General features: G+C 34.3%; 3 protein-coding genes across 3 annotated transcripts; 2 read left to right on the top strand and 1 right to left on the bottom strand.

The window, feature by feature from the left end:
- The first annotated feature begins 16,477 nt into the window (after positions 1 to 16,477).
- LOC108460279 (serine/threonine-protein kinase SRK2I-like) lies at positions 16,478 to 19,970 on the top strand. The gene is made up of 9 exons (XM_017759717.2): positions 16,478 to 16,957; positions 17,289 to 17,363; positions 17,449 to 17,550; positions 17,645 to 17,698; positions 17,783 to 17,875; positions 18,143 to 18,241; positions 18,817 to 18,921; positions 19,009 to 19,107; positions 19,305 to 19,970. The coding sequence occupies exons 1-9, from the start codon at positions 16,787 to 16,789 to the stop codon at positions 19,590 to 19,592; spliced, it is 1,086 nt and encodes a 361-aa protein (XP_017615206.1). The 5' UTR covers positions 16,478 to 16,786; the 3' UTR covers positions 19,593 to 19,970.
- A 111-nt stretch (positions 19,971 to 20,081) lies between these two features.
- LOC108460278 (probable disease resistance protein At5g66900) lies at positions 20,082 to 23,814 on the bottom strand. The gene is made up of 5 exons (XM_017759716.2): positions 22,872 to 23,814; positions 22,066 to 22,469; positions 21,557 to 21,915; positions 21,243 to 21,457; positions 20,082 to 21,149 (listed from the first exon to the last, which is right to left on the bottom strand). Exons 1-5 carry the CDS (start codon positions 23,524 to 23,526, stop codon positions 20,314 to 20,316), a joined length of 2,469 nt encoding a protein of 822 aa, XP_017615205.1. The 5' UTR covers positions 23,527 to 23,814; the 3' UTR covers positions 20,082 to 20,313.
- Positions 23,815 to 51,905: 28,091 nt separating this feature from the next.
- LOC108457745 (L-ascorbate oxidase homolog) lies at positions 51,906 to 55,217 on the top strand. The gene is made up of 9 exons (XM_017756869.2): positions 51,906 to 52,034; positions 52,139 to 52,278; positions 52,390 to 52,499; positions 52,870 to 53,140; positions 53,245 to 53,341; positions 53,503 to 53,848; positions 53,962 to 54,327; positions 54,414 to 54,492; positions 54,773 to 55,217. Exons 2-9 carry the CDS (start codon positions 52,141 to 52,143, stop codon positions 54,974 to 54,976), a joined length of 1,611 nt encoding a protein of 536 aa, XP_017612358.1. The 5' UTR covers positions 51,906 to 52,034; positions 52,139 to 52,140; the 3' UTR covers positions 54,977 to 55,217.
- The last annotated feature ends 16,872 nt before the right edge of the window (positions 55,218 to 72,089 follow it).

Below are 72,089 nucleotides of genomic sequence, written 5' to 3'. Positions count from 1 at the left end.
CTCCTTACGCTTCAAATCTGCATATGACTTTTGCCTATCAGATGCTTCTTTTAACCGGTCCCTAATTATTCTGACCTTATCCTCAGTATCAGCTACCAACTCTGGTTCAAGAATTTGTCGCTCTCCTAGTCCAGTCCAACAACTAGGTGTACGACACCTTCGTCCATACAGTGCTTCATACGGTGCCATTCGAATACTCGCCTGGTAACTGTTATTGTACGCAAATTCTGCCAATGGCAAGTAATCCTCCCAACTACCTCGAAAGTCAATCACACATCCCCTCAACATGTCCTCCAGAATCTGAATAACCCTCTCTGACTGACCATCAGTTTGGGGATGGAAAGCCGTACTAAAGTTCAATCGCGTCCCCAACGCCTCATGCAACTTTTGCCAAAACCGAGATGTGAATCTGGGATCCCGGTCAGAGACAATCAAAACTGGGACCCCATGAAGTCGCACAATCTCCGCCACATACAGCTTGGCTAACTTTTGAAGCGAAAAGTCAAGACGTCAGTATGAAATGGGCTGATTTGGTCAACCTATCCACAATCACCCACACCGAGTCTTTCTTTGATGGTGTCAAAGGCAACCCACTCACAAAGTCCATGGTTACCCTCTCCCACTTCCAAAGTGGTATCTTCACCAGCTGTAATAGTCCAGAAGGTAATTGATGCTCAGCTTTCACTTGTTGGCATGTCAGACATTTTCCTACAAACTCCGTTACTTCTCGCTAAGTCCGTGCCACCAAGACAATTCTCGCAAGTCGTGATACAACTTATTCCCTCCAGGATGCATGGCACATAGTCCCCCATGAGCTTCCTTCAATATTGTCTGTCTTAAATCAGAGTCCCTCGGAACACAAATTCTTCCTCGGAAACACAGAACTCCATCACCATTTAAACTGAACTCAGAAGTTTCCCCTTCCTTAACTTGTTGAAAACGAGCAACCAAAGACTCATCTTCCAACTACTTTTCCTTAATCTGGTCCACCCAGGTTGGCCTTACTTGCAATTCAGCCAACAAACTACCATCATCATACAGACTCAAACGAGCAAACATTGCTCTCAGATCAGATACGGTTCTACGACTTAAAGCATCGGCTGGCACATTAGCCTTGCCGAGTGATACTCGGTCAAACAGTCATAATCCTTAAGCAACTCAATCCATCTCCTTTGCCTAAGGTTTAGCTCCTTCTGAGTCAACAAATACTTAAGACTCTTATGGTCTGTGTATATAATACACCTCTCCCCGTACAAGTAATGTCTCCAAATCTTAAGTGCAAATATCACTGCCGCCAACTCCAAATCATGAGTAGGATAGTTCCTTCGTGAGGTTTAAGTCATCGTGATGCATATGCAACCACCTTACCCTCTCCTGCATTAACAAAGCAATTTCAAACCCACGTGTGATGCGTCCATCGTACACAAGAAAATCCTTCCCAGACTCTACTGAATCAACACAGTACTTCATCAGAACTTTCTTGAACTTCTCAAAAGCTTCCTGCTTCTTCTCATCCATACAAACAAGACTCTTTCCTTATGAGTTTTGTCGAGGTGCTTCCATCACGTAAAAACCTTCCACAAACCTTCTGTAGTATTCTGCCAGTCCTAGGAAACTCCGTATTTTCGACACTGACCTAGGCGGCTTCCACTCCAAAATCGCTTCAATTTTTCAAGGGTCCACCTTAATCCCCTCAGCAGAGACCGCATGTCCTAAGAAGGTTACCTCCCTCAACCAAAGTTCAGACTTGCTGAACTTCACAAAGAGTTCCTTCTCCCTTAACACTTGCAGCACTATACGGAGATGCTCATCATGTTTTACTTCAGTTTTAGAATATACCAGGATATCATTAATAAAGACGACTACGAACTGATCAAAAAATGGTTGGAACACACGATTCATCAGATCCATAAATGCTGCAGGAGCGTTCGTTAATCCAAATGGCATAACCAGAAACTCGTAATAACCATACCGAGTCCTGAAGCCGTCTTATGGATATCTACCTCCTTGACTCTTAACTGATGATATCCAGATTGAAGGTCGATCTTGGAAAATACAAAAACTCCTCTAAGCTGGTCGAACAGATCGTTAATCCTTGGCAGTGGATACTTATTCTTAATCGTCAGTTTGTTCAACTGGAGATAATCAATGTACATTCGCATCGTAGCATCCTTCTTTTTCACGAATAGCACCGGTGCTCCCCATGGAGACACGTTTGGCCTAATGAAGCCCCTATCCAACAACTCTTGAATTTGAGCCTTTAACTCCACTAACTCCTTCGGTACCATCCTATACGGTGCGATGGACACAGGCGCCGTTCCAGGCAATAAATCTATTCCAAACTCAACTTCTCGGTTCGGAGGCAATCTTGGAAGCTCCTCTAGAAAAACATCTTGGAACTCCTTTACAGTCCTAACCTTATCCGCTGTCAGTCCCTCCTCTTCCGACTGACTTACAAATGCCAAATAGGCCTCACAACATTTTCGAATCCACTTCTCGGCTCTTAATGCCGACACCACATTGGACAAATAATCCCTTCGCTCACCTATCACCATCACCTCTTCATCCTTTGTGGTCCTTAACACCATTCATTTAGCAGCACAATCCAGAGTCGCTTTATGCTTAACAAGCCAGTCCATTCCCAAAATAAGATCAAACTCTCCGAACGGTAACTCCATCAGATCTCCAGGGAAAATCTTACATTGACTTTCTAATGGTACATCCCTATACAGTTTGTCTACCCTAACCGAGTGACCCAAAGGACTTAATACAGATACCCCACTCATAATCTCCTCAGAGTGCACACCCAACGACCCAGATATGGCACATGCAACATAGGAATGAGTAGATCCAACATCCACCACGGCAGTATACGGCATGCTAGAAACCAAAAACGTACTAGTTATGACGTCAGGTGCGTTACCCTCCTCGCGACGACGAGCAGCATTTACCAAAGCAGGCTGACGAGCCTCAATGTTAACAGTACCCTTGCCAGGTGCCCCACATCCATGGCCATTGCCACCGCGACCTCGGTCATGACCTCTCGACAGCGACGGTCCACCTCTCGCTGTTTGCACGGGTTGCACAGCCCTTTGTTCAACCACTTGAGCCTGAGCTGGCCTTTTAGGACAATCCCTGATCTTATGTTCCTTTGATCCACAATGAAGACAATCCCTGATCTTATCCTGTTTTTGGCCCATTAAGCCCAAAAATATCGAAATGCACAGAATCGCGCACTCTGCAGTCTTATCACTTTAATTTACCATATACATCAAACTATTAATCTCATGAGCATTCACACACTCACAAGATCTCAAAATACCGGCTTTTCGGCATTTCAGCTTTTCAGCTTGTGCTGATCTAGTCTATAAGAGGGTGTTAGTTACACACTTGTTTGCGACGATATGATTCATACACGAACTGCCTACAATTGGATTACTAACAGGTTAATCTAACTATTCAAACACGAACTACATATTAACCCCATACCATATTCGGCCAACCACACCTACAGATCATAGTAAGCTTATAAGAAATCAATAAGCAACTCATTAACAAATTTTTGTCAATGTTTACCACATAATCAAAATTTCACTGCAAGCTGTCTTCCTGAGCAACAGTCACTAAATCATTTATAACTAGAGTACGAAACTCCAAATCAAGTTTCGTTAATTTTTCCTGAAAATAGACTCATATATCTTCTATCCATAAAATTTTCAGAATTTTTGGTTTAGCCAATCAATACCAGATTTTTCTCAAAGTTTCCCATATTTCACTGTTTGACTAATCTGACCACTATCCTTTACAAATCAAATTTATCATTGTACAGAATTCAAAATATGTTCTTGTTTATTTCATTTGAAACTAGACTCAATAAGCTTTAATTACATAATTTATTCAGCTTCTAATTCATCTCCCATAATTTATGGTGATTTTCCAAAGTCACGTTCTCGTCATTGTCCCAAGCGATTTATTACCAAATCACTCTTTCACACATACCTTGCATGCATGTTATTTAAACATGTATATCACCAATCAGTCATCACATATCTATGATTTTATTTAAGTATAATCTCCATTTCATCATTTTAAAGCACAACAAGTTAGCCGATTTTTCCCTTTAACATCTAAGGCAAATGCATGCTCATTTGTTTGGCTCAACTTCACCTATCTTTCATTTTTCATCAAAAGAACATGAAACAACAACCATTTCCTTCATTTTAATTCATGACTAAATGCTCACAACACAACTAAAAACCAAAATATGCTTCAAGAGTTAAGGTAGAATCAAGAAGAACTCATGAACCTCAAAATAGAAGCAAGGTACCAAGAACTTACCTTCAATTTTCTTATCCAAGTGACCGAACATTCAAGAGCTTTCTCCTCTCCTTTCTCTTCTCTAACTTTAGGCTATGATGAACAAAGATGGACAAAACTTTGTTCTTTTCACCCCTTTTTTTAATAAAATTTCATATTTCATCCATTTAATTCTTTAATACAAAAGATATGAAATTCCCATCATGGAACATTTACCTAACCCATTATCATGGAACATTTACCTAACCTATTATCATGAAACATTTACCTAACCCATTATCATGAAACATTTACCTAACCCATTATCATGGAACATTTACCTAACCTATTATCAATTTGTATAAATTTGTACCATAAATTATGGATATCAAGTGCACATTTTGTCTACAACAACATGATGGCTGGCCACTTCATGTAAAATGGGAGGTTTGTCATGCAAATCCTCCTATTTTGCACTCCTATTTATTTGGCCACTTCAATTTAGCCTATAGCATTTTCAAACATTTTCACATAGGTCCTATTTCATAATTTCACCCCCTTTTTTTTATGGAACAAAATTAACTAAAATTGTCGGGCTCAATCTTAAGCTTGGGCCTTCTAGAGGCCCACTAACATAATTAAACCTATGCCAACATTCACAGAATTCCCCAAAATTGGGTCGTTACACCTTTTCAGAATACGATAAACTGGGCCTTAGCCCCTTTTCAGATAACAGTATGGCCCGTAGGCCCATTCTAGAACAGAACAGACATATTCGTGTATGCTAGCCCAACCCATCCTATAACCAACCGCTACACTCCACCCGTACCAGCCCTCCACTCCATGTGGGGAATAGCTCAACCCACCCAAATTTCTACACTCCACACAGTAAAAGATAGTCGCCAGATATTTGTAAGTTGAGGCAAAGCCTCCAGTACGTGGTCAAGCTACTTTCGGTACTTCCTCCATCAATAACCCAGTCCCATGCATCAGATAATAATAACATCGCCTGCAGTAAATAGTAACAGTCAAACATGCATTCAGGGCAACCTTAACCCTAGGGGTATATCAGTAATTTTGCTCCTTGGAGTAAAACTGTAAACTTTCCACCTATAAAGGTATTTCAGTAATTTTATCAGTTTTAAGGGTTCTCATGAATGTTACCGTCCTTACTAGCCCATTTTTCATCGCAGTAATTTATTTATCTCAATTTCACAATTTTAGCCATTGGGCGCTAAAACCCCTAATGGGCCCTACAGTGTCCATTAGCAATTTAAGCCCATTTAATTCAAGTTTTATGACCAGTTTACCAGTTTAAACAGTTTCGATTCTACATTCTAACAGAACATACTTATTGCCTTTTTTTATATTATAAATATTTTTATTATTATTTACCCGTATGGGTCCGTAAGCCCATTGGGCCCAGTTTTAGCCTATCGAGGCCCAATTACCAAAGTGCACGAAACTTCACACATGACTAACTTACCACTTGCGATTTCAGATCTAATGATTTCTAAACGTCTGTGAGCACTCGCACACTCATAAGCCCACGAAATGCCGGGATTTCGGTATTTCGACTTTTGCCGAATTGAACTATGAGAGGGTGTTCGATACACACCTGTTTTGCGATGACTGCTATTGAGATCCCTTACGATGTCCTACAATTGATTACCACAATTCTTAGATTTCAACCCACAACAACCAATCCCAATATTCAGCAACCCATATTCGAACCATGCCCCTAAAGCCTTTAGAATCTTACCTTTTTGCCAAAAACCGATGACTAGATCTAAGTCTAATTGTTCCAAAGATCCAAGCCTTTGATCAAACCTCTAGAAGACACTAATCACCAAAAGAAATCGTCGGTTAAATACCCTTAAAGCCCTATGCCCAAATCGACAGCCTCCCTAGATTTTAGGGACTTCGGCTTTTCTAAATTGTAAAATAAGACTAGATCTGAGGTGATGAGCACTTAATACTTATTCCTCTTTGACTTCTACGTAGATCTGATGCAGATCTATCCTCTAAATGATAGTAGAACTCGAATCCAGGAGATCTGAAGTTTCGGCTATAAGTCCCTAAATCTATGGTATTTCGGCTTTTTAAGTGATGAAGAAGATGACGATTTGAGGCTATAACTTTGAAGTAATGTTGCCGACAGATACTAAGGGTTTAGAGAAGATGAAAGTTTATCAAAAAGAACAAAAATAACTGAAGGATTTTGGCTTGGAGAAATCGGCACAAGAAGTGAGTTTTCAAAATTTCGACTTTTATGGCAATCGGCTATGGAGGTTTTGTGGAGGATGGGATTGACAGAGGAGGTGAGTAAGGTGTTCAGGAGGTTTCGGCTAGAAGAAAAAGTAAAAAGGAAGAAATAAAATGAAGGAAAAAGAGAGGAAGAAGAAATCAGACCAAGGAGAAGGAATTTGCATTTTCGGCTTTTGTGAGAACTTAGAGAGGATGAATGACAGTGAAAGCTTTCAGGTGGCAAACCCTAATTCTCCAAGACAGAAAAAGAAAAGAACCTAACCCTAATATCAACTAAAACAATTGGCCCAACCTCCCTAAGGCCCTTGCCGAAATTCACTTAAGTGATCACATGCCCGGCACATGCCTAAAATTAAAAAGTAACAATATGCCTATCTTGCAACTTGAACCCTGGACCTTTAATTCCTTCCCAGATGCTATTTTTTTAGGAACTTAGTGGCGCCACCTTGCCACTTTACCAAGGCCTTATTTTTGTGTCATAATTTACGAAGTTCTTCTTAAAAGCCCACTTAACCAAGTCTCCTATTCACTTAAAATCCAACCTTGATATTTTACCGTGTTTAACTTAGGCTTGGGCCTTCTAAAGGCCCACTAACACATTTAAACACAATTCCAATATTCAGAACACCAAAATTTCAAAATTTACCAAAAATCACAGAAACCCAGAAAATCCCGAAAATCAGGGCGTTACAGAAAGACTAATATGTTGTCTATCAAGTCTGATTGGAGAGATGCCTTATCTTGGGCATCAGAGTGAACAACTCCTAGAAATAGAGATATAGATATGACTGAATGGACTAACAGTACATTAGACTGGACCCAAGCAGAATAGATCCTGAATTAGTTTACGGATTTATTTACTTGTGATGTTTATAGTGTGCCATACCTGAATCCTAAGTGGATGGCAGACTATGTATGTATGACTCGTACACTTTGATGTAAGAAAAAGCTTGATGATAAGCAATAAAAGTAACATATTTTAATCTCATTCTTAATGCATTTTTGGATGATTAATTATGCAAATTAGTGAATTTGATGCTCTTTATCCTTTGAATTCATGTTTTTATACTTAGGAAAGCATTTGGGAGCGAAAGGAGCAAAAAATTAGCCAAAATCAGACAAAAAGAGTTATTTTCAGGATCCACACTGCCTAGGCATTTCCACACAGGCTAAGCACACGCCCATGTGAGCCACACGGGCTGGACACAAGCCCATGTGTCAGCCCGTGTCGATTTCACAACCTACTTTCTAAATAAGTGGAAAAACCCAATTTTTAGAGTTTCTAAGTATTCTAAAGTCTATAAATGCCCATTAGAAGAAGACATAACGGGGCAACCAGAGAAGATCAAAGAAAACACTCGAAGAACACCATTGGAATCAACTCGGAAGCTGATCTCCATCAAGATTGAAGATCTCATTTTAATTCCTTTCGAAGTTTTATTGAGTTTCTTTATGTCTTGTGGCTTTTCTGACTTTGAGATATTTTCATTCAGGATTATGAACTAATCCCCTACATACCTAGCGGAGATGAAACCTATGATGAATCCTATTATTTAATTCTTGTTTTGCATGATAAATACTTGATTCTTGTTCTCAATTATGTATGCTTATTTCTTGTTTTAATATTTCTGGGATATTAATTCATTTTTAATGTGCTTATTTTAGTAGAGAAAAAGTTTCTATTTAAGAGTAGATCTAGCATAATTGACTGGAGTTGCATGCAATCCTAGAAATAGGACAACATAAATCTACCAGATTAGAGTCAAATCTAATAGGGGAATCCATAGAATGCAACAATAGGGGTTTTAATTAGAAAGAGATTTCAAATTAATCAACCTAGAGTTAGTTGTTCTTACTCTCGAAAGACATATTAACATAATTTAGGGATTTCTATGGATCAAGATACAAGTGAATAAATTTTTTAGTTCAGATTCATAATAATAGGTGAAGTCTAGGTGGATTCTTTCTTGGGTATTGCCTATCCCATTGGTTAATATTTGATTATTCCCTTGATTTATTATCTGTTGCGTTCGTAGTTAAATTAGTTTAGTAAATTTAGCTTAAAATACATCACTCCAAATAGTCGACTAAATAATAGAAAAATGGTAATTACTAATACTTTTAATCCTCGTAGATATGATAGTCTCTACTCACCATAGCTATACTATTGTTCGATAGATGCGCTTGCGTTTGTCATATTTATAGTTAGTTTAGTGACCATCACTTGAGTTCAAATAGATAAGGAACCAAAAGCTGGTATGTTAGGTATACGAATTTTGCAATACATAGTGTCATTCACAACAGTGGAATTCATAACCCGAGACATGGGTAAATGATATCCTCTCATTGGCAGTACATGGTTGATAAAAAGTAAACGTCATCGTGGATTGTTCTTCTTTGTGATGAATGACTTGATTACTATTCAATAGTAATTAACTTTTCATGAAGGAATATGTAATGGTTACCATGAGATAAAATAGGATCATATTGGGAGAGCAGATACGTAACAACTCGTTTTTAGTAAAATCAGAATAGTGATTTCGGAACCATAAATCCAACGTGAAAATATTTAATTTATTATTATTTTAAAGTCTACGGTGTGTTATTAGTGTAGTATAAAATTTTCATTAAGAAATTTTGATGTTTGCATGTTTAATTAAGTAAAAAGAACTAAATCGTAAAAGGTGCAAAAGTGGAGTTCGTGTAGCTAAAGGTACCTAATAGCTATGAAACTTTAAAATAAGAGGACTTAGATGGTAAATAGACCATTTATATAGTTAGTGGATATTCATGGGTTGGTTTTGTTGAAAATATGTATATTTTTAAAGGACAATATGGTAAATTAGTAATTAAAGGCTAAATTAATTAAAACAAATGAATCATCTTCTTCATTTCATCAAATCCAAACAAAAATCACCATTGGAGGAGGGTTTGATATTTGGCCAAGCTATCCTATTGCATGTAAGTTGTTTTTGTTCCGTTTTTAATGATTTTTATGTTTTCGTGATCGTTGTAGCTTAATCTAGCTAGCCTAGGGACTAATTTGCAAAACTGTTAAATGATTAGGGTTTTTCCATGAACATGTTTGCTTGATATTTGAATTTTAATGAAAGATTATGAGTCCTTGTTGTTAAATAAACAACTTTTGTAAAGTGATTTTTGATGAAATTATCATTTAGGGACTTATTTGTAAAAGTAGAAAAATATCATGGTAAAATTATGAATTGATGAGTTTGTGTGGGTTGATATAGTCCCTAGGTAAATCAGCTAGCATGGTATGTGGATGAAATTGCATAAATTTCAATTTATGAGTTTAATGGCTAAATTGTAAAAAGGTTAAAATGTTAAGGGCAATCTATAATTAGGCATAAATGTGAACTATAGATTGAATTGAATGTTGAGATTGATTGAAATATTTAATTGAATATAATTATTTATTTAGATCAAGATAAATCTCAACCGGAATTAAATCGAGGACAGGCGAAAATCACGGATTAGTTCGATCACATTTCAACCCGCTTGGTGTCAATGTAATTTCATAGTATTTCAATACGTAATTGAATTTCTATTTGTATATTTTACATTATAGTTAGAAATTTAAACATTTATGCTTAATTATACCCTGAATTGCACATACGTGCCCCTTTTTGTACTTCGGTACTCCTGACACTTATAATTAATTATACCCTGAATTGCATATACGTACCCTTGTTTGTACTTCGATACTCCTGAATAGCACATACATGCCCCTGTTTACACTCTGGTAACTTTAAATCGAGTAAAATATGAGTTCTGTTAAATTGTTGTTAAGTTAAAAGATATGTTATGTTCTTACTAAGCTCTATAAACTTATATGTTTTTGTGTATTATTTTGTAGATCGTTATTGTTGACTTTTGGACGGATCAAATCTTCGACTCACACTATCCATCGATGTTGGTAGTTCTTGTTCTCCTTAAGGTTGTGGCATGTATATGTAGCTATATAGGTTGTTATGGTACATTAGGACAAAAAATACTAAACTAAGATGTTAGGTACTTCATTAAGATTGTAAATAGGTATCTTCTTAGTGCAATTAGAATGGTATGGAATTGTTCACTTGTGATTTGTTTTGGCTTGTGAATGAATGAAGTGCTATGCTAGAAATGGATGAAAGTTTACATGTTTTAGTTGTTTATATTGGATATAACTGTGGTGTCTATGAATAGCACATTGGTTGGTTGTTTTTAGGACATTAGTATGGTATGTCATGTTGCGTTGCTTGTGGTCTGAATTGTGATATGCTTTAAGATGATATTGAATTAGTTGTGTATGTTTAAAGTATGGTAATGCATACGTTTAGGTAAGGTAGTTTTATTGTGATTAAGGTGTCTATATGGCATATTGGTTGAATAGATGTTGGTCTTTTGAATTGTTATTTTAATGCATGTTTTGGTATGTATCGATTGCCTTGGTTAAGGTTGCAAATGGCTTGTAGGTACATGCTTGAAATGGGTAAAAGAAATGGCTTGATTTTGGCCAATTTCTTGTCTACACGGCCTAAGACACAAGCATGTGTCTCAACCGTGTGTGACACATGGCCATGCGATGCGATCGTATGTCCCCTGTAAGATTTAAAGGCATTCAAGTTAGGCAGTTACACGACCTGGCACACGAGCTATGAGGCCATTTCGAGTGTTACATGGCCTGACGCATGGGTGTGTGGCTTGGCCATGTAACCCAACTCAGAGAGTTACACGGGCTGGGACACGGCCGTTTGTCCCTATTTCGATTGTTACATGGCCTAAAACACGGGCATGTGTCTCGGCCGTGTGACCCCAGCAGTTTAAAATTTCTAACTTTTTCTTCAATGTTCCAATTGTTTCTAATTTAGTCCCAAATCATTACTAAGGTGTTTTTAAGGCCTCAAGAGTTCAATTAAGGTACAAATTGCATGTATATGAATGGATTATGCTATGTTTATTTCAAGGTTTGGAAATGTACGTTTTATGTTACGCTTTTATGGTAATGCTCCGTAATCCTATTCCGACAACGGGTATGAGTTAGAGGTGTTACAAGATTTTATCCCAAAAAGATTAAGGATACCCTATGAGGGTAACACACTTATGATAAGGTCATTGGATGAGCATTGAATAGTTGCTTTCGTAATGGCATGTCGTTAGGGAGAGCTCAGCCATGATACTATAGTGGAATGGCTTCATGACTAAATAAGTTTATAATTAATAGGCGAAAAGTCGGAACCTAATTATAAATTACTTTAGCCTTAATTACATATTTCCAATTGGTCCCTCCTCTAGCTCGACGAAACAAAAAATGAATTGCATATTTGAATCAAAATGAACAGAATGAATAGAAATAGAGAAATGGAAAATATTCAAAAATGATTATGGTTTTCTCTGAAATTGGAAAATGGAATCATTTGGAAATGAATATGGTTTTCTCAAAATGGAAATGGAAATGAAAATGAGAAATGAGAAATGATTCATTTGGAAATGTACATGGATTACTAAGAAATGATTAAAAGAATGAGTTTATATTTTTTGAATTGTTTTAAAGCTCGAAAATAAAAATAAACCATTCGGTCATAATGAAGATGTTGAGTGGTGAAATGTTAAACATATTTTCTCAAAATTTTACCAAGGGTAAAATCGTCGTAATTTTACTTGGGGTAAAATTAGGATAAGAAAATTATTTAATATAAAAATATTGAATTTTTTTTGGGAAATTGAAAAACAGCCTCAAGTTAGATTAAATTACAAAGTATTGGGTCGAAAACTCTGGGAAGTACTCATAATTGGACTCGATATAATAGAGGCCCAAAATCCCCTCATGTAACATGAAAAGGGCGGCACCCTAGTAGGAATACTAGGGTGTGTCGTCCACCATACTTCCACTCTAAGTAGAAAGTTGTTTTTCTATTTGAAATAAACTACTACAACTCAGCAAGGGTTCTACTTTCTCTTCCGATAAATATATGACACTAGTAGAGCTATTAACACAACTTTGAGAGATTGTTACTTCGTTGAAAAATGAGAGAATTTATTCTCAACTATTAAACATATTTTTCTAGAATAACAATTCTACCAATTTCTATTAAAAAAGAGAGAATTTTCATTTTCACCCCTAAAAAGAAAAGAAAACTTTTTCTAGTTTTATGTTTTGATTCAATTGGTTCGAGCCCACACTAGAACCAGTTAGTGGTATGAGAATAATGGAGAAGCTCAGTTGGTTGAAAGCCAAAAAAATAAAGGATCCGCTTATCTGAAAATACAAGAATGATTTCGGTCTAAGATTTATTGCTATAAATATCACAAACCGAGTCAATTTTTAAAATTTTAATTTTTCCACTATGCAAGAAAACCGTTTTCAAACCGGATTTTTTCCAATAGATATGTACCTAGATGTAACAATATGTGTCAAAGAATAGCCAATTTTGAATACCAAAATGTTTGATATGTTTTTATGCTTTAATGGATCAATGTAAGTTTAGATATTCTATTTTAACTTACTAATGCTTACTTTGGTTGTTTTTCATTCCCTGTAGATTGTCACTTTGTGAAACTTGCTAAGCTAGATTAGCGAAGGAGCATGCGCTATCTAGATATGATAGTTTTATGTTCAATTTGAGTCTAGACTATGTGGAATGTACATAAGGGCTCATAATGTGCAAATGGTCATTTTTGGAGTTGATAGTATTTGTAAGTTGTGGTGATGTTTGATTATGAATATACCAAAATCTTTGACCTTTTTAATCCTCTTACTTCTTTTTAATTCTTGACAAGATTCATCATTATTATCAATTATTTCAAACAAAATCTCATTCTTATTTGAAGAATGAATCAGTTGTTGTGGCTTTAATTGTCTTGAAATAGAATTAAATCTATTTTCATCAAAAATAGCATATCTTGATTCAATAACAGTACTAATTGAAATTGAATCATTTGATTCAATTACCATGAACCAATATGCCTTGCTATTATGTGCATATCCTATAAATATGCATTCAATTCCTCTTTCACCTAACTTTTTACGTTTAGGTATTGGAACTTTGACAATAGCTCTATAACCCCAAACCTTCAAATAATTAAGTTTTGGTTTCCTTTTCTTCCATTATTCATAGCGGGTTATTTTAGTTTGTTTATTAGGAACTCTATTCAATGTATGGCAAGATGTTAGAACAACTTCTCCCTAAAACCTTGTCCAAGACTTGAATATGATAACATTGAATTTACTATTTTAATCAAGACTCATTTTTCCTTTCAACTATACCATTTTGTTGTGGTGTGTAAGGGGCTGAAACTTGATGGACAATTCCAGTGGATTCAAAATAACTTGGATTATAGTATTCTCCACTTCTATCTGATCCTAAGCACTTGATAAATGATTCACACTGAAGTTCAACTTCAGATTTATAAACTTTAAATTTATCAAGCGCTTCATCTTTTGAATACAATAAATATACATAACATTATCTAGAACAATCATCAATAAAAATAACAAAATATTTCTTTCCACCTAATGTAAGAGTATTTTACATGTCACATAAATCACTATGTATCAAATCAAGCAATTTTGTTTTCCTTTTAACCTTAGGGAAAAGGTTTCTTATAATTTTAGTCAACATACATGTATTGTATTTTTTAATATTATTATTAAAAGCAGAATTAAATCTAACTTATACATGTCATTCAATTTTTATGATTCAAATGACCTAATCTATAATGCCATAAATAAAAGATTCAACCATATAAGCGAAATAGCATTTTTATTCTTATTAATAATATTGAGTTTGAACATACTCTCATACATATACCATTTCCCTACAAAAATTCCTTTCTTAGACAAAATAAACTTATCTTTCTCAAAAACAAGTTTGAAACCAAATTTATTCAATAGACTTCTAGACACATAAATTCTTCTTAACTTCTGGTACATAATATACATCATTTAAGGTTAAAACCTTTCCAGAAGTGAATTGTAGTTCAAGAGACCCATTGCCTTTGATTGCTGCGGTGGTGGAAGAATTTCTCATGTACAAGATATTGTCATTTTCACATTGTGTGAACGTTGTGAACATGTTTTTATCTTTGCACACATGTTTGGTTGCTCCGGTATCAATCCACCATGTATTATCATCTTGTGCCATATTAATATCAGATATCATTACAACGAACTTTTCATTATCATCAGCCTTAGAAGATGATTTCTTCTTTAAAAATCGACATTCATCCTTGAAATGTCCCGGCTACCACAATGATAGCATGAGCCCTTTTGTTTCTTTTTGAACTTAGGTGCTCTATTGGTCTGTTTGAATTTTCTCTTAAATGGTTTAGTAGTCTATACTTCCTCCGTAACAGGCACTTTGGCATTTTCAGAATTTAGATTTTGATCTTGCTTTCGGTATTCTTCTTCTATACGAAGATGATTTGCCAAAGCCTCAAGAGATATTCCCTCTCTTATGTTTTAGACTTCTTTTAAAGTCTTTCCAAGATGGAAGAAGTTTGTCTATTATAGAGGATACAACAATCATTTCATCCATTTTCATATCATATTGCTTAAATTAATTCAACATCTTTTCAATATCACAGAATTGTTCCATAACAGAACGACCATCGACCATTTGATAATTATTGAAACGACTGACAATAAATTTATTACTTGTAACATCTTTGGCCATGCATCTTGTCTCCAATTTTCCCATAATTCTTTAGCGGTGACCTCGTTTTGGTATGTGTCGAACAAACCATCAGATAAACCATTTAATATGTGCCCCATGGACATGTAATTAGCATTGTCCCATTTTTTCCTTTCTCAGGTTGTAGCAACAAATCCGTTTTCATTCTCTTCGAGTCTTAGAGTATCCAAAACATAAGCAATCTCAAAGTTGATAATAAGAAGTGCATCTTTTTCTACCATTGTCGGAAATTGCCACCATCAAACCGATCAAGTTTGACAAAGTTGGAAGTCAACTCCCTTAGTGCTCCACTTTCATGTGTTGTGGTAGTCATCATGAAATATAACCTTAAAATTGTTAGTCTCTAGAGAGGAAAATCTCGAACACATGAACAAAATTCGAACAAAAAAAAGGAAATAGGACAAGGCTCCAAGGCGTGTATCAAGCCACTATTTTTAATGTTATATTTGCCCCCACCTATCTTTAGTGTGCAAATGAGTTCCAAGCAAATTAACCTCGAGGATACAATGAAGCTAATGACTATTTGCATTTTGCACTGACAAGAATAGACCACTAAGCACTAAGCAATGTATAGCAAGAAACTCAATTTCTATAAAGAATTTCTGCAATAACTCTTTATAGAACAATCTAATAATATTAGAAAATGAGAAGGATAGAAAGAACTTTTAGAACTTGTTGGTGTGATTTCCAAATGAAATCTCATTCCTATTTATAGGAATTTTCATGTCTCTTCATAAAGATATCTCTCAATAGGTTCCTTTATTAATAAATAAATAATAATAATTATTCATTTAATTTTATAACTATTCAAATAATATTATTTGAATAGTTATGATTCTTTAAAAAATCAAATGATTTAACTTTTGACCAATGACCAAAAGATTTATCTTTTGATTAATTATACCCATTCATTTATAGTTATAGTTATTGAAATACTATAAATATTTGAAAATATTCCAACATTTTTAACATACCCCATGTCAAATCTAAACTAATATTTAACGATGAATTAACGACTAAGCTGATAGGACCTAATTGATACAATACTTTAATACTTTGAGAACTCAATTACAATAATTTGAAGTTCAAGGACCAATGACATAGTTAGGGGATTTTTTATGAAATTAGCCGTCAAAGATATGAGCATTAGGGATATTTAAGTCATTAAGGCTTCATCCAAGTTGCGATTAAAAAGATAAATTAATAAATTAATAAAAGGAAAAAGGTCAAACTTTAATCCACAAATAATAAGGCAAAAGCAGCCATCAATCCAACTGGTTACCCCCACTAAGCAACCACCTCCAAACCATGCCACATTTCTCTTCTCCATCTTTCTTGGCGTTATCGCTTTCCTTCACAGAAAAGTCGTCCCCTCCTTCCTTCACTGTTGCAGAACCACTCTATTAATCCCCGATCAACTTAAAACGCTTTGTTTCTGTTCTCCAACTCCTTCAACTCAGTGACTCACCTATATAATAATAACTGCGTCCCTTCTTGAGGCTCTGTTCGTTGATGTTGTAGCGAGAAAAATGGATCGGGCAACAGTCGGACCGGCTATGGATATGCCGATCATGCACGACAGTGACCGTTACGATTTCGTTAGAGATATTGGGTCGGGTAATTTTGGAGTAGCCCGGCTTATGAGAGATAAGGTTACCAAGGAGCTTGTTGCTGTCAAGTATATCGAGAGGGGGGATAAGGTTAGTTTGTGTAAATTCATACACACAACCATGGCCCCTTTTTTTAGTTGTACTTGTTTTCGTCTATTTATAGAAATAAATTTGTACTTATTGAAGATAAACTGGTAAAAGTCTTCTGTTTATGTATTTTCAATTTTTTTTCTGATATTAAATTTGTTATTTTTGGAAATGTCCTATGTGATATTTTTTTGTTAATATATTATTCTTCCAAAAAGAAACCCCACCGGTTTTCTGCTCTCTCAAATCTCAACTTATTAAATTCCCTTCCCATATTCGGATTAATAATTTCTAAGGTTCTGATTAAAATTTGTGCTTCCTCGCCTTTGTACAGATAGATGAACATGTTCGAAGAGAGATTATTAATCATAGGTCATTGAGGCATCCCAATATTGTTAGATTTAAAGAGGTAAGGTTAATGGTTAAATACTTGCATTTTTTACAATTTCTCATTTTTTTGTAAAAATTAAGGTAATGTATATTTGTTACCTCAGGTTATCTTAACACCCACTCATCTTGCCATTGTAATGGAATATGCATCCGGGGGAGAGCTTTTCGAGCGAATTTGTGCTGCTGGTCGATTCAACGAGGATGAGGTTCCTTTCTTTTTCAGTTACTCTAAGAACCCTTTTGTTTATTTGATGTTTTTGTTCTATTACTATATTTTTTTTTTTTTTTTTTTTGGTGCAGGCTCGTTTCTTCTTCCAACAACTTATATCTGGTGTTAGTTATTGCCATGCAATGGTTGTTATAATTTTCCCTTTTATTAATTTCTCAACTTGTATTTGTGAATTATTCTTGCTATATGATTTCTTTGTCTTGATGAAGCAAGTATGCCATCGTGATCTGAAGTTGGAAAACACTTTGTTGGATGGGAGTCCTGCTCCTCGACTTAAGATATGCGATTTTGGGTACTCTAAGGTATATAAATTGCTGGAACCCTTGTTGATATCTCCCATCATTCAAGGAGTTAATGGTATAGAAGTTATATTCTGTGGAATGGTTGTCCTTACTATAAATTGAATTATCATTACTTTTTGCTTAAGAAATCTTGTGCTCATTTGCTGGTCTTGGAATAGTTCTTGTTTGTTTTGGTATATTTGGGTGAAATAACTTACGGCTTTATGGTATCCAATAATCTGAATTGTATCCAAGTTCATTATAATGTTTATTGTTTGATTGTCTCAGTCTTCAGTTCTTCATTCGCAACCGAAATCTACTGTTGGAACTCCTGCATACATTGCTCCTGAGGTACTCCTAAAGCCAGAGTCCCAATACGATGGCAAGGTATATTTACAGGAGAGTTCAAATTTTGTTTAAAATGTCAGTTTCCTGTTCACATGATGCAATTCCTGGTTTAAGACTTATGAGGTCAATATTTGTGTGTTTCGGTCAAGTGACATCAAATTGATGGTTTCCATCTCTTTGTTGATTTATAACTTCAGTTTAACTTTCCATAGCTTTTGCGATAGCATTTGCAAAAGATGCCGGCTTTTAAATGATATGTTGGATGGATCTGGTTATCTTTTAATTATTTAATGTGAGGATTAGGTTTATATTACTTGTACCTTTTTGACTATTGGATATTGTTAGGGACAACATTAGTATTGGTGAACTTGGTTTCTTGTTTTTTTAATACGGTCAGCTGCAACTGGAGAGCGAAGCCTGTATAGTAGTTTATTCCTTGATGACTAGGAACAGGCCTTATAGTTGCAGCATATTTCTTGAACAATAGATAATTTATTGAGGCAAACAAAAGAATGTCAGAGAGAGCTTGTATCACCTGATACTCTCTTATGCATCTTTGTCCAAGTGAGTAGATTTTGTGAATATTGTTTTATGTTATTGTCTGGTGATATCAGACTGCTGATGTATGGTCATGCGGGGTTACGTTGTTCGTAATGCTGGTTGGGGCATATCCTTTTGAGGATCCTGACGAGCCGAAAGACATTCGGAGGACAATACAAGTATACCACTGTATCTTGTTATTGCATTAATCTCATTTTTACCCCAAATACATCAATCGGCTGATCTCTTTTATTGGGTCCATGCAGAGAATTATCAACGTACAGTATTCAATTCCTGATTTTGTCCAAATATCTCCCGAGTGTCGGCATCTGATTTCGAGGATTTTTGTTGCAGACCCTACAGCTGTGAGTAATTTCTACCTATATTCAGTTCCAAATTGTTCCTTGATTTTTCAAAGCTTAACTTTTTTATTTTGGGACATGAACACCCAAGAAAAGAAAGAGAGGGACTTATGATTAAAGAGGGAGGTGCCTTCCTTTGGCAACCACCATTACTCAAAATGCGATTAAGCCTTCTGATATTGGTTTATATTTTGTAACAGAGAATTACGATTCCAGAAATTAAAAATCATGCGTGGTTCTTGAGAAATCTCCCTGCTGACTTGATGGATGAGAACACAATGGGTAATCACTTTGAAGAGCCCGATCAACCTATGCAGAGTATTGATACGATCATGCAGATAATTGCTGAGGCCACTATTCCAGCTGCTGGAGCCCATGGCTTAAACCATTTAATGGTAGACAACCTTGATGATGAGGACATGGATGACTTTGATTCTGAATCTGAGCTTGATGTTTATAGCAGCGGTGAGATCATCTATGCAATGTAATATGAAGAAGAAAACTTCTCTCCAATGTTGCAGTTGATTCAGGCATGTCACAGCTGCAGAGGGTGGTAAGATGCTGGTAAAGTATCAGAGAGGAAGTGGTAGTGAAGTTGTACAATGGTGGTCCCATGGTCCATCGAGTCCATTCTGTTCATAGCATGAAGCCTTATACAAATCTATTAAAGAATTGGTATTAATACCACTCAAGGGAGGATCACCAGGAAAAATAGATTGTATATTGGATGATCATTACCCCAACTTCCACATCCCGTTTCCATTAAGCTGCTGTTGATTTGTTGTTTTTAGTTTTGGCATTAGTCGTGTACGATGTACTTGGTTCTGTTTCTTGTAGTGAATATATACATATGTTTACTTTGTGTATTGATTTGGCATGCTGCAGATCCATTCAGAGATCAAAACTTAATATTTATTGGTACTGTTATGTAACCATCACATCTTCAGAGTTTTATAAGAAACTACTAACTATGCCCATATTTAAATTCATTTAGAATGTTTTTTCAAATTCGATCATTGCTCACAAGTTAGAAGTTCTCTTGATTTGTACTAGGGGTATATGTTATAGCTTTACTTTGCTCAGTGATGAGATATTTGTGTTATATGACATGAAAGCGTGGATTCAATCCACATCTCTTTTCTCCCTAACTACAATTATTACAAAAAAAGAAAACCCCAAGGATACTGCGAGATACATGAAAAGAGGAGATTATACAAATATCTGAAGCCAATTTAAATTGATATCTTGTTCATGAACTGTTACCTTTAAATTAGTGAGATAAGATTTGAGGAACTCCCACTGGTAGGCAGTCTCCTCATCACATATAACGTCCTTCAAATGTTGAAGCTTCGTGATTGTTGAAGGTAAGTTACAACTAGAGCACCCTCTCATAGAGAGCTTCGTTAGATTGTGCAGTTCACCGATCCGGGTAGGCAAGTTTTTGATGCTTAGACAGTCAGAAATGTCAAGAATAGTGAGCTGGGATAAGCCCCCAATGGTCTCAGGCAACGCCATGAGGTCAGTACAGGATGTTAGTCTCAAAACTTCCAAGTTTACAAGCTTTCCAATGCCTTCAGGCAGTGCACGGAGCTTGTGGCAATTGGTGATACTAAGCTTCATCAGTTGAACAATATCACACAACCCTTCACCCAGTTCCATCAGATCATCACAATAGTCTATGTCGATTTCCAAAAGATTTGGAAAATTATCTGACATTTTGTTTGTGCCCTTTTCAAAAGCCTGACTGATATTACACATGACCAAGGATATTTTTCGCAGATTCTTTAGCTGAAACGAGCTCGTACTGAAGGATGGAACCGAAACCTTCTCTAATCTAATTCTCTTTAGATTGGATAAAGAATACACAAGCTGAAAGTTACTTACTTCTGCTGGGTAAATACTATTGTTCATGGCAATCAAAACCTTCAATTTATCCATTTTCTCCATGAAGACCGGTAAGACATAGTTCTTTGCCCGAAAATTGAGAACTAAAACCTCAACTTCTGGTGCTTGAATGTAACCCCAATTGTATGAGAATGTTTCATCTGTGAAAACCAATTGCATGAGAAGTTGGTGGAAGGACATAAATTTCTTGGTTGTGTATGTCTATGAAAGTTGGGGAGGTAGAGATAAACAACCTGTGGAGATAGAGAAGAGGTGAGCACCAAGTGGTTGCTGCTTCTCTTCCAACCACCAATTCGGGAAATTGTTTCTGCTTAATTCTACAATTATCCGTCTTCTTTGTTCTATGGGATTGAAGCTGCTCTGATAGATAGCGAGCTCTCTTAGAAGATCATGCTGCATGACAAAGTGATCGTTGTAGAAGCTATCAGCTTCACTTGCATCATCTTTCCTGTTGAATAAGCACCAATAGTTCAGTAGAGATTCAAACGCTGTAACATAAACAATGGTTTATGGCCTATCTGATAAAAGTAGGAACCAACTAGCATACCTCATGACTACAAGATTAACCAGATTTCTGATGGAGAGTTCATGGAGTTTGATAAAGGCATCACAATCTTCATCAAGTTGGTATTGCTCCACCCACATATCAATAAGCGCAGTGGCTGGAGTCTGGTGATCTTCAGGGAATGAACCCAAATCTAGGTAGCAGTCCTTTATTCCTGCCTCATCATCCAGGGTATCCAAAGTGCTTTGAAGATAAGCAAGCAGATCAGTATTAGAGTGCAAGATGGATAATCCTTTAGAATGTTGTTTTGCTTGTTTTAGCCACATTGCGACAGGCTGCCCACAAAGCGATCTACCAACCACTTCAAGGGCCAGGGGAAGGCCTTTACAGCTTTTCATTACCTAAAATTCATCACACAACATGTCAATTTTTAAGGTTCATAGAATTATCACCATTTGTATCACAATGGCAAAGAGCAAGAAAGTATTTAATGTTTCATAGTTCGTACAACATATGAAAGTAAAAATAAGTTTTCAGACATGAAAAAACACCTTTTTCACGATATCTTCAGGAATGCAAGGATTTCCATTTTGCAGGAATGCATTGTGACGGAAAAGTGTCATAGCATTATCATCATTTAATGGTTTCAAACAATACGTACAATCATTAAATCTTGGGAAGGCAAATCTTGATGTTACCAAGATTTTGTAATCTGGCAATTCAAACTTGAGCTTGTGAACAAGGAATTCATACCCAGGCCAAACATCATCAAGGATGAGTAAAATGGGAACGCTTGCCAGTTGCCTAAATTTTTGTTCCAAGTAGTTCAGACCATCCTCCTCATTTTGAAATTCGGGCACTGCATAATCCTTAGCCTGCAGTAGTTTCTGAAAAATGAGCTCCATGTTGGGTGTCTTTGAAACTGAGACATAGAAGATGTTGTCTTCATATTTTCCTGTTCAAAACACTGCATTACAAAATCTTCCAAATACTCTCGAAGATAATCTGTAGCATTATCATAAGAAATAAGCAAAAATCGAAAAAAAAAAATTTCTCATCATAATGACTTTGACAAATGCTCGAGCAGTAAACTACACGTCCTATTAAGTCTTACTTAGCAAGGTAATCAATTCAAACACACGTAGACAAAACAAGGTTGACTCGTTCCAAATGAATTTTCATCACAAATATCTTCTTCTACTTCCCATAGATCATCCAAATTAAGCAATTTCAGAATTAAAGACTTAGTTTAGTTGGTTCATGCCTTCACCTAAGAATTGGAATTCAACAATCAAACAAGTCAAGAAGCAGAAGCTAAAGTCAAGCGTAGAAATCTAAGCTCTGGAATGAAAGATACCTTTGACCTCTTCATCTTGACATAGCTGTTTAACCAATGTCGTCTTTCCCGATCCTCCAGGAGCAGACACAATAATGACTGAAACCCCATCTTTCAAAAGCTTCACCTTTAGCTCTTTCAAGGGCTCATCGAATCCAAGAACTCTCCCTCGAGGCTCAGGAACTCTGCATGGACCCATAACAGCTGCCTGATTACACATCCCATTCCCGTTGCTACTCCCCTCTTTCAAACTTAATTTTCTAATTCCCACACTAATCTCTTTAGTTTCAAACAGCACCTCTTTGATGTCCCTCGCTTGATGTGTTTGCATAACAATCTGACAGAATCTCTCAAGCGATTTCTTCAATCCAAGAAGTTTGTGCGAGTAATAAGGCTTTTTGATGATGTCCCACCTGCGAATTTTACAGCACTTCGTGACAAGTTTCTTCCCTCTCTTGACGATCTCGACGAGCTGCTCTGTTTCGTACTCTTTATCAAACGCTTTGTTGAATGATTGTATTTCTTTGATTACAGGTTCAATAGGTGATAGCATGGACGCCAGTTCCTCCAAGTTATCACGAAACATGGCAGCTGTTTTACTCGCTTCTACAATGACTCTAAGCAGCTCCCCGAAACCTGCCCCTAAAGCAGCCCCTCCGATTAAACCTGCAGCCATAGCAAACTTGATGGAAACCTAGGACCTAAAATTCAAGAAAATATAAATGTTTTAAACCTGAATACAACAATTAACCCAAATAAATAAATGCTACTTCCCTCTTGTGAGCAAGCTCCTCGAAGTTTCCTCCAGGTCTAGGAAGCCGAAGGCCGCGTAGGCTTGGGAAAGAAGCAGTGAATTGTACTTGTTGAGGTTTAATGAGGGACGGTAATTAAGATTTTCTCTTTTGTCAAAGGTTCATCAACAGTTTGACTTTTGTTGACTTTGATGCCCAACCTACCAACTACTTTAGTTTCTGAACATTTACCATTTGAATATTAGATTCAAGGATAAAAATTTCAAAAAAAAAAAAAAAGGGAAAGTGTAGATTAATTAGGTTATAAATATCGAATTTATACATCCATTTTGTTATAATATATAAATTTTGATTTAGTACAATGATGTAAATATTAAAATGGTGTTAATTCTCAATCAAGTTTAAAAAAAATTATACAATTTATCATTAAACTTTCATAAATTTTCATTTTGGGTAAAAAAATAATATGGGCACTACTATTACATATTTTTATTATTTTAGTTACTATGATTACATACTTTTTATCGTTTTAATCACCCACAATTAACTTGCCATTACATACCATTACATATATTTAATTTTAATTTTTTTAGTAAGAAGGAAAACTTAGTTTTACACAAAAATTACTTGAGATTTTATAAGAAAATTTTAAATTTTAAAAGAACAACATTTTATCTTTTAATTTTTTCCTTTTTTTAGAATTAATTTTAATTTTTTCAATAAATGAAAGACTAACAAGGTTTTAGATGGAATTACTTTAGTTTTTATAGAAAAGTTGAGTTTTTACATAGAATTGAATTACTAGCGAAAATTTTGAGTTTTTCTCAACAATGAAATAACTTAATTCTCTGTATTAATTCTCTGTAAAAACTTAAGTTGAGTAACTAAAATAAGTGTATGTAATGACAAATTAATGGCGGTGACTAAAATAATAAAAGTATGTAATGATAGTGTACAGATTGCAAATTTTTTATTTTCGATGTCCAAAATAAAAATTTATGAAATTTAGGTCATCAACATAAACCATAAAATGGATATGGAGAATAAAAAATAAAAATAGATAACTCTTTTTGCAAAAAAAAGTTATTTATTTGTTAAAGTACTTAGAATGTCCCTATATGTTAAGGACTAAATCAATTTAGTCCCTATACTATTAAAAAAGAATTAAACAAGTCCAAATTGTAACAAAGATAACATTTATTGTATAAAAAGTGTCTTGAATTTTTTTCCCATTGCAATTCAATTACAAACAAAATATTTCATTTACAAAGCCATAAAAACGTTAAAAATATTAATTACATTAAATAGCAAATGATACTTTTTAAACAATAAATGCTAAGTCTATTTCAATTTAGTATTGTTTGATTCTTTTAGTAATACATGGACTAAATTAACCCATTTAATAGTAAATGGATTAATTAGATCTCTATAATAGATGAAAATTTCAAATACATTTGAAGCACTTGCATAAAATCCATCTTAAACATTTAAAATTTTAAATGAAATAATAATGATGCTTTTTATTATCTATGGAGTACTTTTATTTATTTATTTCTGTTTTAATTATAAAATAATAAAAATTTAATTAATTTATGATATGTATAGAAATTTGGATTCAAAAAGATAAAATCTAAATTCAAGAAAGAAAAAAATAAAGTATCATATACTCCGCTAGTTATTTAAATCATGAGTAAAATCTTAAAATTACATTTCATTGAGCAATTAGGTGAGGTGATTGAATTGTCTTTTATCTTCGTATTAAATGGTCAAATGATATTTTAAGCAAATCACATATTCCGTTGTGTAATAATTATGAGCAAAGCTAGTAATCGTTTAAGGTTGTGATGTATTGATAGGGGATTGGTATAAAATTTATTTTATAGAGCTCAATTTTGTTTAAACAAAAAAAAAAATTGTGTGCTTAATCAGACCTGAGAATCGATGTGTTTGTTGTTAAGGAAAGAATTATGAAATTACTAATTTAATTACATCTTTTTACTTAATTTGATTGAAAATGGCGAAAGAGGATTGAAGTTACACAAAGGATGATGAATGTATGAAATACTTAAGTGCTCATATTCAACATGATTTTGATTATAAATTTTAATAACTTTTAGACATGATTTCTACTAATTTTAATAAATATTATCTTATCTTGTACAGGTGTAATTTATGTGGTGAAAATGTTACAACTTAAGCCAATTTCATGAGAAATATTTGATTTGGAATGAAATACAATCTTAGGTGGCGCACTTGATAAATTTTGGGTATTAAAAGAAAAGACTTTTCGATGAAGTTAATTAGTAATTATTTTCTCCTTAATTGATATTTAATTATTAACTGATTTTGTTGATTTACGATTAATAATATATTTTAGGATTTTTATCATCTTAAATATTATATTTTCTATTCTCTCTCTAGAAATAAATCTCTTCTCTTCTGAGAATTAATTTTCAGCACCAACTGGAATCTTTTTCTTCTTTTTACTTTTGCCATTCTCTTTAATTATCACTACTATTAACTTTAAATGATCTGTCTTCACAAACTTGTTATTTAGAGTCTAATCTTTTGAATAATATCATTTGTATATATCATCGACAATTTTTATATGTAAAGTAAAATGTAAAAAATATTGACTAGTTAATTTTTAATATTTAACTAATATTTAGTTGCATGACATGGTCAAATCATAATGTGATAAGATAATTTATATTAGTAAATAATCTAGTAATTTGTAATCTAATTAAAATTAAGCAAATTAACTAAAAGAATATTACGCAGTCTATAAGTCTAATTGCAAAAATGTCTTATTTTAGGCATTGGAGTAAATAACTCCAGAAAATAAAAATAAAAATAAAAATTAAAAAATAAGTTGATTAAATTTCAAAAGACTCTAATTTGTCACAATAAAATAATGAAAGATCAATTTCCTTCGGGTCTGGGAAGCCGAAGGAATCTACTTTGACACTAAGCTTAGAAAAGAAGCATTGAATATTATAATTATAAAGGTTAACGGTAATTAAGATTTCCGTCCATTCTTACAGCTCTTCAACAGGATGATTTCTGTGGACTTTGAAAGTGAGTCCGTATGGAGTATCCAATGCAAGGTAAGGAAAACGTGCCCAAAAAAAAATATTGAAGGAAAGAAAAGAATATTAATTTGCTTCTAGAAAAAGAAAGGTTACTGAAAAAGGGAAAATAATTTGGAACGTGAGCTTTTACACTCCGTGGGGTTCACGATAAATGTTACACAGTTTGACCTAACTAAATTGGCTTGTATTTGTTTCGACCTGTTTTAATATAATCAATGAATTTATTCAAAAGAAAAAATCTTGTGCCCTTTTCAATTTTATTAAAATAATTATTTTAGTTATTTATTTAATTTTTTATTTTTAAATTTTAAATTTATAGTATTTATTAAATCACTCAAAATAATTTTATTGACATTTCATATATGTAGATTATCATATGAATGTCACAATCAATAATTGATTAATTTTTAAATTTAAAATTTTAAAATTTTATTTAAAAATAAAAATTATTAAATTTATTTAAAATAAAAATATATTCTTTAATATTTAAAAATTAATTAATCTATAACATGAAAAACATGTGGATTACTATGTGAGTGCCACGTTATCAAAGTTAACAAATATTAACTCTTCCATTCATTTTTGAGTGATTTAACAAAGGACGCAAGCTTAAAGGATAAAAGAGACAAAAATTTAGGTATAGAGATAAATTACTCTTTTATATAATTTAAGAGCCAAATATATCATTATGCCAAAATTATATGAAAATATATATTTATTAAAAGTTACGGAAGAATTAAATAATATTTTCTTTGATATGGATTTAAATTTCATTATACCTCTATTTATTTTATATAAAAGATAAAAATATATTTATAATAATATAATTTTGTAAACAAAATATTTTTAAATTGATAGCAGTTTGATTCGTTACACTAACTTAATCAAGTTTTAAGTATATTAGAAATCTTATAAGATGTGCATGTGAAAACCACAAATTTAAAATACTAATATACATTTAAAAATAGTAAACAATAAATAATAAAATGGGTGATTTAAAACTAAATAATCATAATATAATATATGAAATATATACTATATTAAAATACAAAAAATGGGGACTCAAACCCTCTCGTCCACGTAATTATTGAAAGCCCTCATCAGAGGATGAAGTCACAAGGGATACACTATGAAAATTGGCTGACTGATTATTGTAGAGATGTGGGATCTACAAAGTACTGCAAGCAAAACTTTGAGCACAAAGGGTGATAGAAGAGCCGGTGAAAGTGGGGGATCTTCCATGCTTCCAACATTACTTTTGTGATCAATTGCTTCCCCAATTATATATATTCATTTAATTCATTCATGATAAAATAATATAAAATTTTTGTTTTGTTATTGTTAAAATTGTGTAACCCAAATTTTTGTTAAAATAAAATATAAGTGATACGATAGGAGATCTACAAAGGCGAAGGTTACAGCCCATCATAGATCCCCAATAAGTAAAATATTGGACTGGGATCGTAATCGGGGATACGGGGTTAGGAGGCTCCTGCAGTACAGTACAGGCTACTCAAGTGAAATCCGTATACTTCCTCTATTTGATGTTTATTAGAATAATGTGTTTTAACATTATTGCATTACTTCAATTTGACTTTGATTAGAATAAAGTTTTTAAATCTATAAATAGACTTAATCGTTTCTCTTCTTGTTTTCATTTGAATTCGACATAGTAAGTTTTATTCTCAAAAAAATTTTACATAAAATTTTATATGTTCTACTTCTTTATACAATACATTAACATTATCAACGTTTTATTTTTCACTGAGGCTAAAACTTAACTGAGAATTTACTAATCGAATCTAATATATGGACACAAACTAGAAATTTAAACTTTGTTGGGAAACTTATCAATTGCCACATTGATAGGTAAATTATAATTAATTATTAATATTTCATCTAGAACGTGCAACTTAAATTAAGAAAACTATTAAATGATTGGGGAAAAGATTCTTATTTCTTTTAAATTTTGTGAAAGAGGCATATTTGTATGAGCAAAATCATTGTTCTACGTGATTTTATAATTATATTTAATAATCAATTAATTATATGTTAAATTTTGAATTTCATGCAATAGTTAGATATTCAAATGAAGAAATATTGGATGCTGAGTCAATTGATTAAAATTTTCACTGAAATCTAAAATATTTTTAATAAAAAATTTTCCAAATAGTAGTTCCAAAATTACAGCTCTTAAATAAAATTTCTTCCAGATTAAAATACAAATCATATTATATTTTTCACATCATAATATTAGATTAGATTGGTATACAAACATTAATAAGTAAATTATTAAAATAGTCCCTTTTGTTTACTTTAGAATATGTTTTAGTTCTTGAGTCATTAATTGCCATTAATGATATAACGGTAAGCTGACGTGGCAAGTTAAATCATCATTTCAAACAAAAATTTTAAGTTAAATTATACAATTGGTCCCCATATTTTTTCGATTTGAGCAATTTAATTTTTTACTTTTATGTTCTTTTTAACTTTTTTTTCCTTTTTCTTTTTTTCATTCACTTCTGCTTCTCCTTCTGTTTTCCTCCCTTTTTCCATCTTATTTTCCATTTGTTAAAACTTTTTTTATGTTTATGAAAAAAGAAAAACTAAAACCAAAATAAAACTTGCTTCACATATTCTCACTCCACAATTACAAACCCTCATCGTCCATCATCGCTTTAAGGAACCAATTTGGATCTCTCGATGACCTAGTCCACAAGCTCGCCTCACTTGAAGACCTCGCTAATCGTGACTTATGGTAGTCCACCCTCAACAAAGTTTTCAGAGCTCGTTCCCTTAACCTCCTAACCAACCCTAGCTATAACCTTATCTATCTTACCTACAACATTCTTGCCCTTTAGAAACTATGTTGTTACAAGTATTCTTCAAACGAGCTCAACATTCTCAATTACTAAAATGGTCACCATACGAAACCTACCCTAAATTTTGCCCAAATTAGTTTGGTTTCATACTCCCTTTCGCTCTTCAATTCATTCATACTTGGCTTTTAATCAAGTTTACTTGGGGATATCCAAGAAAGTTTAGATTAATTTTATTGTTTGTTTAATTTTATTCATCAAAAATAAAAGAAATGAAATGTGTAACACCCTCTAACCCTTATCCGTCGCCAGAACAGGGTTATAGAGCATTATCAGACTTTTTAGAACAAACACAAACATTACACAATTCAATTAGCATACACTTCATAAATTAATCATATAGTCCCTTTTATGGGTCCTCGAGGCCCAAAATATGTGTTTGAAATAAATCGAGATTCAATTGGAAACTCAGAGAATTTTTCGCGAAATTTCAAAATTTTTCCTAGGTGCAGGGCACACACGCCCTTGTGGTTAAGGGACATGTCCGTGCTTCATATCGTGTCCTACCTCGTGTAACTCCCTGACTTACCTCACACAGCCAAGTCACACGCTCGTGTGCTAGGCCATGTGCCTCACACGGTTGAGACATACGCCCGTGTCTCTGCCCATGTGGTAATACGTGAGCATTTTGTTTTAAATTTTTAAGATGCAGGGGATACACAGCCTAACTGTATGCCCATGTGTAAGCTGTGTGTCTTACACAATCTGGTCATACGGCTGTGTGTCAGGCTGTGTGGACTCAAAATAAGCCTTAAACATCAAGTTTACCAACCCTACAAACTTAAACAACAAGTAACTCAATAACCAAATGTTCAACCAATCCAAAACATATTCAAATACATCTAAAATTTATCAAAATCATTAATATAATGACTTAACCAATGTTCTTTCATAGGTACTTCACATATATTATTCAAATCAATCTAATTGAACACCATTCAAACCAACTTTAATTTCATACTAATTTTCTACTAAAACTTATCATTTGACAACCTTAACATATCATATATAACCAACTATTATCATATTTGTAACACCCTTAACTCGTATCCGACGTCGAAACAGGGTTTTAGAGCATTATTAGAATTTGCATATCACCATATCAAATTGTCATAAAATTTTAGTAAATTACAAATTAAGGGAATTGATGCATTGTCAATCACACCTTATCAGCAAAAATGGGTAGTGAAAATGCTAGGTTATAAACTACATCACATATAAGAAGGGTACTCAGAATAAGGTGACTGATGCATTGTCAAGGAGGTCACATAAACCAGAAGGGTAGTTGTTGCAATGCACATGTAGTATTTCTTGATCAGATGTATGTATTAGGGTGATAAAGTCTTGCTTGTTGATCCAAAATTGCAGCAATTGTGTTATGAACTTCAACAACAACCTCAAATGCATTCCAAATATACTTGGGATGGTCAAGTACTCAGGAAGAAAGTAAAAGCAATTGTGGGCAACAATTCCAGTATCAAAAATGAATTATTTGAATATTTTCATAGTGGCTTATTGGGAGGACTCTCGGGTGCACATGTTGTAAGGCACATAATGTTAGGACAACTGTATTGGAAGTGACTTTCTAAATGTGTGAGGCAATGGGTTTGAGAATGCCCCGCTTTTTAGAAGTGCAAAGCTGATATTTCAGCCACCGCATGACTCCGACAACCACTCCTAATTCCTACTTGAGCTTGGACAGCCATCAGTATGAACTTTGTGGAAGGCTTAGCCAACTCAAAAGGGAAAAATACCATATTGGTAGTAGTGGACAAACAGACCAAATATGGTCACTTCTTGACCCTTTTTCATCCTTTCACCACACTAATTGTAGCTTAAGAATATTTGGTGTAGGTTTACAAGTTACATGGTATTCCATAATCAATTGTTTCTGGTCGAGACAATTTTTGTGAGCAACTTCTGGCTGGAACTATTCAAGCAGCTTGGTACTCGATTGCACTAATCCACAGCTTACCATCCCCAAATAGATGGCCAAACTAAAGTCTTAAACAAATGTTTAGAGGGGTATTTGAGGTGTGTGGCTGGTGAGTGTCCAGGAGAATAGTTACTATGGTTACCTTCGGTAGAATGGTGGTATAACACCACCTATCATTTAGCAATACAAACAACTCCCTATGAGGCACTCTATGGTCAAAGTCTTCCACTCTATTTACCTTATTTAGCTGGCTCATCTCTTGTGGCTTAAGCTGATCGCAGTCTTCAGAATCGGGAAGCAATTAGGAAGTTCATCCAATTTTATCTAAAAAGAGCCTAAAAAAGAATGAAACAACTAGCTAACAGGAAAAGATCTGATCATGAATTTGATGTTGGTGACTTGGTGTATCTGAGACTACAACAATATTGACAACACCACTATAAGGAAGATAAGGAACCAAAAACTTTCTCCCAAGTACTTTGGACCCTTCATAGTGGAGGCTAAGGTTGGCCCAGCTGCATACGGGCTAGCTTTGCCAGTAGGATCTTGCATTCATCCCACTTTTCATGTGTCCCAACTTAAGAAACACATTGGTTAGCCCTTTAATTCACCTCTGTTGCCTTTAGTGGGTACTGATGGAGCTTTCAACAAGAAACCATTAAGAATCCTTGATAGAAGAATGGTGAGAAAAGGTGATCATGCTGCTACTGAAGTTTTAGTTCAGTGGACCAACACATTTCTTGAGGATTCAACCTGGGAGAATTTATAGGAACTTCAACAGCAATATCAAACTTTTGATCCTTGAGGACAATAATCTAGTTCGAAAAGGAAGCAATTGTTATGGAACAAATGAGAAAATCAAACAACAGTCACATCGTTTGAATATCTATTTATTTTAGTTAATTTTAGTGTAAATTACACTAACAGTCACTCAACTTTGGGGTAGCTGACAAAATAGTCACTCATGTTTCAATTCAGTCACTTAACTTTCGAAAAATAACAAATCAATCACTAATGTTATTGAAAAGTGACAAATCAGTCACTAATTAACATTTTTGTTAGATGCTTAACAGGATAGATAACTTGCCTAGTTAACTTGTTGATACGGCCAGTTAACTTGCCACATTAGACGAGTAGTCAAAGGGTCAAAAAGAAAAGAAAAATGATTGGTTTTACTTTTTTCGTTCTTTAGGTCTTTGTTTTTTTTCTTCTCATTTTTCGCTTCATCTTCTTCTCCCTCAACCTCTTTCTCCTTATGCTTCTTTTCTTTTTTCTTCTTCTTCTCTTCTTTCTCTTCATCTTCTTTTTTCCTATAACACCCCCTAACCTCAAATCGTAGTCGGAATAGGGTTACGAGGCATTACCGAACATATTGGTTAATTGACAAATAATTCATGAATAAACAACAAACATATTAAAATTAAATCATTAAGTCTCTTTTATGAACCCTCGAGGCCTAAATCACGTATTATAAATGAATAGGGACTTATTCAAGTACTCCGAAAATTTTTCGTAATATAATTACTTTTTTTTATATTATTATTATTATTATTATTATTATTATTATTATTTTAAAAAAAACTCAATATAACCTCTTTAAAAACATCTGACCTTCCCTGCAATTTCAAATTTGCAACCAATTCAACACAAACAATAACTCAATAAATACAATCTTCATCCAAATCACATCCATTTCATGACAATATCACTAGTTCTTATTTTATATAACGTTATATCTATTCATACTTTCAAGTAGTATTTAAACATCTTAGTTAATTTCCATTCATATCATATATCAACTTATATTAACTTAACTAATATATTCATGAGTTAAAACAAAACATAGTCATATAAGCTCTTATACATGCCATATAAAACCATTTAAAGTATTTATAACAAAATCTACCAGAAAATCGAGATAGTGTGACTTTAGCGTGATGATCCGATCCTCTGACCCTCCCATTAATATTTCTTTTTCCACACGTTACTTTTACAACTTACCAACTTGTCCATTCAAGGAACTACTTACGGATTTGAGTACATCGTGATTTGAAGCCCGAAGTCTAGCTGAAGCACATAAGTGCTAAACGGAAGCCCGAAGGCTAACTAAAGCACACAAGTGTTAAACGGGCTTAGAAGGTTAATCAAGCACACAAGTGCTAAACTAAGCTTGGAGGCTAATCAAGCTCATCGAATCGAATCAAACCCCAAAAGGGTTAACTGAAACTCATATGAGTTAATGGAAGCTCATAAGAGCTAAACAAAAAGCAAACATGAGAATTCGCAATAAATGCTAAATCTCGGTTTACTTGGGTAATTTACTGTCAATTCATCTTTTTCACTGAACGATCGTACTCATTTCCTACGTTCCGTTCCTCCGAAATACTCAGTTTGATTTCGTAACTTTTATACATAATTTACTTATTTTCAACAATTAACATACATAAATATTAATCACCATTCATAAAATAACATTGTACGAACTTACCCAGAACAATTTGCAGTAGTTGTAGAGATTTTTAGAACTATTCCGGAATTTTCTCTTTTCTTCGTTTATCCTCGATTTCTTAATCTAGAATATAAAATTTTTCCATTTATTCATTAGTATTTATTCAAATTCTACTCTAATTTACAGCTTATGCACTTTAATTTTTGAAATTTTACTTTTACCCCAAAATTTACAATTTTTACAATTTAGTCCTGCTCAATTAACCCTTCAATTGAACTAATTTTTCTCAATTAACACTTTATTCTATTACTTTAAACTACTTCATAACCTTTGTAAATCATAATTTCATCATTAGACCTTAATTCAAAACTTTTTCACAATTAGGTCCTAAAAATTAATTTCCACTAAAATTGCTTAGTAAATCATCATATAATAAGATTAAAACTTCAAATCCATGCTAAATAATCATAAAATTACAGAAATTATTCATGGAAGCTTTCAATTTCACTCATAGAATAAAAAACAAATGACTTTAATAGTAGGACCTAGTTGTAAAAGTCTTAAAAACACAAAAATTATAAAGAAAAAGCAAGAATTAAACTCACATGATGCAAAAATATGAAAAACCAGCTTATTCCAGGCCTCCTATGGCATTTTTAGCTAATGAGAAAGAAGAAAAATGAAGAAAAACCTAGATAATTCCAATTTAGTCCTAACTTTATTTAGTTCATCTTAGCAATATTCCAATTTTTCCCTTATTTCATTAATTTCTTGACTTTTTCTCAACTATTGCCGCCAAAATATCTCACTTGGGAAAATTTTCTCTTTAGGTCCTTCCTCATTAGACACTTAAGCTATTTAATCACTTTCACAAGTTTTACACCTTTACAATTTAGTCCTTTTTATTTAATTAACCACTCAAAGGATAAAATTTTCTAACAAAATTTTACCATCATATTACTAACACTCCATAAATATTTACAAAAATATTTTTGGCTTGGTTTTACGAGATCGATATCTCGATCCTCGTTTTCAACTTAATTTATTTAATAATTTCTCATTAAATTTTAATTTCACCTATTTAAAATATTTCTAACATCTCTCTCACTTTTAAATATTATTTTATTTTAATTTCCTAATCCCAATTGTCGGATTTAGTGATCTCGAATCACTGTTCCGACACTACTGAAATTTTAAGCTGTTACATTTCCACCTCTTTATCCTCATGTTTTCCTTCTTTCTTCATCTTTATCTTAGCCTTCTTGTCTTTTTTCTTTTTTTTTTCTGTGTTCTAATCATCTTCTTCATCATTGTGCATCTTCTCCTTCTTCTCTTTCTTTTTCTCCTCTTTACTCTTTATTTCTCCAATTTCACTATCCTCTATTTTTCGTTAACCTTCTCTTTATGTTTCTCCCCCTTATCCTCCTTATGCTTCAACTTTTCCTTTTCTACTGATTTGGTCTTCTCTACTGTTTTTCCTCCTTATGCTTCACTTTCCTTGTAGCACCCCCAAACCCGGCCCAGACATTAAGGCCGAATCTGACGTGCCACATTGAAGTCAAAAACCCGTGTTCCCTTTTTAGTGTTTTAAAAGCTGACTTTTGTTAAACTAACCAAGTGAATGGAAGCTAGGCACCAGGTAGGTATCCATAACAGAGGAGGTGAGCCATGAAGGTTGCTTAAGTACCAAGCTCTCCGACTGGATCCAATCCTAGACATGTCCACATCCATTGCCACACTTGGTTATAACAAGTTGAAATTTCTTTGAGTGGTTATCTTTGGTAAATCGAGTATTCGTGACGTCGTGTTATTTAAAAAAAAAACAAGTATCGTTTTGAAATCACGCCCTAAGTCTAGCCCATTTGAATTATTATCCATCAATTTAAAGTTATTTAAAATAATATAATCCCAGAAAATCAAAGAAGAAAATAAAGTTAAAATTACCTTATTACAACCCAAAAATTAAATAGTAATTAAAAATAACTTAAGAAAACCAGTCTCTTTTTCAAACCCAAAAGTATTCACCATGGTCACTCTGAATCTCCTCCGGCTCCAAGTCACCCACATCAAGGCTCACCTATAGGGTTAAAGAAGGGGTGAGTTTGGGGAAACTCAGTATGTAAGGAAAACCCATTCAAAGCCCAAGTCAGCTCAAGCCCATTGGGCCTAAGCCCATTCAGGTAACAGTGATATTGGGTCAGAGCCCTTTTCAGATTACAATAAACTGGGCCTTAGCCCCTTATTCAGATAACAGTATGGCCCATAGGCCTATTTCAAAATACATGCAACATCAATAACATATACAAGCCCATTTAGGGAGACTACTCAACCCACTAACCACTACACTCCACCCGTACTAGCCATACACTCCATGTGGGGAATAGCTCAACCCACCCACCAACACTCCACAGCTTGACCTTTGCACTCGATTATCAAAGAATTGAGGCAAAGCCTTCAAGACGTGGACAAGCCACTTTCAAGACTTCCTCCGTCAATATCCCAGTCCCATGCATCAGATAATAACAACATAGCATGCAGTAAATAACAACAGTCAAATATGCATTTAGGTCAATTTAACCCTAGGGGTATTTCGGTAATTTATCTTCTAGGGGTAAAATTGTAAATTTTCCACTTTTAAAGGCATTTCAGTAATTTATCTATTTTAGGGTTTTTCATGCATATTCCTACCTTTCACGTACTAACAGAGTCACTACCGAGGGTTCTTACCGAATTGGGCTCGTTGGCCCATCATTCCAATTTTGGCCCATTAAGCCCAAAAATATCGAGGGCACAGAAATCATGCACTTTGCAGTCCAAACATTGCAGCTTACCGAAAACATTAATCGATTTACCTCACGAGCATTCGCACACTCACAAATCTACAAAATACCGGTTTTTGGTATTTCGGCTTTTCGGCTTTTACCGATCTAGACTAAGAAAGAGGGTGTTAGTTACACACATGTTTGCGACGATATGCTGACGAGTTCCACACACGAACTACCTACAATTGGATTACTAACACGTTAATCTAACTATTCAAATACAAACTACGTATTAACCCCTTACAATATTCGGCCAACCACACCTACAGGTCATAGTAAGCTTATAAGAAATCAATAAGCAACTCATTAACAAATTTTTGTCAATGTTTACCACATAATCATAATTTCACTGCAAGTTGTCTTCCTGAGCAACAGTCACTAAATCATTTATAACTGGAGCTACGAAACTTCAAATCAAGTGCTGTTAATTTTCCCTGAAAATAAACTCATATATCTTCTGTCCATAAAATTTTCAGAATTTTTGGTTTAGCCAATCAATACCAGATTTTTCTCAAAGTTTCCCATGTTTCACTGTTTGACTAATCTGACCACTCTTCATTACGAATCAAATTTCTCATTGTACAGAATTCAAAATATGTTCTCGTTTATTTCATTTGCAACTAGACTCAATAATCTTTAATTACATAATTTATTCAGCTTCTAATTCATCTCCCACAATTTATGGTGATTTTCCAAAATCACATTACTGCTGCTGTCCCAAGCAGATTTATTACCAAATCACTCTTTCACACACCTATATTGCATGCATGTTATTTAAACATGTATATCACCAATCAATCATCACATATCTATGATTTTTAGTTAAGCATAATCTTCATTTCATCATTTTAAAGCACAACATGTTAGCCGATTTTTCCCTTTAGCATCTAAGGCACATGCATGATCATTTGTTTGGCTCAACTTCACCTATCTTCCATTTTTCATCAAAAGAACATGAAACAACAACCATTTCCTTCATTTTAATTCATGACCAAATGCTCACAACACACCCAAAAACCAAAATATGCTTCAAGAGTTAAGGTAGAATTAAGAAGAACTCATGAACATCAAGATAGAAGCAAACTACTGTACAAGCCCAATTATGCCCGACCCAAACTAAAAGACCAAACCCAATTAAATACAAACCCTAAAGCCCAAATCCTAGCCCCCTGCAAAGAAGAGAAAAAAAGCAGAATGCCCTCAAGCCTCAAAGAGACACTCGGCCAACCAATAGCCGCCTCGCGCACCACCACCGGCATATGCTCCCTCCATGCGTCTGACACACCCAAACCCTGCAAACATGAACAACAAAAACAGCAGCCGCAATAGAGGAATGGGAGCATTTTTTTATTGTTATTGTAATCGGTTATAAAATCGAAGGGAGAAATTTTGTAAAAAAAAAGAAAAAAAAAAGAACGAACACCAGCAATCAAAAAAATATATACAAAAGGTTGATATTCGAGTTTATCTTCTCTGTTTTTTTCATTTCGTTTCAATTCCTTTTCAATTTCTTTTTTATCTGTACTTACAAATCTATTAAACAAAAGTGGGCATAAAGAATAAAAGAAAAAGGAAAGGCTCACCTGAGTTACCTCGTGGCCCGTCGTTGGAAGTTTCTTTCCAAGATCGGAATTGGGCATGAAAGGAGTGAAAGTGGGCCTTTTTCTTTCGATTTTCGCGGGCATGGAGGGGTTCATCCTCGGATCTGTTCAAAAGGGGGCTAAAGGTCCCTTCTTGCGCATCACCGGTCACCGGATTTGATGGTGGTGTGGTGGTGCAACGGACGGTCGTGACCCTTTGGCCAAAGGAAAATGGAGAGGAAGAGAGTTAAAAGAACTCTCTGTTTCTTTCTAAAAGAAAAAAGAATGCAAAAAAATAAAAATAAAAATAAAAATTGGCCTTAATAAAAAACATGAAACGACAGAGTTGTTTTCAAGGCAAAAGTGAGGCATTTGCACTATGGGTCCTTCAGTTTTACTACCTGCTTTCAACACCCCCTTTGGCTCTTAATTTTGCGCTTTAATTTGGCCCCATGGATTTTACACTAGTCGCATTTTGGTTCTGCATAATATAAAGTGTATAAGGGCGGGGATATTCTCCTTATAAGTCCCTCTTTCTTTGCATGCATTCCATTCGGGTCCTTTCTCTTTTAAATTTGTCCCTTTAATTTAATTTTGTTTTTAATTTGGTCATAAACCTTCTAATGTCAAACTATTTGGCATATTTTGTTTATTTATTCTTTAGAAAAACATGTATTTAAACAATTATATATATATATATATATATTGCTTTAGATCTTTATATATATATATTAATTCTCTTAAAGTTATTTTAGGAACCATTTATTTAAAATGATTTATGGTATTCTTTTCAAATTGTTATTATTATTTTAGGTTACTAGTATATTTTCTTAATTAGCTACTTTAAACGGTTTTATTATATATTACTTTAAATTATTTTGTATATTATTTACTTTATGATTTTCTTTTATATACATTATTTATTTTAAACTTTTACATATTATTTATTTTAAATTTATATACATTATGTAGTTAAACTATTTTATATATTATTTATTTTAAACCCTCTTTATTAGTTATTTTAAATTGTTCTACATTGTTTATTTAAAATTTTTTTCCATGACATTTTGAATTATTATGTATATATTAATTATTTCACGTTGCTTTTTATTTATTCTAAACCCTTTTTATATATTACTTTTAAGTTGCTTATTATTTTAAATTTATAGAATGTTTATTCTTGAACTTTCTTTTATGGATCATTTATTTTCAAATTTTCATATGTTTTATTTTAAACTCTTTATACATTTCTTTATATATATTTATGTGAAGTTCTTTTATACTATGCTTCATTTCTATGTTTATCAAGTTTAATGTTAAATAATGTATGTTGTGAAATTATCGCTATTGCATGTACATTAATCTGCTTACTCGTGTTCATATTATTGCCATGCGCTTGTGGAATATTTTATGCGTGAATCATTGTTCTATGTCGCACTATACTTTATTTCATATCATCACCCCATAAATCAAACCTCGTTACATTCATCCAATAAATTGTTTTATGTGAATCCAAACGAATAACACGTTGTTTAAGTATCAAATTCGCTACTATTCAAAAAATTTTAAAGTAAGGCAATGTTTCGCATTTTGGAACATCGAAGAATTGTGCCCTAACTTACGGGGTTTCGGTTCTCTTGTTGGTTCTAAATAGCTAAATATCCTTTTGAGTTTTGAAATACACGGATTTCCAATTAAAATTAAAGACAAACTTGTGCTCGAGAGTTCATGGTATTGTGTCCTAACTAACGGGATGTGATGCTTCGATATCTTGAGACGAGGAAGTCTTTAGCAATCGTTTTGAGCAAATTCAAGAATTTTAAAATCAATATTAATAGAAAAGATCGTATTTCAAATCCATTCCCGATTTTCAATTTTCGACATTAAGACACTAAATAATCAATTCGGTACCAATTTTTGGGCGTGTCGGGGGTGCTAATCCTTCCTCGCACGTAACCGACTCCCGAACTTGTTCTCTTGAATTTCATGGACCAAAACATCGTTTCAATAAACTAAAACGTTTTATTAAAGCAAGGGTGATCCGATCACACCTAATAAAGATCAGTGGCGACTCCCGTTTTAATTTCCATTTTCAAACAAAGTCGATCCCCGCGTTTTTTCAAAAAAATGGTTTCGACAACTACCATGAACTTACCTTCAATTTTCTTCCCCAAGTGACCGAACATTCAAGAGCTTTCTCCTCTCCTTTTTCTTCTCTAACTTTCGGCTATGATGAACAAAGATGGACAAAACTTTGTTCTTTTCACCCTTTTTTCTTTTAATAAAATTTCATATTTCATCCATTTAATTCTTTAATACAAAAGACATGAAATGCCCATCATGGAACATTTACCTAACCCATTATCAATTTTTATCAATTTGTACCATAAATTATGGATATCAAGTGCACATATTATCTTCAACAACATGATGGCCGGCCACGTCATGTAAAATGGGAGGTTTGACATGCAAATCCTCCTATTTTGCACTCCTATTTATTTGGCCACTACAAATTAGCCTATAGCATTTTCAAACATTTTCACATAGGTCCTATTTCATAATTTCACTCACAAATGACAAAAATCAAAGCATGAAATTTTTCCAATATTCATAGAATTCCCGAAAATTGGGGCGTTACAACTCTACCCCCTTAAAGAAATTTCGACCTCGAAATTTACCTGATTCAAATAGTTGAGGGTATTGTTGACGCATAGTCTCTTCTAATTCCCAAGTAGCTTCTTCCCTTCCATGATTACGCCACAGTACTTTTACCAACGGAACCGGCTTCCTTCTTAGAACTTTAACCTCTCGATCTAAAATTTGTATGGGTTCTTCTTCAAAGGTCAAATCAGTCCTTACTTCAATCTCCTCCACTGGCACAACATGTGAGGATCCGATCGATATCGTCTTAACATAGACACATAAAAGACGTCATGGATTTTGTCTAACTCTGGTGGTAACTCTAACTGATACGCTACTGGCCCTACCCGCTTAAGAACTCGATAAGGCCCTATAAACTGCGGACTCAATTTGGGTTTCTTGCCGAATCTCAAGATCCTCTTCCAAGGTGAAACCTTTAAGAAAACTATATCCCCAACCGCGAACTCTATCTCTTTGCGCTTTAGGTCCGCATATGACTTCTGTCTATCAGATGCCTCTTTTAATCGATCTCTTATCAACTTAACCTTACTTTCAAGATTCGCCACCAACTCCGGTCCAAGCACTTGTCATTCACCCAACTCGTCCAACACGTGGGCGCATTTACATCTCCGCCCATAAAGTGCCTCATATGGAGCCATCTAAATACTTGCTTGGTAGTCATTATTGTATGCAAACTCCGCCAATGGCAAGTAGTCCTCCCAACTCTCACGAAAATCGATGATACAACCTCTTAACATATCCTCCAAAATCTGAATAACCCTCTCCGACTGTCCATCTGTCTGTGGGTGAAAGGCAGTACTGAAATCCAAACGTGTACCCAATGCCTCCAACAACTTCTTCCAAAACCGAGATGTAAACCTAGGGTCTCGGTCGGAAATAATCGACGCTGGCACTCCATGTAGTCGCACTATCTCTGCCACATACAACCTAGCCAACTTTTGCAAGGAGTAATCAGTACGAACTGGTATGAAATGGGCATATTTTGTTAACCTATCCACCACTACCACATAGAATCTTTCTTGGTGGGTGTCAAAGGTAGCCCACTCACAAAGTCCATAGTGACTCTCTCCCACTTCCACAATGGAATTTTCACCGGTTGCAGTAATCCAGAAGGAAATTAATGTTCAGGTTTCATTTTCTGGCATGTCAGACATTTCCCCACGAACTCCGTTACTTCTCATTTAAGCCCAGGCCACCAGTACAGTTCTTGCAAGTCGTGATACAACTTATTCCCTCTAGGATGCATGGCACAAAGTCCCCCATGAGCTTCCTTCAATATTGACTGTCTCAAGTCAGAGTCCTTCGGAACACAAATTCTTCCTCGAAGCATAAAACTCCTTCATATTCAGGTCCAAAATCCTCATTCTCACCCTTCTCAACTTGTCAAACCAAGAACCAACGAGTTATCCTTCAACTATTTTTCTTTAATCTGCTCAGTCCAAATAGGCCTCACTTGCAATTCTGTTAACAGACTTCTATCATCAAACAGACTCAAACATGCAAACAAGGCTCTCAAATCAGAAACAACCCTTCGACTCAACGCATCAGCCACCACGTTAGCCTTACCTGGGTGGTACTCAATCGAACAGTCGTAATCCTTAAGCAACTCTACCCATCTTCGTTGCCTAAGGTTTAACTCCTTCTGAGTTAACAGATACTTTAGGCTCTTATGGTCCTTGTATATGATACACTTTTCTCCATATAAGTAATATCTCCAGATTTTCAACGCGAAGATCACTGCTGCTAGCTCTAAGTCGTGTGTAGGGTAGTTCGCTTCATGAGACTTAAGCTGCCGCGAAGCATAAGCGACCACCTTACCCTCTTGCATCAGTACACATCCTAACCCCACATGTGACGCATCGTTATACACAGTGAAGTCATTCTCAGACTCCGGTTGAATCAACACTGGTGCTTTAGTCAATACCTTTTTCAAATGGTCAAAAGCTTTTTGCTGACTCTCAGTCCAGACAAATGCTACCCCTTTCCTTAATAGTTTCGTCAATGGTGCAGCAATCAGAGAAAATCCTTCTACTAACCTTCGGTAATAGCCTGTCAAACCCAAAAAACTTTGAATTTTCGATACTGATTTTGGTGGCTTCCATCCCAGAACTTCCTAAACTTTTCGAGGATCCACTCTAATTCCTTCAGCAGAAACCACATGACCTAAAAAAGCCACTTCTCGCAACCAAAATTCACACTTACTAAACTTTGCATACAGTTCCTTCTCTCTCAGTACTTGTAGCACAATACGTAGATGCTCCTCATGTTTCTCCTCGGTTTCTGAGTATGCCAGAATATCATCGATGAAAACTACCATGAATCGCTCCAAGTAAGGTTGGAACACTCGATTCATCAGATCCATGAAAGCGGCAGGTGCGTTCATCAGCCCAAACGGCATAACTAGGAACTCGTAATGACCATATCGAGTCCTGAATGTTGTCTTATGAATATCTACTTCCTTTACCCTTAACTGATGGTATCCAGATCGAAGGTCAATCTTGGAAAATACCGAAGCTCCTCTAAGTTGGTCAAATAAATCATCAATCCTTGGCAGAGGGTATTTGTTCTTTATCGTCAGTTTGTTCAACTGGCGGTAATCGATGCACATGCGCATTGTCCCATCTTTTTTCTTCACAAATAGCACCGGTGCTCCCCATGGAGACACACTTGGCCTAATGAAGCCCCTATCCAACAACTCTTGAATTTGAGCCTTTAACTCCACTAACTCCTTCGGTGCTATCCTATACGGTGCGATGGACACAGGCGCCATTCCCGGCAACAAATCTATTCCAAACTCAACTTCTCGGTTTAGAGGCAATCCTGGAAGCTCCTTCGGAAAAACATCTTGGAACTTCTTTACGGTCCTAACCTTAGCCACTGTCAGTCCCTCCTCTTCTGACTGACTTACAAATGCCAAATAGACCTCACAACCTTTCCGAATCCACTTTTCGGCTCTTAATGCCGACACCACATTGGACAAATAATCCCTTCACTTACCTATCACCATAACCTCCTCATCCTTTGTAGTATTTAACACTATTCGTTTAGCAGCACAATCCAGAGTCGCTTTATGCTTAACAAGCTAGTCCATTCCCAAAATGAGATCAAACTCTCCGAACGGTAACTCCATCAGATCTCTAGGGAAAATCTTACATTGAGTTTCTAATGGTACATCCCTATACAGTTTGTCTACCCTAACCGAGTGACCCAAAGGACTTAGTACAGATACCCCACTCACAATCTCCTCAGAGTGCACACCCAACTACCCAGATATGGTATATGCAACATAGGAATGAGTAGATCCAACATCCACCAAGGCGATATCTGACATGCTAGAAACAAAAAACGCATTCCGCTTATGACGTCAAAAGGCCACCCTCATTGCGGCGACGAGTAGCATTTACCAAAGTTGGCTGACGAGCCTCAGTGTTAATAGTACCCTTGCCAGGTGCCCCACGTCCATGGCCATTGCCACCGCGACCTCGGCCATGACCTCTTGACAGCGACGGTCCACCTCGCGCTGTTTGCACAGGTTGCACAGCCCTTTGTTCAACCACTTGAGCCTGAACTGGCCTTTTAGGATAATCCCTAATCTTATGTTCCTTTGATCCACAACGAAGACAAGCTCCAGAACGTTTCCAACATTCCCCCAGATGTATTCTACCACAATCTCCATAAGCTTGTGGTCTAACAAAGGTTCACTGGAACCGCCGAACGGTTCCTCCATCCTAGCTCTCTTAACATTCCGGTTTGCGGCACCAGTTGGTCCAAAGATCTCTCTGGCGATTCCGATCCCTATCGTGGTTCCTTCGTTCAGCTTGCTTCACCTCTTCGGCTATCTTAGCCTTTTCTACCAGTGCAGCAAAATCGCGCTCTCTTTGCGGAGCTATGAGTACCCTTAGCTCATCCCTGAGGCCATCCTCAAAGCGAACACTGCGCTCGTATTCGGTAGAGACAATACCATTAGCATACCGGCTCAACCGCAGAAACTCTGGCTCATATTCAGTAACGGTCTTACCACCCTGGGTCAGGTCCAGGAATTCCTTCTTTCGCGCATCCACATAGCTAGCTCCGACATACTTTGCCTTGAAGGACTGCTTAAACAACTCCCAAGTTACCCTCTTAGCTGGGGTACCCTCTCTCACAGTGATCCACCACTGATATGCCTCGTCCCGTAGTAAGGATACTGCTCCTTTTAACTTTTGCTCTACTGAGCAGTCCAAGTCATCCATAATCCACTTCATGGCTTCCAGCCAGTACTCAGCCACATTTGGGGCTACTCCAGATGCACCCCTAAAAACTTCCACTCCGTTGGCCCGGAGTCGCTCAGAAATGGACCCCCTATTTATGGGCCCGATATTAGCTCCGGCCACCCTTTCCAAAACTCTTAACATGGCCTGGGACAGAGCGTCATCCGCCGCGGCCCGATCATACGGCCCATTCTCATCCACCGGTAGTGGTCGTGCTACTCTAGCGGGTATGTGTTCAGAAGACGAAGATCCAGCTTGAGTACTACCTCGGCTTCGACCACGGCCTCTTCCCCGAGTAGCTCTCGCACTCATATCGATTTATCTGATTACGAATTTTATGCAGTTAGTTTACTGTTTCCACTGTTTATTACAGAATATCTTATTAGCAGATAAGGTTTTAAAGTTGTTCTCGCGTAACCACAGTTTAGCTACTGTCTCAGTTTCCTAGGGCTTAGTTTACCCTACGATCCTCGGCCAGAGCCTTTATGCTATATTATCTATAGTACTATCTCTAAGGTTTAGTACTAACTACAAGATCAGATTCAAGATATAAAATGTAATAGTACTTACAAACCTTGGTGTTGGGGATTCAGTGTGCCACCTCATCGGTTTGCAGATAAACTCAAAAGATTTAGGCTTTTTGAAATCCATTTTCCAAACATTTGTGTTAAAAAAAACAAGTTCGGAGATTATCTCCTTTAAACAGGAAATTTTCAAAAGTCAAGTTTTTCCAAAAATACCCTCTTTCTTTTTTTTTGGCATAAAGTTTTGAAAACCCTTTTTAGACCCGATCCACAGCTGAGTTGTTGCAACTGGGCTCTGTTACCACTAAATGTAGCACCCCCAAACTCGGCCCAGACGTTAAGGCTGAATCTGACGTGCCACATTGAAGTCAAAAACCCGTGTTCCCTTTTTAGTGTTTTAAAAGCCGACTTTTGTTAAACTAACCAAGTGAATGGAAGTGGGCACCGGTAGGTATCCATAATGAGGAGGTGAGCCATGAAGGTCGCTTAGTACCAAGCTCTCGATTGGATCCAATCCTAGACATGTCTACATCCATTGCCACACTTGGTTATAACAAGTTGAAATTTCTTTGAGTGGTTATCTTTGGTAAATCGAGTATTTGTGACGTCGTGTTATTTTAAAAAAAATAAGTATCGTTTTGAAATCACGCCCTAAGTCTAGCCCATTTGAATTATTATCCATCAATTTAAAGTTGTTTAAAATAATATAATCCCGAAAATCAAAGAAGAAAATAAAGTTAAAATGGCCTTATTACAACCCAAAAATTAAATAGTAATTAAAAATAACTTAAGAAAACCAGTCTCTTTTTCAAACCCAAAAGTATTCACCATGGCCACTCTGAATCCCCTCCGGCTCTAAGTCACCCACATCAAGGCTCACCTGCAAGGTTAAAGAAGTGGTGAATTTGGGGAAACTCAGTGTGTAAGGAAAACCCATTCAAAGCCCAAGTCAGCTCAAGCCCATTGGGCCTAAGCCTATTTAGGTAACAGTGATACTGGGCCAGAGCCCTTTTCAGATTACAATAAACTGGGCCTTAGCCTCTTATTCAGATAACAGTATGGCCCATAGGCCCATTTCAAAATACATACAACATCAATAACATATACAAGCCCATTTAGGGAGACTACTCAACCCACCAACCACTACACTCCACCCTTACTAGCCATACACTCCATGTGGGGAATAGCTCAACCCACCCAAACATTTCAACATTTCATTCTTGACCTTCTTTGCTCGCTTAACGATAAATTGAGGTAAAGCCTTGATGACGTGGACAAGTCACTTTCAGTACTTCCTCCGTCAATATCCCAGTCCCATGCATCAGATAATAACAACATGGCATACAGTAAATAACAACAGTCAAATATGCATTTAGGTCAATTTAACTCTAGGGGTACTTCGGTAATTTATCTCCTAGGGGTAAAATTGTAAAATTTCCACTTTTAAAGGTATTTCAGTAATTTATCTATTTTAGGGTTTTTCATGCATATTCCTACCTTTCACATACTAATGTAATCACTACTGAGGGTTCTTACTGAATTGGGCAGTTGGCCCATCATTCCAATTTTGGCCCATTAAGCCCAAAAATATCGAGGGCACGGAAATCATGCACTTTGTAGTCCAAACATTGCAGCTTACCAAAAACATTAATCGATTTACCTCACGAGCATTCGCACACTCACAAATCTACAAAATACCGATTTTCAGCATTTTGGCTTTTCGGCTTTTGCCGATCTAGACTAAGAAAGAGGGTGTTAGTTACACACCTGTTTGCGACGATATGCTGACAAGATCCACACATGAACCGCCTACAATTGGATTACTAACATGTTAATCTAACTATTCAAATACAAACTACGTATTAACCCCTTACAATATTCGGCCAACCACACCTACAGGTCATAGTAAGCTTATAAGAAATCAATAAGCAACTCATTAACAAATTTTTGTCAATGTTTACCACATAATCATAATTTCACTGCAAGCTCTCTTCCTGAGCAACAGTCACTAAATAATTTATAACTGAAGCTAGAAACTCCAAATCAAGTGCCGTTAATTTTCCCTGAAAATAGACTTATATATCTTCTATCCATAAAATTTTCAGAATTTTTGGTTTAGCCAATCAATACCAGATTTTTCTCAAAGTTTCCCATGTTTCACTGTTTGACTAATCTGACCACTCTTCATTACGAATCAAATTTCTCATTGTACAGAATTCAAAATATGTTCTCATTTATTTCATTTGCAACTAGACTCATTAAGCTTTAATTACATAATTTATTCAGCTTCTAATTCATCTCCCACAATTTATGGTGATTTTCCAAAGTCACGTTACTGCTGCTGTCCAAAAGCAGATTTATTAGCAAATCACTCTTTCACACACCTATCTTCCATGCATGTTATTTAAACATGTATATCACCAATCAACCATCACATATCTATGATTTTTACTTAAGCATAATCTCCATTTCATCATTTTAAAGCACAACATGTTAGCCGATTTTTCCCTTTAGCATCTAAGGCACATGCATGATCATTTGTTTGGCTCAACTTCACCTATCTTCCATTTTTCATCAAAAGAACATGAAACAACAACCATTTCCTTCATTTTAATTCATGACCAAATGCTCACAACACACCCCAAAACCAAAATATGCTTCAAGAGTTAAGGCAGAATTAAGAAGAACTCATGAACATTAAGATAGAAGCAAACTACCATGAACTTACCTTCAATTTTCTTCCCCAAGTGACCGAACATTCAAGAGCTTTCTCCTCTCCTTTCTCTTCTCTAACTTTCGGCTATGATGAACAAAGATGGACAAAACTTTGTTCTTTTCACCCCTTTTTCTTTTAATAAAATTTCATATTTCATCCATTTAATTCTTTAATACAAAAGACATGAAATGCCTATCATGGAACATTTACCTAACCCATTATCATGGAACATTTACCTAACCCATTATCAATTTTTATCAATTTGTACCATAAATTATGGATATCAAGTGCACATATTGTCTTCAACAACATGATGGCCTGCCACTTCATGTAAAATGGGAGGTTTGACATGCAAATCCTCCTATTTTGCACTCCGATTTATTTGGCCACTACAAATTACCCTATAGCATTTTCAAACATTTTCACATAGGTCTTATTTCATAATTTCACTCACAAATGACAAAAATCAAAGCATGAAATTTTGCCAATATTCACAGAATTCCCGAAAATTGGGGCGTTACATTCCTTATGCTTCAACCGAATGAGAAAACTGACATTTCAAGCAAATATAATTGCAAGAAAAAAAGTGGTAGCATAAAAGGTTTCAATGATAAATCAACACAAGTTTTTTCGTACCCTTAGCATTTTCTTACTCCCTCTATCTGTAAAAAAGATTTTGCTTACTGTTTTTTCTAACAACTTCATGTTGGAATCCCTCCTGTTTAAACAAATTTTTTTTTCTGAGAAATAAATGTTAAAGTCAAAGAAAATGGTGTAAAAAGGTAAAAACACCACTACCTTGTGAATAAGACCATTGTCAATAAAGAGCTTTTACTTCATTCACAGTAACTGTTGAATTATAAGAAATAATATTTTTTTTCTTGGCACTTAGACAATTAAATTAAATACCTAGATAATAGAATCAACAAAATATATTCAAGACCAGCTCACAAGGTGTTTTAGATGCAAGAATGGTTGGATCTTTATACGCAGATTTGTTTATAACTTTCTTCAAGCAAAAACAACCCATGAATGCAATTAACCTTTTTCCAATAAGAAGGTTAATATAGACCAGACATGGTGCGTTGGCTAGTGAGAGGGATTAGATCAAGTCGATGGGCAATGAACTTGTCGTTGAGGATAGAAGAGTTAACTTTGATTTGACGAGATTGATGGCTATGGTGGGAACCTCAGTAATCACGATGCTACGAAGGGCATTGGCCATGGAGGCATTGGTGTCGTGGAAGCGTAGTTGTATTTGAGTTCCTAGATTTTGACCCCTAGGAATCGCTGGTATAAAACTCATTCCATTTTCTCTTCTTCTCCTCTTTTTCTTTTCTCCATTTCTTTTCTTATTCTTCTACTACCCAGAGCTCTTAAATGGGGCTGTTCAAATTACAACTAGCCCACAGTTAAATGCCATGTCACTTTTTCGTTACGTCTGTAACGGAAAATGGTTAAAAGGACTGATTTATTATTTTTCAAAAGTTGAGTGACTAAATTGAAACCTGAGTGACTGTTTTGTCAGCTGCCCAAAATTGAGTGACTATTGGTGTAATGGTGGGGTGGAATGAGTATTGTCCAAAACGGGGCGTTTTAAACTAAGGAACCGTTTAATGAAACGGTGCATATCAAGCTGTTTAGTTACCGGCTGCATTCGAACCATTAATTTTCTATTTAGCCATCAATCAAGCTAGGAAAGCAGTTATGAGATTAGAAATCTGTTTTCTGACTCTGTCTTCCTCATTTCTCTCTTCTTCCTTCTTCTCTTTGATTATTTATCTTCTTCAAATGCCAACCGTATCATTTGACTTGAGACAATTTTTGTGAGTGAAATTGATCCAACTAAATAAATAAATAAGATTTCGATAAATCTTGATAAAGTGGGTTTATTTTAAAGGTTAGGCATTTAAGTATAAAATAACTAGTGGTAAATCTTAGGGTTTGGGGAAGCCAAATGTCATCATCTTTCATTTAGTTTGCTTCAATTTTACGGCAAATGCGAGGGTTTCTATGTTTTTTGATGATTGAGCGAATCGATGTGTCAGTGGAAATCTGTGCGGTTCCCTCCCCAAGTCCCACCTCATCCCACCACCGGTGGCTGTGGCCAGGCGGTTGCGGTGGCGGTGGGGTCAAATGTTCATCAAATCCATTTGCCAACAGCTCACGTGACAACTCCTTATTCACATTCAGTCCAGTAGGCCCTCCCCTGCTTTTATATAGTCAACAGTTATAATTACAACTTACAAGACTAAACAATTTTGATTCACCAACTTTAATTTCATTTCCTTGAATGTACATAACTGATTTCCATTTCTTTCTAGTAATTTGAGAAGTTTATTCGGCTATCATTTGAATTTGTGCATTGAGTTTCAAAATTATAAAATTTATGAACATTTTTGCTTATATTATTTTAAGAAAATTATTCCACTCTTTTAAATTTCACTGATAACATTCTTAAATAATTATCACATTATCGATAAATTAATAATAATAATGTAGAATTAGGTAAGTAAAGAATTAGTTGACTTAGGCTTATCATTTGAATTTACATCTCCCACAGGAAAAGAAATATAGTATTTTGATTATTAAATTAAAGTAATATGTTGAAATTAAGGTTTAAAAGAAACAGGCAGGCCAGCTAAGTTTAAGAAATCCTGCAAAGAAACAAATCAGGCTTTCATTTGACTTGCTAGAAGCATGGATTCCATTTCCCCCAACTTTCTCCATTATATTATTGCCCAACTATATGATAAACAAAGGGATTTATAGACTGTCCCTCTCAGATCCAACCCAAAGCTACAATATTTATGATAGGAGTGGTGAGAATGAGGACCACTTGCTTTCTGTATGTATGCATGTGAAACTGTCACAAAAACTAAAAAAAAAAAAAAAAACCTACAAAACTCAACTGTCTAATAAATTTATTATAATCCAATGCCACATTTTATTTTTACAGTTTTAGTAGAGATGTCGGGTTTCAATAGATTTTGGCTCTTCCTTTTTCTTTTCATTTTCTAATATAAATGCTGTGTTAATGGAAACAAAGTTGTGTGAAAACAAAGCTCTCAATTTTCAAAAAATGGAGAACAAAAGGGGCAGTGATAGACATCCAAACCCCTTTCTTTATCCAATTCCATTTTAATTTAAGGGTGAAAAGAAAAGGAAGCAACCAAGAAAAAGCTCTAATCAATGGCGGGATAGCAGGAGGCAATTTATAAATATATTTTAGTGAAGGAAAGAGTGAATGAGTGGATTATAAGCTTTAGGTGGAAGCAATTATCATAACGCGGAAAACGCGTGGAATGCGCCGAATATTAGTTAACCGCGACAGCCTTTACCTCATCAACTAACAATAAATTCCTTTTTCTTTTTTGTTAGTTCCATAAATAAATAAAAAAGAATGGACCACTACCTAGAGTAGCTTTTTCCTGCCCCGGTTCTTATAAAAACTACGTACCTCTTTGTTTAGATTGTGTCCTCAAAATAGCTTTACTTTCCTTTCCAGGGAGTCCCGAAACAGGTAAGTTACTCTCTTAGTCAAAGATGCTTTGGTATCACAATTCTATCAAGTTCTGTAGTTGGTTTTGGTAACTAACCAATGGTTTATTTATGAGTGACGTTCAGATATGGGAAAACCAGTGATGAAGCTTCATTTGATTATTGGAGTTTTGGCTGTTTCCCTGGTCAATGCTGAAGATCCATACTTGTATTACACTTGGACTGTCACTTATGGCACTCGTTCTATTCTTGGATTTCCCCAGCAGGTATATATTTATAGGGAATCTGTTTTTTTTTTTTTTGGAATGTTGAAAGTAAAGGCTATTGATGTGGATCTGATTTTGGGGTTCTAAAAAGTTGTGTGTTTTTTTTGCAAGGTTATCCTTATCAATAATCAGTTTCCTGGGCCAAAACTTGATGTGGTGACTAATAACAACATTATCTTGAATCTCATTAACAAGCTTGATCAGCCTTTCTTGTTGACATGGTGGGTCTCTCATACCCTTATCTCACATTGGCTCTTCTGATTTATATACTTTCATTCTTGCTGTTTTTCACAACCTCAACTAAGAAATTATCAATGGATATCTCTAAAATTGTTACTTGTCTTCTTCTTCCCTGTAAATTTTAACTTCATCTCAGTTTTGTTGAACATAACAATGAAAGATGAAACTTCCAGACCAGGAAACGTCTGTGTTTTTCTGCAGTAACGTTTGATGGCCGCTTAAAAATGACTTGATTCTTTTTGCAACTTTAAACCCTGAATTTCCGTTGTTTTCCTGTGTTCACCTGATTATGCCATATAGAATCATGCCATTTTTTCAATGATAAATGAGGGATTGGTCTGATCACAACAGGAATGGCGTAAAGCAAAGGAAAAACTCATGGCAGGATGGAGTGTTGGGAACCAATTGCCCTATCCCTCCAAACTCAAACTATACCTACAAGTTCCAAGCCAAGGATCAGATTGGGTCCTACACATATTTCCCATCAACTCTAATGCATAGAGCTGCTGGAGGATTTGGAGCACTCAATATATACCATAGAAGTGTGATCCCAATTCCTTATGCAAATCCTGATGGAGATTTCACTTTACTTATTGGTGACTGGTACAAGACCAGCCACAAGGTTAGTTTTCACACTTCTCTTTTGTTAAGATTTTCTTGCCATGCACCAAGTTTTTCCCTGCCATGTATACTTCACTCATAATATAATTGTTTTGTTTTTTACAGGCACTGCAGCAAACTTTGGACTCTGGAAAATCTCTTCCCTTTCCCCATGGAGTCCTTATAAATGGGCAGACTAAAACCACCTTTACTGGAGAACAAGGTCATCCATAACTTAGTATTCCTATTTCCTATCACGTTTAATTGCTTATAATTCATTGCATTTAGATTAATTTATTCAATACGATTAAATGAAGATTCCTCCTACATTTTCCAAAAGGGAATCATGCCTTTACTGAATAAGTTTTATTTGTGGTGTTTCAGGCAAAACTTACATGTTCAGAATCTCAAATGTTGGATTGTCCACCTCACTGAACTTCAGGATTCAGGGCCATTCGATGAAGTTGGTTGAGGTCGAAGGCTCTCATGTAATTCAGAACTTATATGACTCTCTTGATGTGCATGTGGGACAATCCGTGACTGTCTTAGTAACCTTGAATCAACCACCAAAGGACTACTACATTGTTGCATCCACAAGATTTACAAGGACCGTTCTCACTGCAACTGCGGTGTTGCACTATGCAAACTCGCAAACCCCAGTTTCTGGACCGCTACCAGCTGCTCCTGCTTACAAATATCATTGGTCAATGCAGCAGGCAAGAATATATAGGTACTAGTTGACGGAAGATCTTATTGGCTTCTTGTGTTTGATGCAGCACTTCATTCTTGAACTTGGATAAAAAATGATCTTATCTGATTTTTCTTTTCTTCATTTCCTTGAAGGTGGAATTTGACATCTAATGCAGCGAGGCCTAATCCTCAGGGCTCATTCCATTATGGGAAGATTACACCAACCAAGACGATTGTCTTGGCCAACTCAGTATCTTATATTAATGGAAAGCTGCGGTATGCAGTGAATGGTGTCTCCTATGTTAATGCGGATACCCCTCTGAAGCTCGCTGATTACTTTAATATTCCGGGAATTTTTAGCATGAATGCCGTTCAAGGCGTTCCTTCAGGTGTTGCCGCAACTGTTGCTACCTCCGTTATGCCAACTAATCTCCATGATTTTCTGGAAGTTGTCTTTCAGAACAACGAAAACACCATGCAATCTTGGCATCTTGACGGTTATGATTTTTGGGTTGTTGGGTGAGTCACAGTGCCCTGTTAGTTGTTCTATTTCATTTCTCTTGCTGAATATGTTCTTACCATTTCTAATACTACAATGCATACAGTTTCGGCTCTGGACAGTGGACTCCAAAGAAAAGAAGAACCTACAATCTAGTTGATGCTCTTACGAGACACACAACTCAGGTAATGCCACCTCAAGAACCGAAAACAACTGTTGTTGTTGAGCATTGCTAGCAGTTTATGCCTATTAAATTTCTGTATTATGTAACAAATGTTTCAAATTTTACCCACATTAGAAATGCCATACAACTTTTGATCAAACCAATGTCCTTTTCCTCTTGTAACGCATTGACCATAATTGCAATTGGCATTTTAGCATGTTAAGAACAATTCGAAGATAATACCTATTTAGGCCATCTTCATAAACAATCCTTTCCTGCTACTGATGCTTTCGTTTCGGCAGGTGTATCCAAATTCATGGACAGCCATATTGGTGTCCCTGGACAACCAGGGTATGTGGAACATGAGGTCTGCATCATGGGAAAGGCAATATCTGGGGCAACAATTTTATCTGAGAGTCTGGAATCCTGTTCGGAGTCTTGCTAACGAATACGACATTCCTTCTAATGTCTTACTCTGCGGTAAAGCAGTTGGGCGCCACCCTTAGCCAGCCAGTATGGCCCTAATGGCTATTATCTGTTACCAGTCATCAGAGTTTGACTGCTGATAAAATAGATTGAGAGAGAAGAAATTGGATTGAAATGTTTCGCCTTTATTCATTTGTATATCTTAGAAAGCAATAGAGTAAAATTATCTATACCGTAGTTATTACTTTATTATCTCTTCAATTCGTTTTCTGCAAACAGAGTTAAAATTATGAGGTTTTGTAAAATTAATCATTTTCTTAAGTATTAGGTGTGCAATTATATATATATATATATATATATATATATCAACTTACCAAATATTCATTATTATATTTATATTTTCTATATAATTATCAGAGTTATTTATAATCTCTTTCTATTTTCTATATAATTACTAGTTTTTTTTTCAAATAAGAGGATAAATATATTTTAATGCGTTCAAACTCATGTCTTCCAGTTGATTTTTATATAATTTTTATACACTAATAAAAGTTATATAAATTTAACACTTTTATAAAATATGAGATTAATAAAACGAGAGAGATCCATTGTAAAATTATACCTTCCGTAATTTTTTACATGATTAATATTTTAGCAATTCAACCGTCATATGTCATACTCTATTCATATTGATCATGTATATTGGTATAAATTAAAAATTTTAACTATTCGCTTTATGTAAATAAAACTTTCTCTTTTAAATATAATATTAATCTAAACAATATTTTAGATTGATATAATAAAAATATTAGATCGATTTAAAAATTCCATGCAAGAGAAATACCAAATATATTGATAAATTCAACAAGATGATTGTTATTTTTTAATTTCGAAACAATAAAATAAAATTTATTTTATTTTGAAAAAATGATATGGACCAATGGATTTTCAACATGTGGCATTTAAAATCCACTCAACATAAGTTTAACGGTTTGTCAGGGGTCTTAACGAAAATGACAATTCGGAGAGTCCAATTAAAGTGACTGCGAGTTTTGGTATGTTGGGGGATATCATTATTGCTGAACCCAATGCCTATATTGCATTTGCGGGTAAAAGAGTAATTGAGCAAACATTGAATAAAACAATACCGGAAGGTTCACAGGCGGCTGAATATTTATTCCATAAGGGTCTATTCGATCCAATCGTACCACGTAATCCTTTAAAAGGTGTTCTGAGTGAGTTAGTTCAGCTCCACGATTTTTTTCCTTTGATTTATTTTTAGATTAAGGATCTAATTAATTGCACTTTTCAATAAATGGCTCAACTGATTTTCAAATTATTTGTGAAGTCATGTAAAGAAATTTTATTTAAATAAGATTATGACACATTCATGAAGTGAGTGAAAAAATAATATAATAAATATATTTTAAAATTTTGATTTTAAGGATCAAATGAAGCTTTAATTTAAATGATAAAAGACATTGAAAATTATTGTGTTTTGGGTTCAAATCCCATTAAGTACATTTTCTAGATTTCACATGATTAAAATGACAAAATATTCTCACATTAGTGTTTATTATAGAGCTGATCATGGGTCATGGTTCGGCCCGCCCAAGGCCCGTCCGAAAAATGGGAGGGTTTGGGTAAAAATATAGGCCCAAAAATGGGCTTGGGCAAAAAAACGAGGCCCGTTTAAAAAACGAGCCGGGCCTCGGGTAAGAGTTTTTTGGCCCGAGCCCGGCCCGGCCCGAATTATATATTAATATATATTTTTATTTTATTTTTAATTATTTTAAATTTTTAATATAACTATTTTTTATTATATTGTTAATTTGTGTATTGTTTTAAGAATTGTTTTAGTATTATTTTTATTTGTTTTAATATTTATTTTTATGTTTTTAAATATATTTGATTTATTATATTTTTAATTTTTTTATTTAATGAAATAAGAAAAAAAATTAATATGGGCCGGGCCGGGCCGGGCTCGGGTTTAGTAATTTTATTTCGGGTCGGGCTTGGGCAAAATTTTAGACCCATATTTCGGTCCGGGCCGGGCCCGGGCCTAGTAGACGGGCCTAAAATTTTATTTGGGCCCGGCCCGAACCCGGCCCGGCCCCGCCCATGATCACCTCTAGTTTATTATTGGCATAATGATTTAATTGGCTATCCAAGTCATTTTAGCTATCTACTTAATTTTTTTTTTTATTTTTTTCATTCTTTAAACTAACGGTTTTTTTTGGTCAAATCACCTCAAAATAGATAGAAAAATTAACATTTTTTAAACTTTCCTTACATATCAAACATGACATACATGTAGATTGCCATGTGCATGACATGTCAACATTTAATTAATTTTTTAAAATTAAAAAATTTAAAATAAAAATCATTAAAATTCTTTAAAATGTATAAAAATATAAAAATTTATTCTACTTTTTGAACTTACATTTTCTTTATCAAATTATAAAACATTTAACATTTGCGGTTTTTACTAGTATAATACAAAAAAAAAACACCAAAATAATACTAGAAAAAAATATGTACCAAAATAGCACATGCAGGGTGGTGCCGACTCTGGCAGTGGCGTGACCACCTTGCTTTTCTGACATAATTAGTTTAAAAAAACATAAATTGTATAAAAAACTATTTGAAAAAAAATAGAAGAGGATGTGCTAGAGGCGGCACCAGTTGCTGACATGGCACAGGTGGCACCCACGCCCCCAAACCCTCTATTTAAGCCATTAGTGTTAAGCACACACCAGTAAAAAAAAATTGTAGAAGAAGAGAGGGAGAAGAGAAGAAAGAAAGAAAAAATAATTTTTTCCAGTAAAAAAGAAATTGCAGAAGTAGAGAGGGAGAAGAGAAGAGAAGAAAGAAAAGGTATCTTCTTTTTGTTATTTTTAAATAGAATAATTATGATAAGAAAAATTATTTTGTTAATATTATATAGTTTGTTTAATGTTATTTTTATGTTTTGTTTTAAAAGTTATTTTGTTTATTGTGATTTTTAGTAAGTTTTGTATTTAGATTAATTATGTGTTTATTGTGAATGTTATATTTTAAATTTTTTAATATATTTGAAAGTTTTTATGTTAGTAAAACTATTATAAAGTAATTGTTAATTAGTGATAACAATGAAAATATTTCATTATACATATTGTCGAAATGACAACATATTTGGTATTGTCTGATAAGATAATAACTTTAGCATGAAGGGAGAAAGTTTATAAGATGATGAGAGAAGTGCAAGATTACAGAATGAAACCAGAAGAAGACATTGTTCAACATCTTATTATCGTAAATCAAAAGATGCAAAAAGTGTTGTGGAAGGGTTATGAAATGATTAGAAATAATAAAGTGCAATACTTAACCCTTCGAGGGACATTAATAAAACGGGAGCATCAAATCATTTTAGACGAACTTTGGAAGACGTCGGTACCACGAACCTATTGGAATCTAGTTATAAACTTCACGAAGTTTATAATATCTTATGGAGCAAGGAAAATGGTGAGACAAAGTATAGGTTCATGAAAATTGACTGGAAAGCAAAATGTGTTTGACAAACCATGGATGAATAAATTAGTTGTTAGGAAATTATCAAGAGAACTTGTATATTCAGTACCCGTTATAAAGATTGAAGAGCTAGAAGATCCCAAGGAATTTCCAAATTGGATTGTAGAAGATGAATATGAAGAGAATCAAGAATTTCTAATTTAGATTGTAGAGAATTTCCCAGATGAAGATACGGGATCGGAAATAGAAGAAAACATAGAATTGAATTTAAGTGGTTAAATGTAAAGATAAATGTTGTTCATGTACAAAATGAGAACTGAAAAAGTCTGAGCTTATGAATGAATTGCATATTGATTAATTAATTTTTTATTTAAGTAATTTATTTGCTGTTCAAAATTGTTTTGAGGAATTTTGTTTATTTTTTAACAAATTAAGTATTGAAGATGGATAATCAGTTTTTCGTATGCGTTTATTTCGATGGAATCATCTTAACAACAACAGTTGGATGCGTATTTGAATGTCGGCAACAAATAGCAATAAGATTTAACAGAAATGTCTTGTTGGATGATATGAATGGAAGGATTAATGCAAAAATTGTTAGACGTTGTGGGAGAAGGATCTCGAAACTTTTCTACAAGTTTCCAGTTTTGGCAGATCCCATCAAATTCACCAAAATGGAACTTGTAGACGACGAAGACGTGGAGACAATTATCGCTCTTTATTGTGGGAATGGGAGTGACAAAAATGCACCGATTCACTTATTTGCCGAGTTAGCCGGTATAGAGTAAAATGAAGATCTCATTGCATATGGTGAAGAACATGGAGCTCAAGAACCGTGCATGGTGGCTCCAATCTCTTACGTTTATAATGAATCGACTATACGTGGGATCAATATCGATCTTAATGTTACACCCGATATTGATGTGGTTGGTGATGATGGATACAATAGTAGTGATCCTTGTAATCAAGAGGTCGATAGTGATAGTGATCCCTATGTAGCCGATGTCCCCAATGATATTGACGATGAAGACGTGAATAATGATGGCAACATTAATGCGTCTTCGATTGGGAATCAGATGCGATGTATTGTGATACACAATAATCTTGGGACACACATGTTGCTTATAAACCCCGATGCGGCGCATGTAGCTGAGTTCCCGGAGTACCCTAAAATACTTTCTACTCACCGGCTGGCCGTAAATTCTGATTCTGAGGAGTTATTCGTAGGCTAGAGATTCAAAAGTAAAGAAGAGTGTGTATTTGCTATTAAGCGGTATAGCATGAATATATCAGTGGATTACAAAGTTACAGTGTCTAAACCGACATTATATATTGGGTAATGTTGAAAGTCGGCGGAAGGCTGCAATTGATGGGTACGAGCTGCATTTATTCAAAATTTTGTAGATGTGGGAGATACGCAAATTTATTGGGCTTCACACATGCACATCAACACGTATGATAGAAGATCATCAAAAACTTGATTTCAAAACTATCTATACGTGTATCATGCCAATGGTGAAGGACATGCTGACCATTAAATTTTTGGTACTGATTGCCAAAATAATTTCAATATTCAATATCATATCGAAAGGTGTGGATAGCTAAACAGATGGCAATTGAGCAATTGTATGGGGATTTCAATGCGTCGTATAATGAGCTACAGGGATGGATAGCCGCTATGTGGGAATACGTATCGATGACTGTCATTAAGTTATAGACACAACCTTATTATGGTCCGGATGACCAACTACAGCCGGGAAAAAGAATTTTCCATTAGATGTTCTGGATGTTTGATCCATGTGTGCGCGCATTTCTCTACTGCAAGCCATTTGTGCAAGTGGATGAGACCTGACTATATGGAAAATATACACAGATCTTACTTCTTGTGGTTGCTCAAGATAGCAATAGGAATGTGCTTCCGATAGCATTTGCCATCGTAGGTAAGAAGAACATGGAATCGTGGGAATTCTTCCTTACCAACCTGTAGAGGTATATTATTAGCAACAATAATATTTACATCATCTCCGATAGAGGGAAAGGATTAATTACAGCTATTAGACGTTTCGGTATACCATAGAGATCCATTTACTACATACGATACATCGCGGCTAACTTCCATCAAGATTATAAGAATACAGACTAGAAGAGACAAGTTGTGAAAATGGGTAAATGATTACCTTATCTTTTCAATATAAGTTTTAATGATTTAGGGCAATATTGTAACTTATCTTTTCTTAATACATAAACAGCGCATGAGCTAGAGCTACACATTTTCCGCCAAAGAATGACTCGACTTGAGAGTGACATGGAGGGTCAAACGAACACATCTTTTCGACAGTGGTTGGGTACTATAGAGCCGTGGTAATAGACTCAAAGTTTTGACGAGGGCTTTCGTTATGGTCAAATGACCACAAACTTAATGGAGGGATCAACACTGTGTTGTTGAAAACACGACATCTTTTGATTTCATCTGTCTTCCCGGCTACATTCTACAGGTTGGCTACCTTGATGCCAAGAATGGGCCAGCAACAAGTCAAGCAGATGGAGGCGGGACACGTGTTTGTCGAAGATGTCAGGGATGCAATGGTTGCAAACCGTCGGATGGCGAGGTCGATGAATATAGAAATATATTCATGATGCCTTGAAACGTTTCGTGTTATGGAGACCATCAGTCGTCGACCCGGTATACCACCTAGGTCCTATGGAGTTGATCTCTGGAACAGACGATGCGATTGTAAGAGGTTCCAAACACTTCATTATCCATATGCGTATGTCGTGGTAGCGTGTACTCAAGTGAACCTTAATGTTGAACGATTTTTCGATGATGTGTACACACTTGAACGCATATTACGTGTCTGGGAAAATAAGTTCCTCGTTCTGCTTGACCTGCTATGTGGGAGGTGCCCCCGACGACTTTCGAGCTTGTTCCGAGAGGTCGTTCCCAATCATTTAGAATCGATAATGAAATGGACATTAGGGAGAAATCCGACGGTAAGCATTGTGGATTATGCATGTTAGCTGGTCATAATCGGAGTAAATGCCCGCAGCGAAACTATCATGTTGGACAATCATTACAATCGGGTAAGAATTGAGCTTATGTTGTAATGTATTTAATTTATATAAAAAAATTATATTGCAAAGTTTGTTCCAATTAGATTAATGTTGTAATGTATTTAATTTATATTATAAGACTAAGTTTGTTACAAGTTTTAGTGTTTTAATGTTTAAAATGTCCAAATTAATCTAATTTACGTTATGGTCAAATTTTGTTCCAATTTTCAAACTTCCAATTAATAGAATTAAATATATACAAAAAAATACAAAATTTTTAATATCAAAACCCAAGAAAACCCTAAAATTAATGGTTTGATGGTGTGATCCTAGGGGTATATTTCTGCGGAAGTCGACGTTCACCTTGTGGGTAATTGCGACGACCAACATTCTCTTTAGTCGTAGGTGAGTGTGTCTGATACATGGATTAAAAATCATATGGCTCGAATGGCATTGATGAACTTGAGCCGGGAGGAGTTCCATACTATAGTGGATACAACCCAAGAGGAGTGGAGTACTGTGGTGGATACAGGTAGGGGGTAGTGCTGTACTGCAGTGGATACGAGCAGGGAGAAGTGTTGTGCTGTGGTGGATACGACCCAAAGATATCAAACCCGTAATGGTATCCGCCCCCTAATGAGCTCAGAAAATAGTCATAAGCCGTCAAATCCGGATGATAAGAAGTATCAGCTGAATGTGAATGCGATCGCTCGAACTCAGCCTCCAGCTGTGGCTCGGGCTCTGGCTCTAGCTCGGGCTCGGGAGCTAGCTCTGGCTCAGGCTCTATATTGGCTACTAGCTCGTATGCCCTGTTCTTGTCGCACGCTTGGGGATTACTGATCGATATCCACCAAATAAATATGGCTTTCCCATACTAGAGTACCATTGTATGTACTCTAATGATGGTTGCAAATCGGAAGACATATTCATCTGAGGTCTTCGAGCTATCTAAGTGTTCTACATCGCAATATATTTTCAGTGCACAACCCTCCAATGACTTCCATATTTTCCTCTCTTGTTGATGTTGTGAACATTCCCCACCTGCATTGGCGGATCCGGGATATATTGGATGCAACCAAACTGTCGTAGTACTCGATCCCCATGGTACCACTCAACTACATTGAAATTGATAATTGGTGCATTAGTGCACCACAATTGAGAATCAACGTAGGCAGACGGGGGTAAAATAGCTGTAATTTTTGGTCTACGATATGACATCCGTATAAACTGCACGATTAATACCATGGTTAATATTTAACACGGTTCGAGTAAGATATACAAAGTAATTACATGTCACGAATATTGGAATAGCTTACCCCTTCCCCAGCATGTTGTTCAATCATCAGACAATATATCAGGATAGTGTATGACCTCCCGATACCCGGATAAATACTCCATCTACAAAAACAATTTTCAAGTAAATATAGTATCGTTAGAATAGTATCATTATAAATAAATTGTCAATTAATAACAAGTATCACCTGTTAACTAGTGGAAATACGTATGGCTGGTGACTAATCGATGCCAAGCATGGCATCCGATAAAGAACCCATGATTACAACAATACAAGGCATTCGCCTATGTCTATGGCATTAGGCTTTGTTGTCCGACAAAGCTCACAATAAAACATAGCTAGAACTGCAGAACCCCAACTATACGAGCGAACATTACACAAATCAGCTAATAGAAGTAAATACTGGAGATGAACCCTGTTGTTGTTCGCATTGGGCATCAGTACACCCTCTATAATATGCATAATGTAGGCTCGAGCTGTGTACATCAACTCTTCTTCAGTGGCATTAACTGATAAATACTCAAAATTGGCTCTCAACCATGTAAATTTCAAATCTGAAAAATAAGACTCATCATCGTCGAGTGAGGCTCCTAGTGGGCTATAACAAAGTGCAGCTGGCTCAGCTATCGCACTTACGCCCGTTACGGCACTCCCGTCGATTGGGAGCCCAAATTGCAATGCAACATCCTCTAGAGTGACAGTGCACTCCCTACACGGCAAATGAAAAGTGTGGGTCTCTGGGCACCAACGTTGGACCAATACGGATACTAAATCATACCACAAATCGAACGTTCGAATTAGAAGTGTTCATGGGTCAGGCTACTCAGCCCGGCCCAAAAGCCCGTGCGATATGTGGGAGGGTTTGGGCAAAAATATAGGCCCAAAAAAAGGGCTTGGATAAAAAATAAGGCCCGTTTTAAAAATGGGCCAAGCCTCGGGTAAGGTATTTTTAGCCTGGGCCCGGTTCTAATTCACTAGAGGACAAAAAAATCTACATTTTTTTATTTTTAAATGTTATTTTTCTATTTTTACTCACTATTTTGCTACCATTTTACTATTATGTTGTAACTATTTTGTTGTTATTGTTTGGATATTGTATAAAACTTAATTTATTGCTAATTTTCTTATTATTTTAAAGGCATTTGTTAATTTTTATTATTATTTTAGAGGCATTTGCTTATTAAGTTGCATTTATCTTAGCGTTATTTAAGTCTACATATTTTTAAAATTTATTTTCAATTTGTTGGGAAATATTTATTTTGATGTTTTTAGTATTTTGATGTATTATATATATTTAAAATAATATAAAATTAATCTGGATGAGTAGGGCGGGCTGAGTTTTAGTATTTTTATCCTAGTAGGCTTGGGCAAAATTTTAAGCCCGTTTTTTGGCCCGGCCCGAGCCCAATAAATGGGCATGATTTTGTAGTTGAGCCCAACCCGAACCCAACCTGGCCCAACCCATGAACACCTCTAGTCCGGATCAATGTTGCTGACCCGAATCTAGCTAGCTCTAAGTAGGGCATCAGTCGTGCATCCGGGGAATATCCTAAACTATTCACCCGACTCCTTAATGCGTGGTACGGGCCCTGACAGTGTTAAATTATAGAAAATAGTTATAATAACACAATTTATTTCCTAAATTACGTAGATCTTTTTTTAATGGAACCCGTGAGTAACAAATAACAATATATTACTATATTATTAACTGTGTCAGATATGTGATGATTTTTCGTAATCAATGAAGCCATTGCGATGCTGCAATTTCAAAATAAATTTTGGTTATTAATTTCAATGTTTGATGGATTTTAAATATTATCATAATAACTAAATTTTATATATTGCTTTTAATTACAAAAAATACTAAACAATTTTTTGACAACATATTTTTGCTATACTACATTAAAAAATAAATAGATAACAACTCAAATACAAATATTATTATTATTATTTTAAAATGATAATAAGTAAAATATTTTAGTTTAAAATATAAAATATATATATGTATAATATACGGCATGCAGTTCAATATATTTTAAATTAACTTTTATTTAATAATAATGTAAGTGATGCAATAATAATTAAAAAAACACATGATAAGTTGTTCAAGATCATTTTAAAATATATTATAATATGTAATTAAATTCATTGGGAAATAAAAAGATGGGAAAACAAGGAGGGGTTATGTTGCAATATTCTTAATTTTTTCGATGATTTTTGCCATTTGTTGGTATTTTTAATTTTCGGATTTTATTTGTTAAAATATACTATTTTCGTATTTTGTTTTTATATTATTTTAATACATAATGTTTCAAATGTATTATTTTAGTGTTTTTTATATTAATTTAATAAATAACCTTGATTTTGGCCATTTGTTTGTATTTTTAAATTTTTGAATTTTTGAATTTTATTTTTAAAATATACTATTTTTGTATTTTATTTTTATATTATTTTAATACATAATGTTTCAAATGTATTATTTTAATTTTTTATATTAATTTAGTAAATAACCCTGATTTTGACAATTTTTTGTATTTTTAAATTTTAGATTTTATTTTTAAAATATACTATTTTCGTAATTAATTTTATATTATTTTAGTACATAATGTTTCAAATGTATTATTTTAGTGTTTTTTATATTAATTTAGTAAATAACTTTGATTTTGACCATTTGTTTGTATTTTTAAATTTTCGGATTTTATTTTTAAAATATACTATTTTCGTATTTTATTTTTTATATTATTTTAGTAAAAACCGCCAACACCACTTTCCCCACAAAAGTTATTTTTTTAGTATTTTATTTTTGATTAAGATATTTTTTAGTATTTTATTTTTTATACTATTTTTGTAAAAGGTTTAAATCCTCATCACATAAAAATAAAAAAATTAATCATAATATAACATGCCAAATAAATTTCATAAAAATATATCTAATCAACCTAAATCACACTTAACAAATAAATTACATAAAATAATAATAATAAAACATTCTTTGCACATAACATACATAGGCTTTTTACTTTAATAAAATTAAAAATAAATTAGGAATGAATGAAAATATAAAATAAATACAAACATACCTTAATATCTCTTTTAACCAAATAATACATTGCAAAAAATAAATTTAAAAATTAAATCTGAATTAAATTAAAATCAACCAACAATAATAATAATAACACCTAAAATAAATAAATTATTTCCTAAATTAACATTAATTACTCAATTTATAAAAAAATTATATTTTTTCCTTCTTTTCCTTCCTCCCTCTTCTTCTCCTTTTCCTTCTCTTTTTCTTTTTCTTTTTTCTTCCCTCACCAGTGCCGCCTCCTTCTCCTTCTTCTTCTTCTCTTCTTTTCTTCTTCTTCTTCTTTCTTCCCATAAAGAACTTGGGGACCATATATTATGGTCCCCAAATAAAGAAAAAACAAAAAACCTGCATGAGGAGTCTCATCACCCGGTGCCGCCTCTACCACCTCCACCATCGGTGCCGCCTGCGGCAGGCCCTTCACTTATGCCGCCTGCCCTGTTTGTTTTTTTGTTACAGACTTTTTTTTAGCTTTTATTTTTTTTACTGTTTTTGTTTTTTTTCACTATTGGTGGCAGAAAAGTAGGGTGGTCATGCCACTGCTAGAGGCGGCACCACCATTTTGGTACATAATTTTTTTGGTATTATTTTGATTTTTTTTTTGTATTAAAATAGTAAAAAACCCTAACCTTTGCAAACATACTAACCTCCCAAAAGACAATCCAATAAACTCCTCAATAAGACAATGAGAACCTTTGCAAACATAAATAGAAAGTCAAATTGCAATAGTTATACTAAGCAATCCAAGCTTTCATGCATTCGGATCCATGATCAATCCATTAGAATCTTTGGTACCACCAAATCAAGCCCACCATTAAACTAGGTTTAATTATGCTCTTAATCTCTAAATCCTTTTTGTTCATTTGAAACTTTAGTTTTAATCTTAAGAATTTAGTCTTTTGATTTAAAGTCGAAATCTAATTGATAATAATATTAAAATAATTCACTACAATTAAAAAATATCCACAAGTATTTTAAATAATAATTATAAACTTAAATCCACAAGAATTTGAAAACATCCCAATTAAAGCCAACTAAAAGCTTTATCCCTTTTAAGCTGTGTATTGCCAACTTACTCATTTGTCTCCACTAACAGATGTTGCAACGCTACAAAAATTAAGATGTTAGAATTTAAAAAATTGATATAAATTAGTCTTAGCATTAATAGTTAAGAGTTTAATAAAATCTCTAAAGAACCAAGATTCAAATTTTACCTTTTTTCACTTTTCCTTTAAATTTTTCTTCACCTAAGGAACTAAGGTTAAAGTAACTTATGTATTATTTGTGATAAAATATGACCATAAGATGGGAATTAAGCTAATGACTAAGTTCCATCTTTTCCATTCTTTTGATTTTAGGTTCAAGCAAGTCATGTTGGTTTTACTTCCTCTTTTTATTTATTTACTATTATTGCTTAATTTCAGCCAAAAAGAGTTAATTGCTAAACAACCCTTATTGCTTTCCTAATCCAACTAATAAACCACTTCCTAGCACAGTTAGGATTTCCTATTCGATTCTAACTCAAATTGAAACCTTCATCCTCTCTATTTATTCTCAATTTTCTCTGAAAACCCTCTTTTGCACAATTCTTTCAAAGATCTTATTAGAAATTTAGCTCTTGAATCTTAACTTTGCAATCAAGTCCAAATCAAATCGTTTATCATCAATCATTGAATTTCGTACCATCAATCTCTAGATTTCTATTAAGATCGGTAAGTCTTTCTCGTTTCGCAATAGCTAGATCCCATAAATTCTGGAAAATCATTATTTTTTTTAAATCTTTCATCTGTTACGAATCTTTTACGATTTTGCCGAAAAACTCTTTAAATCTTGAAATCTGTCATTAATTCTCGTATTTTTGTCAATAAAAAGACTCGTGTAGGTAATCCGGATCGTACCTAGACATGAGAACCATCGTACGAGACCCCGAAAGTGATGTGTGTGTTCTTTTATGAAAAATCGAGTCAAAATTCAAACCTGCCCAATTGCACACGGCCTACCACACAAACGTCTATTCATTCTGTGTGGATCACACGGCCTCAGACATGGCCATGTCCCTTTGTAATCTTTCGTACCTTTGCTTCCTACACAACCTTAGGCGTGTGACTGTGTGGCCCCTACACCTTACCTATTCATTTCACACACGACCTAGGGTGTCACATACAGTCCTGTGGCCACTACACCTCACCTATTTGAATCACATAGAACTAGGGCTTCATACATGGTCCGATCATACAGTCTATGGCCCCTGAAACTCAAAAATTACAACTTTGTCTCAACTTTTATTACTTTATTCAAATATATCCCTGATTCAGTTTTTAATGGCATTTAGAGAACTAGATTATGCAATTAGGTCCTGGATTAGGAATAGAACAACGAGATATAAGGATAATTGAACTTATATATGTGGTTACTCTTGATTGATTAATTGCACAATGAATGACTTTACATATTATTTGTATGAATACCCGATTGAATAACTCATATGCCTTAAATGGTTGACATATTGAATGCTTAAATTGAAAATGAATGCTATTGATTTGCAAAGAGATAGAATATTGAATATTACAATGTTTGAATGCTTTTGAATTAATTATAATGCATTTGCATGGGTTGGGTTAATATGATTGGAGGAAGAATCGACAATATATCTGCATTTAATCATTTGTTGCGTACACACAGTTATAGCAGATTTCAACTATGACAGTTTCGTTGTGTACCCACAATTATAGTAGATCCTAACTACGGCGTTTTCACACTGCTCTCACAGTCCCTCTAACAGCTTTTATATGTGAGATGGTTGTGTTTCCACAATTACTGATAGCTTTTATCTGCAATTACTCAAATCCGAATGTGGTGTTAATTCCACAAATTGGAGTGATGGTGGAGGGAGTTCTGGGGAACGCCCAATTTTGGAGAGCTAGTGGTTGGGGTTAGGACAACCAATTTTTAAACCGATTTTTGTATGGCATATTTGTCAATTTATGCATACATGACTGAATTTACTTGATCAAATGATTGAACTGATTTATGTGCATATATCTTTTGTGAACAGAATAAATAACCCTAAAATTAATTCAGTTAATTGTCTATATTTGGGAATATTATTATTGCTTGACTAAAGTAACAACACAAAATTATCGTATTTGAAATTGACATATATTTATAACCAATTGAGTCTTGATAGTGTTGTATGATGTTATTTAATGTTTAAAAGTATAACTATATGTTTGGTTTATTGTAAAGGAACTCACATTGAGCTTCCATAGTTCACTCCCCCTAATTTCCATCTTTACAAATAATCCTTCAGACTAGGACGCAAACACGACACTCGAAGGGTCTCGGCTTTTGTTCCATTTTTATTTCTGTTAACATTATTATTTTTAATTCCTTAATAGGTTGAGTATTTTCTGTTTTCATTCATTACGAATCGTGGTTTGGGATTTGGTTTTAATTTAATTGTTAAGTGCATCTTATTCAAGATAGGTTATAAAAATTAAGTTATTATTTGTTAATATTTTATTAAACCAATTTTTTATTAAAATAACATGTTTTAATTCTGATGTTATTTCTAACCAGTTAAATTAGGATATAGATTGTAAATCACTTTTATAAACTTGAATTTTAAAAAGGAAAATCGATTTTGATAAAAACCGAACCATTTATATGTTTAATACAATTTCTTGAATTCGAGTCTATCGTCTAAACCGGATTGAAGAGGTTCCACATGTCGCGTTCACCGTGACCCCAATTTGTTTATTAAGTAATAGTAGCCTTCTCCATTGGTTACGAGGATCATAGCAGAAACCCTATTGCATTTATTCCTTTTTAAGTTTGAACAATTAGCAGAAACCCTATTGCATTTATTCCTTTTTAAGTTTGAACAATTATTCTCTTAAAGGCAAGCAATCTACTGTGCCTCGAATATGTGTTGGGAAACGAACACTAGACAATAACATAGTCCCTAAAAGGTCCGTGACCAATGGTCGCATAACCCCATCGCATTAACTTCTCAAACGCCCAAGTCATTTGGAAATTATTAATAGGCCGAGTCAGAGGTTGATTCGTTTCAATATGAGTTTAGTGGTTCCACCTCTGAAATTCCTTCATTTGTTGGACAGCCTCTAGCATCATATTGGATAATTTATGTGCCACTGCTTTGGTTTTATATGGATCCGGGTGCACATCATTAAATATTACTTCGTTTCTTATTTTCCATATGGATCACATGACATGATTGGGGTTATGTAATATTGTAATTTAATAAAATGTTTAATATGGTATTTATATTTTAAAAGTATTTAATGTGGTATTTAAATTATCAATTTTGTATAAATATGGTACTTACATTATTAATAGTGAATTTTAAATCAACCAATGAAAATTCAACTTGTGATTTTTTTCAAATAATCAAATCCAGATAATATAACATTATGTAAAAAACTAAATACAACAATAAGATTAAATTAAATAACAAATAGCTAATATTAAACCATACATGATTAATAAAAGAAAAGTAAATAGTAAACTTACCTAAGCAAAGACGTCATCTTTTCCATTAAAATAAATTAGGGTTTCATGTAAAGGAAACTTGATTTCAAATAGAAAATTCTTTAGAGAAGATAACATTATTTTTACTTTAATAAAAACAATGTTTTTGCTTATATAAGTTTAGTATTAACTTTTTTTTATTAATTTAGGTTTAGTTATTTGTTTATTTGGAAAATAATTCTACATGTTGAATTTTTATTGACTAGTTTAGCATTCATTAACGATGTTAACTTCAAGTGTCATAATAATACATAAATTTATAATTTAAGTACCACATTAGATATTTTCAAAATATAAATATTTCATTAAACATTTTATGAAAATATAAATACTAAATAAAAAATATTATTCAAAGGGAATCTTTTGACAATATACAAAACATAGGAGTTTTCAATTTGTTGGTCAATGATGTGCCTATTTGATCCCTAAAATGAAAGTTAAGATTACTGATGAGGGCAGATGTTAAGAATTCATCTATGATCCATGAAGCTTCCCCCACCCCCCCCCCAAAAAAAAAAAACCAATCTAATTTGCCTTAATTTCCCTTTGCCCGCCAGATCTCGCATTGGGATTCCTTTTGAGCTGACTTTCATATCTGAACAGTTCACAAGTTGACTTTCTAAATTTAATCTATCGTGAGTTATGATCTGTTCTCATGCATGTCATGTGCTTGTTTGGTTTCATATTACATACCTAGTCACCATAAAAATTCTTACCATTTAATTAACCATTCATATTATGCGTTTATCACATGCATTATATTAATTTGTATAGTTGTACAAGACACTGACTTATAGTATTTATTAATGTAATTGTTTTTAAAAAATAAAATTTAATCTTAACATAAAAAATCGATAATACATATTAGTATATAAAATATATGTTTTATTATTAAGTTTGGAAATATGATGTTAAAATGATTATAATAAATAGAGATGTTAATTATTAAAATATATTGAAAATGTTTGGATTTAAAATATTATGTTAACATGATTATAATAAATAGATATAACAATGTTTTATTATAAAATTATGTACTAACAGACAAATTAATTTATGAAAAAGAATTTTATTATATAAAACAATAGCAAATAAGATTAATTTTAAAAAAGTTTTATAAATTGTAATATAATGTTTAAAGTCAATTATCTTATATAATTTAAAAGACTAGGAGTACAAGAGTAATTTATCTGAATTGGAAATAAGTGCATTAAATAAGAGTGTTATGTGTAAAAGGAAATTGTAACACACTTATACTAAAAAAAATATTTATCAATACTAATACTAGTAGAGGTGTGCATGGGCCGGGCAGCCCGGCCCGGTCAGAAGGCTTGCCCGAAAAATGGGAGGGTTTGGGTAAAAATATAGGCTCGAAAAACGGGCTTAGACAAAAAACGAGGCCCGTTTAGAAAACGGGTCGGGCCTCGGGTAAGATTTTTTTGGCCCGAGCCCAGCCCGGCCCGGCCCGATTTTAATATTAAATTATTTTAAATTTTTTTATTTTTAATTTTAAATAACTTTAGTACTTTTACTTTACTTTTTTTTTGTTGTTTTGATGTTATTTTGATATTGTAAAACTTTTGTTATTAATATAATTTAATTCTTAATTTAGTTTTAATTTGTTTCAATTTTTCAATTTTAATATAATTACTTTTTATTATATTTTTAATTTATGTATTATTTTAATAATTATTTTAGTCCA

The sequence above is a fragment of the Gossypium arboreum genome, chromosome 11 (genome assembly GCF_025698485.1).
Source record: "Gossypium arboreum isolate Shixiya-1 chromosome 11, ASM2569848v2, whole genome shotgun sequence".
NCBI lineage: Eukaryota > Viridiplantae > Streptophyta > Magnoliopsida > Malvales > Malvaceae > Gossypium > Gossypium arboreum.
This window is presented reverse-complemented; position numbering and strand designations above follow the sequence as displayed.

Coding starts and splice junctions, on each gene's coding strand:
- LOC108457745 (XM_017756869.2), top strand. CDS start 52,141: ATGGGAAAACCAGTGATGAAGCTTCATTTGATTATTGGAGTTTTGGCT. Junction 53,342..53,502: donor CACCTTTACTGGAGAACAAG/GTCATCCATAAC, acceptor GTGGTGTTTCAG/GCAAAACTTACATGTTCAGA. Junction 54,493..54,772: donor TTACGAGACACACAACTCAG/GTAATGCCACCT, acceptor TCGTTTCGGCAG/GTGTATCCAAATTCATGGAC.
- LOC108460278 (XM_017759716.2), bottom strand. CDS start 23,526: ATGGCTGCAGGTTTAATCGGAGGGGCTGCTTTAGGGGCAGGTTTCGGG. Junction 21,916..22,065: donor CTGAAGATATCGTGAAAAAG/GTGTTTTTTCAT, acceptor GATGAATTTTAG/GTAATGAAAAGCTGTAAAGG. Junction 21,458..21,556: donor GTTAATCTTGTAGTCATGAG/GTATGCTAGTTG, acceptor CTTATTCAACAG/GAAAGATGATGCAAGTGAAG.
- LOC108460279 (XM_017759717.2), top strand. CDS start 16,787: ATGGATCGGGCAACAGTCGGACCGGCTATGGATATGCCGATCATGCAC. Junction 17,876..18,142: donor GCGATTTTGGGTACTCTAAG/GTATATAAATTG, acceptor TGATTGTCTCAG/TCTTCAGTTCTTCATTCGCA. Junction 18,922..19,008: donor ACATTCGGAGGACAATACAA/GTATACCACTGT, acceptor GGGTCCATGCAG/AGAATTATCAACGTACAGTA.